The sequence below is a fragment of the Amblyraja radiata genome, chromosome 10 (genome assembly GCF_010909765.2).
Source record: "Amblyraja radiata isolate CabotCenter1 chromosome 10, sAmbRad1.1.pri, whole genome shotgun sequence".
NCBI classification, from domain to species: Eukaryota; Metazoa; Chordata; class Chondrichthyes; order Rajiformes; family Rajidae; genus Amblyraja; species Amblyraja radiata.
In genome coordinates, this window is record NC_045965.1 from 198,340 (window position 1) to 270,428 (window position 72,089).

The 72,089-nt window shown below is 46.5% G+C and overlaps 1 protein-coding gene across 1 annotated transcript; it reads left to right on the forward strand.

Annotated features, from left to right (window-relative positions):
• Positions 1 to 10,370: 10,370 nt before the first annotated feature.
• prdx6 (peroxiredoxin 6) lies at positions 10,371 to 37,555 on the forward strand. Its single transcript, XM_033027863.1, has 5 exons — positions 10,371 to 10,626; positions 25,172 to 25,328; positions 31,797 to 31,943; positions 34,047 to 34,193; positions 37,259 to 37,555. Exons 1-5 carry the CDS (start codon positions 10,538 to 10,540, stop codon positions 37,385 to 37,387), a joined length of 669 nt encoding a protein of 222 aa, XP_032883754.1. The 5' UTR covers positions 10,371 to 10,537; the 3' UTR covers positions 37,388 to 37,555.
• The last annotated feature ends 34,534 nt before the right edge of the window (positions 37,556 to 72,089 follow it).

Below are 72,089 nucleotides of genomic sequence, written 5' to 3' on the forward strand. Positions count from 1 at the left end.
GCATCTCTGGAGAAAAGGAATAGGTGACGTTGCAGGTCATATAACCATATAACCATATAACAATTACAGCACGGAAACAGGCCATCTCGACCCCTCTAGTCCGTGCCGAACACATAATCTCCCCTAGTCCCATATACCTGCGCTCAGACCATAACCCTCCATTCCTTTCCCATCCATATAACTATCCAATTTATTTTTAAATGATAAAAACGAACCTGCCTCCACCACCTTCACTGGAAGCTCATTCCACACAGCTACCACTCTCTGAGTAAAGAAGTTCCCCCTCATGTTACCCCTAAACTTCAGTCCCTTAATTCTCAAGTCATGTCCCCTTGTTTGAATCTTCCCTACTCTCAGTGGGAAAAGCTTTTCCACGTCAACTCTGTCTATCCCTCTCATCATTTTAAAAACCTCTATCAAGTCCCCCCTTAACTTTCTGTGCTCCAAAGAATAAAGCCCTAACTTGTTGGTCGGATGCCTTCTTCAGACTGCGTTCTGACACTTCTTCTTCTTCTTGCGTATGGCGTATGGCGTGCACAACCTAAAGTTGTAGGACAACTTGTTCTATTTGATCTTATTTGACTGTGCACACCAGGTTGATTGGATTTGTCGAAACAGGGCGGACCACGTGAAGGTTGCAATCTCCCACCCCGCGTTCTGACACCAAAGAGCAAAATGTCCAACGTAGATACAATAATAAATATATCGCCATTTGCATTAGTTTTGTGCAGTTAACAAATCACAATTTCACACAATGTACATAAAACAGCAGTTATTTGACAAATACTCTGCAGTTCGGTGCAGGAGATCTTGTCGACGAATATTCTGGACCCACTGTTGACATCTGAAATTACAGGAGATATCATTTAGGATTAACTAATAAGAAAAAAGATGATCATAACTACATGCCTGAACAATGGATGATATGTCACTTAATTGCAATTGTTTTCAGTTGTGTGGAGAGACCTGTATGTTGAAGATGCTTTTTGCCTCTAATATGTCAATTTACCTTAAATGTAGAAGTGCTTATTAAAATCTTCTTACAAAGACCATTAAGTATTTTCTTTCTATCCTCTTTAGGACCCAAGGCATAGCAGAGCTGCCAACTCTCACGAAGAGGTAAGGGAGGGAGAGAGGGAAGGGAGGGAGAGAGGGAGAAGAGAGGGAGAGAGAAGAGAGGGAGAGAGAGAGAGATCGAGAGAAGAGAGGGGAGAGAGAGATCGAGAGAAGAGAGGGAGAAGGGGGAGAGGGAGATGGGGGGAGAGGAAGAAGGGGGTGAGGGAGAAGGGGGACAGGGAGAAGGGGGAGAGGGAGTGAAACGATAACACATTATAACGCGCAGCCGTCCCATTCCGACCAAAGATTATAGAGCAGATCTCCTCTCGTATCTTTGATTGCGGCCGCCGCCGAACCCCCCGGCCCACCATTGCACCCAATGTGTCCCGCGGGCCATATTTTGGAGACCAATCCCTTACAAGAACAAAACCAAAAACGTACAGAAGTGTTAAAATTGTCTTTATTATTATGGTAAATAAAGATCTATTAAAAATAAGTCTAATAACTTTCTAATGTACCGACAAACCTAGTTTCCCAATGGCCGTTGATAGGAGAACAGAAAATAACATTTTCACGACAGAATATCGACTGAAAATAATAATAATATTTTCTCACATTTCTTTTTTATTGGGGAACCTAAAAATTGACAGGTCGGGTCGTTTAGATTTACGATTAGAACAATTGATAGCAGAGCAGTGATGTGAAGATTTAGATAAGGACGCCATGACAGTGTGGGGGGAAGCCCAACAAAATGCCTCAAAAAATGTCGTCGACAATCACACGCGTCATACTACGCGTTTTTCGAGGAGTGGTCTATCTTGCTCCTCTATGATCTTTGATGGGGAGACTCGGCCCGGGGCGGGACCTGGACGGCGGGCGGCCATCTTGCTGAGGGCAGGTGAGGTCAGCGCCGCTGATTGGTCGGCAGTCGGCGGCCATCTTTGTGAGGCGTTGATGGCGGCCATCTTGGTGAGGGGTCGGCGTCAGGGGCGCTGGTTGGCGGCGGCCATCTTGTTAGAGTATCGCCCTTGAAAGCGCTATATTGAGAAGATGCCAATGGCCCATTCACTTTTGGTCCATCCTCCCCTGTAAACCTGTCTTGTCCACGCACCTGTCCAAGCGTCTTAGTTTCCAATCCTTCACCCACCAGTGGCCGATCAACGGGTGTATGAAGGGACTGCGGATGCTGAATTCAGGGCTGCCAACAGAATCACGCCCTCAAGCAAACTCTCACGACCTCACGCTGATCTGAAATTTCTCACGCTCTGTGGTGAGAAATTCTGTGATCAACAAAATTTTCAAAACTCGGATAAACTGCATGGTCCGCGGGTGTTGGAGAGCCGGGGCAGAGGGAGGGATGGAAGCAGCGGGCGGATACAGATGCAGGGAGTCGGGGCTGACCAGTATTTGCGCGGCTAGCGAGTCGCTCGCTACAGCTTCGGTCATGGAGCACGTCAGACTCAGAGGCGTCGGAAGCGCCGCTGCCGCGAGAGTCTCTGTGCTGAAGGGACAGACTCTCAAAGGGAGGTAGAGAGAGAGAGGGGAAGGAGACAGTGGGGAGAGAGAGAGGGGGGTGAGGGGAGAGACAGAGCGGGAGTGAATGGAGAGAGAAAAGAGGGAGAGGGGGGAGAGTGAGGTGGGAGAGGGGGGTAAGAGAGAGGAGTGAGAGGGAAGAGAGAGGGTAGGAGAGAATGGGAGAGAGGGGAAGAGGGAGGGGTGGTAAAAGAGAGAAGGGGGAGAGAGGGGGAAAGAGAGATGGGGGGGGCAAAGAGAAAGAGGAGATAGAGAGAGAGGGGAGAGAGAGCAAGTGAGGTGGGAGGGAGATATGGGGGAGAGAGGAGGAAAGAGATGAGAGAGAGGGGGGAGAGTATGTGGAGAGATAGAGGAGGAGAGAGAGAAGGTGGAAGGGGAGAAAGAGAAAGGGGGAGAGAGGGGGGGAGAGAAGAAAGAAGGGGGGGAAGAGGGGAGAGAGAGAGAGTTAGGGGAAAGAGAGGGGAGGGGGAAGAGAGAGGAGAGGGGACGAGAGAGGGGGGAGTGAGGTAGGACGGAGAGAGGGGGAAGAGAGAGGAGAGAGAGGGAAGGGGAGAGAGTGAGGGGGGAGACGGGTGAGAGGAGAGACAGAGGGAGAGACAGAGATAGGGGAAAGGGAGATGGAGGGGAGAGAGAGGGGGGAGTTGAGAGGAGAGAGCGTGCATCCTGGAGGACAACCAGTGGCTGCTGGAAGTAAGTACCAAGCACTGGGTAGAAACGGTGGAAGATAGTGGACTTTAAATGGGGGTGGTTGGAGAAAGCATCCTGCTTGCCTGCTAGATTTTCATCTGCTGTAACTGCAGGAAAAATGTTCCCGATGTTGGGGGCGTTCAGAACCATGGGTCACAGTTTAAGAATAAAGGGGGGAGGCAGTTAGGACTGAGATGGAGGACAAAGTTTCTTCACGCAGAGAGTTGTGAATCTGTGGAATGTTCTGCCACAGAAGGCAGTGCAGGCCAATTCACTGGATGTTTTCAAGAGAGAGTTAGATTTAGTTCTTGGGGCTAATAACATCAAGGGATATGGGGAAAAAACAGGAAAGAGGTGCTGATTTTAGATGAATAGCCATGATCATATTGAATGGCAGTGCTGGCTCGAAGGGCCGATGGCCTATTCCTGCACCTATTTTCTATGTTTCTATGCTTGAGTATATGGCAATAAAACTCGGTCACTTGATTTTGAAGCATTCATGCATGGTGGAGGTATAATGTAGTCGTATAGTGATACAGTGTGAAAACAGGCCCTTCGGCGCAACTTGCCCACATTCTGCTGGAGTAACTGGGCGGGACAGGAAGCATCTCTGGAGAGAAGGAATGGGCGACGTTTCGGGATCAGCAGAGGGATCTAGGAGCGCAGGGACATGGTCCCTTGAAAGTGGCGCCACAGTTAGACGGGGAGTGTTGTGGAGCAGAGAGATTTAGCAGCGCAGGTACACAGTTAGAAACATAGACAATAGGTGGCAGCGGCGACCTGACCTCGGAGGAGAGCTCACAGGTCGCCTCAGAGCAGAGCGAGAACAAGGAAGGAAGAGACAAGGACTTTAAGATTTTTGCCTTCCATCACAGTGTGGAGGTGCCTGGTGAACTCACTGTGGTGGATGTTAAATTTGTGTTTATTGTGTGTTTTTGTCATTTTTATTATATGTATGACTGCAAGGCAACGAAATTTCGTTCAGACCGAAAGGTCTGAATGACAATAAAGGCTACTTTACTTTACTTTACAGTTCACCCATAGTCGGGCATATTGAGGCCTCCGCATGCGTCTCTACGGAGGCCCGATGTTCCAGGCCGTTCTCGCCGGGTGATGTAGCTCCGGCGTCGGGAGAATCCTCACATCGTCTTGGGACACCTGGAACAGCCGCTTCCGTATTGGAGGCCGCGGCTTCCGAAGCCAACAAGGCCACGCTGGATGGAGTTCCACAACTGGCGATCACGGCGAGAGATCCCAGGCTCCCGATGAAAAGTTCAGCGCCACCGCCCGCAGCTAGCCGCTCCACAGACCCGCAGCTACGCGATGTTCACCTGCGGTCTCAGCATTCCGGAGCTCCAGCACGGCGACCTGGGCAAGGCATCTCCCGCTCCGCTCTGCGATAGCGCTCCAGCGCTGTGCCGCCGCCGAAGCCGAGGTTCTGGCTGGACCCCTCAGGAAACGCCGCTCCAGGCCCGCTGGTTGGCTGCGAGGACTGGTAGCAGCCAGGAGAAAAGCTACCTCTCCGACCAGGTAGGGACCGTGAAAAGCAGTTTCCCCCCCCCCCCCCCCCCCCCCCCCCCCCCCCCCCCACACACATAAAAAATGCTCACATAAGAACTCCTGAAAACAAAACACTCAACTAACTAAAAATTATAAAAAAGATGAAAAACAGACAGCTGCAGGCCGTCAGGCCCTGGAGATTTATCAGCGTTCAGTCCCATCAGTTTACCCAACACCATTTCCTCCCTAATGTGGATTTCCTTCAGTTCCTCCGTCACCCCAGATCCTCAGGCCACTACTATATCCGGAAGATTGTTTATGTCATCCTTAGTGAAGATGGATCCAAAGTACCTGTTCAACTCATCTGCCATTTCCTTGTTCCCCATAATAAATTTACCTTTTTCGGTCTTCCAGGGTCCAACTTTGGTCTTAACTAATTGTTTTCCTCTTCACATACCTAAAGAAGCTTTTATTATCCTCCTTTATATTCTTGGCTAGCTTACCTTCGTACCTCATCTTTTCTCCCCCTATTGTCTTTTTAGTTATCTTCTGTTGCTCTTTAAACATTACCCAATCCTCTTGCTTCCCGCTCATCTTTGCTACGTTGTACTTCTTCTCTTTTATTTTTATACTGTCCCTGATGTCCCTTGTCGGCCATGGTCTCCCCTTACTCCCCTTGGAATTTTTCTTCCTCCTAGGAATGAACTGATCCTGCACCTTCTGTATTATTCCTGCTATTGTTGTTCCATTGTCATCCCTGCTAGGGTATCTTTCCAGTCAACTTTGGCCAGCTCCTCCCTCAATGCCCCATGGTTCCCTTTATTCAACTGTAACACTGACACCTCCGATCTACCCTTCTCCCTCTCCAATTGTAGATTAAACCTGACCATGTTATGGTCACTACATCCTAATGGCTCATTAACCTCAAGTTCCTTTATCAAATCCGGTTCATGTGACCATACATTTCACTGTACATGTGACAAATAAATGTATCATTCTATCTATCTATCATTACATAACACTAAATCTAGAATTGCCTTCTCCCTGGTAGGCTCCAATACAAGCTGCTCTAAGAATCCATCACAACGCACTCTACAAGTCCCTTTCTTGGGGTCCAGTACCAACCTGATTTTCCCGGTCTACCTGCATGTTGAAATCTCCCATAACAACCACAGCATTACCTTTGCTACATGCCAATTTTAACCCCTGATTCAACTTGCACCCTATGTCCAGGCTACTGTTTGGGGGCCTTAGATAAATCCCATTAGGGTCTTTTTACCCTTACAATTCCTTAGTTCTATCCATACTGATTCCACATCTCCTGTTTCAATGTCACCCCTTGCAAGGGACTAACTTTCATTCCTCACCAACAGAGCTACCCCACCCCCTCTGCCCACCTGTCTGTCTTTTCAATAGGAGGTATACCCTTGGATATTCAGTTCTCAGCCCTGGCCCTCTTGCAGCCATGTCTCTGTAATTCCCACAACATCATACTTGCCAATTTCTAACTCAAGCCCGTCCACTTTATTTCTTATACTTCGCGCATTCATATACAACACTTTGACCTCCGTATTCACGTCCCCCCTCGCACCGCTCGTAATTGGCCCCGACCTTACTCTTTTATCCCTTCTCAAACTTTCCTTCCCATTAATTCGAGAATCTTTTGTAATTTTTCCTATGCTCACTTCCCCTTCAACTCCATCTTTATACTCCCAATTTGTCAATCCCTCCCCCCCACTATTTAGTTTAAACCCACACCGGTAGCCCTAGCAAACCTGCCTGCCAGAATGTCGGTCCCCCTCTAATTAATGTGTAACCCGTCCCTAAAATCTTGCTCCCTGCTCCAGCCCCTCAGCCACACATTCAGATCCCCTATCTCCCTGTTCCTGTCCTCACTAGCACGAGGTACAGGAAGCAATCCAGAGATAACCACCCTAGAAGTCTTCTTCCCAACTCTCTGAATTCACATTGGAGAACCTCATTCCTCTTCTTCCCGATGTTGTTTGTGCCTACGTGCACAACTACTGCCAGCTGTTCACCTTTCCTCTCTCTCGAGGATGTTCTGAATTCGGCTCGTGACATTCTGAACCCTGGCACCAGGGAGGCAACAGACCATCCTCGCGTCTCGTCTGCCGCCACAGAATCTCCTGTCTGCTCCTCGGACAATGGAGTCACCCACCACTATGGCTCTGCCCGACGCCAGTCGAGTCTAGGATTGGAGCCACCGACGTGTCCACCGCTCGGACTGGAAGCATTGTCTCCCTCGACAGTTCCCAAGAGGGCATACCTGTTTTCGTTAGGCACAGCCACCTGGGTCTCCTGCACTTCACGTTTACCACCCTTTCTCTCAGTCACACACCTTTGTTCTTCCTGTATCCTCGGCATGACAACCTCACTGTAGGTCCTGTCCAGGAAACTCTCATTTTCCCAGATGGCCCTGAGGTCATCCAGCTGCTTTTCCAGTGCCCCAACACGGTCCTTCAGGAGCTGAAGCTGGACACACTTGCCACAGTTGTAGCAGCCAGAGGCTCCATCCAAGTCCCTGGGCTCATACTGTCTCATCTGTCCTGTCATGTGTTCACCGTGCCCCGTCCTCCAGCTTTTTGTGTAGTCTCCTCTCGTCAGCCTCCTCGCTGAAGTTTCTTGAGCCAAAGACTCACACTTTACTCACAAGGCCGTTCCCTCACTGCCGCTCTCCTAGACCGGCCTTGCTTATATTGACTGATAAATTGCCTAATTTACCAATTTACAAACCAAATTCCTCAGTTTTAAACTGTTTTCCCCTCTGACTCACCTTTCCCACGGGTTTCAGCCAACAAGCTCTTCTCCCTGCTTCTTTTTGTTGCTTGTCCAAGATCCACGTAAGAACTTGGCAGATCAACGTAAGCTAATGTAAGACTAATGTAATAGCACGCAAGACTAATGAAAACACATAAGGCTAATGAAATAATTGGTACCCATGTAGTAGATAGTATATTTTCATATAGTTGTATCTAACATAAAACTAAAGTTGTTTACTTACAGTATAACTGTTGGCTAATTCTGCTGCAAAGTCAGAGAGCTGGTGAGCAGTTAACTGCCGCCATCTCTCCATGATATCATGTAATAAAATCTCTTGAAGCAAACCTGCAAAGTTTCCACTTTTCATTGTGCTTTAATTTCCCTCTAAATTAGCTTCTTCCACATGAGAGGAAAGGATAATGTGAATGCAGTGTTTTTTACGCAGAGTAAGTTCATAAATGATCAGAGTAGAAATAGGCCATTCAGCCCATCGACAAGAAGGTGCAGGAGTCTGAAAACCACAAGCACCAGGTTCAAGAACAGTGAAGGAAGGAAGGAATTGCAGATGTTGGTTTGAACCAAAGATAGACACAAAATGCTGGAGTAACTCAACGGGACGCTGAGTTACTCCAGCATTTTGTGTCTATTAATGGTTCAAGGACAGCTTCTTCCCAACAACCATCAGACTCCTGAACACTACACACTAATGTCACTGCTATGAATGTCTGTGGACATCTTCTTTGGTTGAACCCTGAACTTCAGCTTTTTGTAGTTATAATTAATTGAATTCTTTGATGATTTTTATGTAGGGCAGCACAGTGGCATAAAGCTACTGCGTTACAGTACCAAAGACCCAGCTTCGATCCTGACTATGGGTGCTTGTCTGCATGGAGTTTGTACGTTCACCCAGTGACTGCGTGGGTTTTCTCCAAGATCTTCAGTTTCCTCCCTCACTCCAAAGACGTACAAGTTTGTAGGTTAATTGGCTTGGTGTAAATGTAAAATTGTCCCTAGTGTGAGTGGGATAGTGTTAATGTGTGGGGATTGCAGGTTGATGCGGACTCGATGGGCCAAAGGGCGTGTTCTGCACTGTATCTCTAAACTAAACTGAACTCGGTGCTTTGTGTTTACAGGCCTGTTATGCTGCTACAAGCAAGAATGTCGTGCTTCTATAGTCCACACATACGACAATTAAACACTCTTGACGCTTGAGCAACGAGGACAAAGGAACATTAGCAAAGAATCGTGCCTGTGAATGGTTTAGTATTTCTGAACAGCCGACCAAACTCCCAGACACCCTGTCCTGAATGGTATTATAATGTATCTTTTAACTTCCGTTCAAGCTACTTTCTAATACGGCTGTGTAGGAGGTTGGAATCAGCTCAAATTTCACTCAGACTGCCTGCCACTAGGGTAAGTCAATAATTGCCAGGGTTTTATATACAATAGTAGTGTTTAAGAGGGTTTTAGATAGGCTTTTGCAAGTGCAGGGAATGGAGAGAAATGGATCATGTGTGGGTAGAGATTAGATGAACTTGGCATCATGACAGGAACAGAATTAGGACATTCGGCCCATCGAGTCTACTTCACCATTCGATCATGACTGATATATTTTTCGCTCTCAACCCCATTCTCCTGCCTTCTACCCTTAATGATTGGTGTCTTTCCTAATCAAGAACCAAGGGCGGCACAGTGGTAGAGTTGACAGCGCCAAAGATCCGGGTTCGATCCTAACTACGGATGCTGTCTGTACGGAGTTTGCACGTTCTCCCTGTGACCACATGGGTTTTCTCCGGGTGCTCCACTTACCTCCCACATTCTAAAGACGTACAGGTTTGTAGGTTAATTGTCTTCTGTAAATTGTTCCTGGTGTGTAGGGTAGAACTAGTTTATGGGTGATCGCTGGTCAGCACATACTCGGTAGGACAAATGGCCAGTTTCCACGCTCTATCTCAAAACTAAACTTATCAATCTCCATTTTAAAAATACCCAGTGACTTGGCCTCTATCACCATCAGTGGCAATTAATTCCACAGATTAGCCAGCTTCTGGCTAAAGAAATTCCTTCTCAGCTCCATCATCTGCACTCTGAGGATGGTGAATCTGTGGAATTCATTGCCACAGGTGGCTGAGACCAAGTCATTTGGTATTTTTAAACGTAGAATAACAGCTGAGCCTGAAAACTGTAACCCTCAGGTTCAGAAGCAGCTTCTTCCCTACAGCCATCAGGCTATTAAACGCTACAACCTCCAAATAAGCTCTGAACTACATAGACTTGGGGACATTGTTTCTGACTTTACACTATTATTGTTTATCTAAATTTTTATATCCATATACACTGTATACTGAGCTTTTTTAGTTGTTGAGTATGGATTTTACAGGGTACTATGTTTGCATACCTGTTGTACTGTTGCAAGTAAGAATTTCATTGTTCCGTTTCAGGACATATGACAATAAGACATACTTGACCTTGAGAGGTTCTTGATTGTGGGGAAAAGGCAGGAGATTGGGGTTGAGATGGAAAGATAGATCAGCCGGGTCTGAATGGCGGAGCAGACCTGATGGGCTGAATGGCCTAATTCTCCTCCTATGACTTATGGGCCGAAGGGCCTGTTCCTGAGACGAACACTGTTCTGTGTTTTATGTTCTGCCCTACAGGCAACATCAGTCCAGACAATTAAGCAGTTTTCTTTCTCTCTCCCCCTCATCACACTGAAGCAGGATTCCAAAACGCCTTTTTCTCCAGAGATACTGCCCGTCCCGCTGAGTTACTCCAGCATTTTGTGTCTACCTCGGTATAAACCAGCATCTGCAGTTCCTTCCTACAGAATTGAAGCACGCTGCCACTTTCTCCCGTAAGCCTATCGGTGCAGACTTTCTCATTGCCCGCCCCTCTGTTTTGTTCCCCTCTCTGTCGCTGCTTATCTCAGCTATATTTCTGCGCTCCATTCCCGGGGGAATTGGAAAGAAAAATATCAGCGATGGGGATCTACTTGGGCGATACGTTCCCGAATTTTGAAGCGAACACTACAGAGGGCAAAATCAAATTTCACGACTGGCTGGGAGACTCGTAAGTTACCTTGTGTATTGGTCAGGCGCTTGTCGGATTCAGGGCCACATTGCAGCGACGTGCAGTGTGGAGGAACGTGCAGAGTTGTAGCCGTCGGCATGGATGTTGTATCAAAATCGCCCTGTTCAAATCCTCCTTGCTTCACACTTTGCGTTCTCCCGACCGAGAAGGGCAGCATATTACAGAGTCATGGGGTCACACAGCGGGGCAGCAGGCCCTTCGGCCCAACTTGCCCACACCGACCAACATGCGCAGGAAGGAAGTACAGTTGTTGGTTTACACCGAAGATGTAAATTCATAAGGGATATGAGCAGAATTAGGCCATTCGGTACTCCACCATTCAATCATGGCTGATGTATTAAAGACAGACACAAAAAAAGCTGGTGTAACTCAGCGGGACAGGCAGCATCTCTGGAGAGAAGAAATTGGATGATGTTTAGGGTCGAGACCCTTCTTCAGACTTCAGACCATCAGGTCCCATCTACACTCGTCCCACCTGCCTGCGTTTGGCCCATATATCCCTCTAACCTGTCCTATCCAAGAATTGTTTCATATTCTTGAAAACAACGACCAGCTAATCAAAACGAGCAATGTTAAAAGTGTATAATTTTTGGGGCATCTTTAGCAACTTGTAAAAATAAATGACTTCCAATGGTATGGGGAATGCTTACTGTCGCAACTTAAGGTGAGGGTAGTTGGGTGCAGGCACAGTGCAGAGATGCTGGATCATAGCTTGGCTGTGTGTCAAAATACAATTGTAATGGCCTTTTATTTATCCGCGAGGTAATGGTTCTTCCATGTATCATGGAGAAAACAACGCGCAAGTAACCGTTTGTAATATCACAGACTATTTCAGTCGGGCGCCATCTCTTCGTTCCCTAAAGGAAACAAAAGTCATAGACTCATGTCTGAAGAAGGGTCACGACCTGAAAAGTCTTCAATTCCTTCTCTCCGGAGGTGCTGTCTGACCCGCTGAGTTACCCTAGCATATTGTGTCTATCTTCGGTGTAAACCAGCATCTGCAGTTCCTTCCAATCATAGCGATTACAGGGCCTCTGGTGCCGTGTGGGCAAGAGGTACAGAAGTGAATGGCTCCATTGTCATCATATATTGTCTTTCCGCTGACTGGTTAACATGCAACAAAAGCTTTTCAATGTACCTCGGTACACGTGACAATAAACTAAACTACTGAACCATTTGTAATCATGAGCCCCATCATGAACTCTGACAGCAGGCAGTGAATTTGATCCATCTGCAGCCTTGAATTAATGATTTGTTAATTGTTGTACTCGAGTTTGTTCATGAACATTTCAATTAGCTTCTTGAAGTAAGCCTTTCAAGCCAAAATGTCCCACTTATCTTTAGCTGTACCCCAAACAGTGTCTCAATTACTAGGGGAAATGCAACCATGTGATGAATTAACCAGTCAGTGTAGCTGCTAAATTCCTAAACATTGCATCAGTGGTTTTAACTGCTTGAAAGATGCAGCATGGAAACAGGCCCACCGAGTCAACACTGACCTTCGATCACCCGTTCACATTAGTTCTATGTTATCCCAATAGACAATAGGTGCAGGAGTAGGCCATTTGGCCCTTTGAGCCAGCACCGCCATTCAATGTGATCATGGCTGATCATCCACAATCAGTACCCCGTTCCTGCCTTCTCCCCATATCCCCTGACCCCGATATCTTTAAGAGCCATATCTAGCTCTCTCTTGAAAGTATCCAGAGAACCGGCCTCCACCTGAGGCAGAGAATTCCACAGACTCACCACTCCCCACACAGCGGGCAGCAATTTACAGATACAGTTAACCTACTAACCCTCACATCTTTGAGATGTGAGAGGAAACCCACGCGGTCACAGGGAGAACGTACAAACTCCACACGTAGACAGCACCCGAACTCAGGATCGAACCTGGGGCTCTGGCTTTGTGAGGCAGCAGGTCTACCAGCTGTGCCACTTTTAGATTTAATCTGTGGCACAGTGGTGCAGAGGTAATGTTGCTGCCCCCACAGCGCCAGAGACACAGGTTTGATCCTGACTTCAGGTGCTGCCTGTGTGTGGAGTTTGCACGTTCTCCCTGTGACCGCATGGGTTTTCTCCGGGTGCTCCGGTTTCCTCCCACACTCCAGAGACGTACAGGTTTGTACGTTAATTGGCTTCGGTAAAATTGTAAATTGTCCCTGGTGCAGAGGGTAGTGCTAGTGTAGGGGGTGACTGCTGGTTGGCATGGACTCATTGGGCCTGTTCCCGCACTGTATCTCTAAACTAAACTCAAAGTTTTTTATGACTCTGAAAATGAAATCATCTTGGCCTTATCAAACATAAGCTTTAGCACTATACTCTACCAATCCCAGCAGTGGAGACATTGGTATACTTGTCTCGTTGGAGAACACTGATTTTTTTTAATTCTTGATCTTAAACCATGTATTGTGCCTTAGTTAGTAATTTATTGTGCTTTAGTATGCTGTCTTGTCTTTTATCTGAACCTTGAATGTAATTAATAAGTAAGTAAGTATGCTCTCTTTTCTCCTTATCTTGGTTTGAGTAGATACGGTGTGCTATCTTATCTTACCAAGGTCAACCGTCGGCTTTTATAATTGCCACTTAGAAACAATAATTTAAATATTTGTGAAGGTATCATTTAAGTTTTTAAAGCATAATCGAGAGAGTTAACTTGTATAACCATTTTGGATAGCTTGTATCCTTATAATATAGTCCACTAATAACATAGTTACCAAAACTCCGCTCTATAATCTTTGATAGTTACTGCAGTTTTCAAAGCTGTTTGTTAATGTCACGAGACTGGAAGAACAAGTGATACAATGTTAGAGACAAAGTTCTGTAGTAACTCAGCAGGTCAGGCAGCATTTCTGGGATAATACATGTGACGTTTCGGGTCACCACCCTTCTTCAGATGGCTCTCAAAGGTTTGAATGTGTCAGATGATGCCGCATGATCCTTTGAGTTACTCCAGCATTTTGTGTCTATTGTCGATGTAAACCAGCATCTGCAGTTTCTTGATATTAAATTGTACAATGTGTTCTTTTTGTACAGAACATGGTGCCACTGTGAGTGCAGTGCTATATTTAAATGCAAATTGATATACAATGCTCAACTATGTATTCTGTCAATGTTTTCTATTGAAAGATATTTTAACCCCAACTTCAGAGTCAAAGAGTCATACGGCGTGGAACCAGCCCCTTCGACCCAACTTGCCCACACCAACGAAGATGAGCCATCTACACTAGTCCCACCTGCCTGTGTTTGGCCCATATCCCTCTAAACCTGAAGGTAGACACAAAATGCTGCAGTAACTCAGCGGGTGAGGCAGCATCTATGGAGAGAAGGAATTGGTGACGTTTCTGGTAGAGATGCTTCTTCAGTCTCCCTCTAAACCTGTCCTGTCTATGTACCTGTCAATAGACAATAGGTGCAGGAGTAGGCCATTCGGCCCTTCGAGCCAGCACCGCCATTCAATGTGATCATGGCTGATCATCCCCAATCAGTACCCCGTTCCTGCCTTCTCCCCATATCCCCTGACTCCGCTATTCTGTCCAAGTGTCTTAAATATCTATCCAAATGTTCATAAGTTATAGGAGCAGAATTAGGCCATTTGGTCCATCAAGTCTATTCCACCATTCAATCATGGCTGATCTATCTCTCCCTTTCAACTACATTCTCCTGCCCTCCCCATAACCCCTGACACCCGTACTAATCAAGAATCTATCAATCTCTGCCTTAAAAATATCCATTGATTTGGCCTCCACAGCCTTTTGTGGCAATGCATTTAATGTGTCTTTTATTTAGAAACATCGAATGCAGGTGCAGAAGTAGGCCATTCAGCCCTTCGAGCCAGCGCCGTTATTCAATATGATCATGGCTGATCATCCAGAATCAGTACCCTGTTCCTGATTTTTCCCCCCATATCCCTTGATTCCATTAGCCCTAAGAGCTATATCTAACTCTCTCTTGAATACATCCAGTGAATTGGCCTCCACTGCCTTCTGTGGCAGAGAATTCCACAGATACACAACTCTCTGGCTGAAAAAGTTTTTCCTCATCTCGGTCCTAAATGGCCTACCCCTTATTGTTAAACTGTGACCCCTGGTCCAGGACTTCCCCAACATCAGGAACATATTTCCTGCATCTAGCCTGTCCAATCCCTTAAGAATTTTATATGTTTCTATAAGATCTCCTCTCATCCTTCTAAATCCCTGTCGATCCATTCTTTCATTATATGTCAGTCATGCCATTCCCGGAATTAACCTGGTGAACCTACGCTGCACTCCTTTAATAGCAAGAATGTCCTTCCTCAAATTAGGAGATGAAAATTGCACACAATACAGGTCTCACCAGGGCCCTGTACAACTGCAGTAGGACCTCCTTGCTCATAAACTTAAATCCTTTTGCTATGAAGGCCAACATGCCATTAGCTTTCTTCACTGCCTGTTGTACCTGCATGCTTACTTTCAGTGACTGATGTACAAGGCCACCTAGGTCTCATTGCACCTCCCTTTTTCCTAATCTGACACCATTCTGATAATAATCTGCTGCCTTGTTCTTGCTACCAGTGGATAACCCCACATATAATCCACATTATACTGCATCTGCCCACCCACCCAACCTATCCAAATCGCCCTGCAGCCTCATATCATCCTCTGTGCAGCTCACACTACCACTCAGCTTTGTGTCATCCACAAACGTGGAGCTGTTACATTCAATTCCTTCATCTAAATCATTAATATATATTGTAAATAACTGGGGTGCCAGCACTGAGCCGTGCTGCACCTCACTAGTCACTGCCTGCCATTCTGAAACGGACCCGTTAATTCCTACTCTTTGCTTCCGGTCCGCCAACCAGTTCTCTATACATGTCAGTTCCCTACCCCCAATACCATGCGCTCTAATTTTACACCATAATCTCTCGTGTGGGACCATGTCAAAGGCTTTTGAAAGTCCAGATACACCACATCCACTGGCTCTCCCTTATCCATTCTACTTGTTACATCCTCAAAAAATTCCAGAAGATTAGTCAAGCATGATTTCCCCTTCATAAATCCATGCTGACTTTGACCGATCCTGTCACTCCTTTCCAAATGCGCTGCTATTACATCTTTAACAATTGTTTCAAGCATCTTCCCCACCACCGATGTCAGGCTAACTGGTCCATAATTCACCGTTTTCTCTCTCCCTCCTTTCTTAAAAAGAGGAGTTACATTGGCTACCCTCCTGTCCACAGGAACTTATCCAGAGTCGCGAGAACATTGGAAAATGATCACAAATGCATCCATGGTTTCTAGGGCCACCTCCTTGAGTTGCAGACCATCTAATGGATGCAGACCATCAGGCCCTGGAGATTTATCTGCCTTCATTCCCAACAGTTTACCTAATACCATTTCCTGACTAATATGGATTCCCTTCAGTTCCTCCCTCCCACTAGATCCTTGGTCCCCTAGTATTTCTGGGAAATTGTTTCTGTCTTCCTTAGTGAAGACAGAACCAAATAACCTTTTTAACGGGTCTGCCATTTCCTTGTTTCCCATTATAAATTCACCTGTTTCTGACTGTAAGGGACCTACATTTATCTTCACTAATCTTTTCCTCTTCACATGTCTAAAGAAGCTTTTACAGTCAGCGTTTATATTCCCCGCAAGCTTGCTTTCCTGCTGTCCTCTGTTGAATTCTAAATTTCTCCTAGTCCTCCAGTTTGCTGCTTCCTCTGGCCAATTCATATGCTTCTTCCTTGGATTTAACACTATCCCTAATTTCCCTTGTTAGCCACGGTTGAGCTGCCTTCCCCATTTTATTTTATTTTTTATGCCTGACAAGGATGAACTATTGTTGTAATTCATCCATGCGATCTTTCATTTTTTGCCATTGCATCTCCAACGTCAACAACCCTTTAAGTATCATTTGCCAGTCTATCCCAGCCAATTCCCATCTTGTACCATCATTTGCATGATTCTTGCTGCAAATCATTTTGTTTCAGATTTTACCCGGATGGTAGAATGTTGTGTTTTGCATTTTGTGGACGTGGCCATTTTTCTCCATGATGAATTGGGGCACTGTGTTAGCAGTGTGTTGTAGTCCTATTGCTATGAGCTGCACTGGCACAGCTTCAAGTGTGGGCCAGAGAGGAAAACAAGCACTGCCTTCTCATCTGTTGACCCACTTTTATCCAATTCAAAACATCATTGGCAACGCTTCCCATTTAGTTCCTGAAATCCCTTGTCTGTACGTAATTGGGGATAAACGACTGAAATTAGTACTTCTATTCAGGAACTGGGGGCGGCGGAGGAGGGAGGGGTGGAGAGGGAGGGAGAGGGCGGGGAGAGGAGAGGTGAGAAGAGAGGGAAGGAAGGAGGGAGGAGAGAGGAGGAGGGGTTGGAGGAGAGAGGAGGAGGGGTTGCGCGGAGACGGGGGGGACTTTTGGCTGTCCAATGTAATGTTCCCATAATTTATTGCTAAATATTAATCAATTTTATAAATTTATTTAATTTATTTTTGTCAAGTGAAGTGAAAAGATTTTTTGTTGCATGTTATCCAGTCATTGGAAAGACTATATATGATTACAATCAACAGTCCACAGTGTATAGATACAGCATTAAGAGAATGACGTTTTGTGCAAGATAAAGTCCAGTAAAGTCAGATTAAAGATAGTCTGAGGGTCCGCAATGACTTAGAGGTCCGGACCCTTTTTAGTTGGTGATAGGATGATTCAGTTGCCTAATACAGAGCTGCCAAGTTGTACGGATTTTCAGTATTTCGTATGGAAATGCGATAAGAATACTGAAATACAGGAATGGGTGACATTTCGGGTCGAGACTCTTCTTCAGACAATCACAAGTACTCTCACCGATGAGAGTTCAGTTCAGTCTGGAAAGGGGGGGGGGAGGGGGGTGCAAAATGGCACCGCGTAAAAATACTGATTTTCAGGTACTAGAATACTGAAATGATCTGACAAAACTTGGCAGCTCTGCTGATAATAGCTGGGAAGAAACTGCCCTTGAATCTGGAGGTGTGAAAGTGCACACTTTTGTACCTCTTGCCTGATGGGATAGGGGAAAAGAGCGAGTGGCCAGGGTGAGACTAGTCCATGTCCAAAGATCATAGTGCTCTATGATCTTTGTCCATGACTATGCTGGTAGCCTTGTTGAGGCAGCGTCAAGTGTAAATGAAGATGGTTTCTCGATCGGTGTCAGTTACAAGAGGGTTATTGTTTTCAATTTAAATAAAATTCCAGAGATATTGTGGCAGAACCTATTAAAACAAAAACTTCTAATTCCCAAATCTAACCACCAACAGGTCTGGTCAAAGTCCATTTTCTTTCACTGGATTAAACTTAATTCCTTAATATGCAGTGACCATTCCGTGCAGGATGCATTTCATCATCCATTTGATCATATTACCTCATATTTTGCTTGAGCAGCTTACAACCCAGCCTGAAGGAGGGTCTCTGCTGATAATAGCGGAACATCTCAACCCGAAACATCACCTATTCCTTCCCTCCAGCGATGCTGCCTGTCCCGCTGAGTTATTGCAGCCTTTTGCAGTGGTATGAATATTGATTTCTCAAATTTTAAGTAACTGTTGCATTCCCTCTTTCTTCTTCGGAAAAGACTGGAATTTAGAAGGATGAGAGGTTATCTTATAGAGACATATACAATTCTTAAAAGGATTGGACAGGCTAGATGCAGGAAATGTTTTCCTGATGTTGGGGGAGTCCAGAACCAGGGGTCACAGTATAAGAATAAGGGGTAGACCATTTAGGACCGAGATGAGGAAAAATGTTTTCACTCAGAGAGTTGTGAATCTGTGGAATTCTCTGCCACTGAAGGCAGTGGAGGCCAATTCACTGGATGTTTTCAAGAGAGTGTTAGATTTAGCTCTTAGGGCTAAATGAATCGAGGGATATGGGGAAAAGGCAGGATTGAGCTGATTTTAGATGATCAGGCACTCCTGAACCTATTTTAGATGAATGGCCTATTACTGCACCTATTTTTCTATGTTTCTATCCCTCCCCCACCCTACTCATCCTGTCAGTATCACTGTTTGTGTCCCTTCATTATCACCTCTTCCACAGCCAACAATGGACCATTGTGGGCTCCACCTTTCCTTGATCATCGGTGTTGCCTCTGATTGGTACTGTACCTTTTCATTCTCCCCTGACTCTCAGACTGAAGAAGTGTCTTGACTCAAAAAGTCACCTATCCATGTTCTCCAGAGATGCTGCCTGACACGCTGAGTTACTCCAGCATTTAGTGTCTACAACATTTGATCATATCCTTGAACTTTTCTTTTCACAGTAGTTTGTGTTGGAAAATAACAAACAGCTTGAAATAGGATAGATCCCACCCTCCCTGTGGGCGATGTCTTCAGTTCAACTTTGGATTAGGTCTTTTCATTTGATGCAAGCAGAATAATTCTTAAACTATCAAAACCGCTGGCTTCTTTGCTGTTCTCCTTGTGCTTGTGAAGTTTAGAGCTATCGTAAAACTCAATAGATCTGGTCATTTTATTTCTTCATGTGTCTCTTAACACAAAGTGCTGGAGGAACCAGGCGAGTCAGGCGGCATCTGCGGAAGAATGGATAGATGATGCTTCTGGTTAGTAATTATTTTCCGATGAATTAAACAGGTATTCTGGTTTAGTCCACATTATACTCCCCCAGAATCTTTCAACACTTGAAAGTAGAAGGTATGGAATTCCACAGACTCACAACTCTCTGTGAGAAAAAGTGTTTCCTTGTATCCGTTCTAAACGGCTTACCCCTTATTCTTAAACTGTGGCCCCTGGTTCTGGACTCCCCCAACATCAGGAACATGTTTCCTGCCCCTAGCGTGTCCAAACCCGTAACAAACTTATATGTTTCAATAAAATCTCCTCTCATCCTTCTAAACTCCAGAGTGTACAAGCCCAGCCGCTCCATTCTCTCAGCATATGACAGTCCCTCCATCCCGGGAATTATCCTTGTAAACCTACGCTGCACTCCCTCAATAGCAAGAATGTCCTTCCTCAAATTAGGGGACCAAAACTGCACAAAATACTCCAGGTGTGGTCTCACTAGTGCCCTGTACAACTGCAGAAGGACCTCTTTGCTCCTATCCTCGACTACTGTTGTTATAAAGGCCAAAATGCCATTCGCTTTCTTCACTGCCTGCTGTACCTACATGCTTACTTTCATAGACTAATGAACAAGGACCCCCAGATCCCGTTGTACTTCCCCTTTTCCCAACTTGACGCCATTTAGATAGTAATCTGCCTTCCTGTTTTTGATATCAAAGTGGATAACCTCACATTTATCCACTATAAACCGCGAGGCTCGGTGCTGGACTGCATCTGACCATTCCCCCAAGTCACCCTTCAATTTTCATAGCATCCCCCTCTCAGTTCACACTGCCACCCAGCTTTGTGTCATCTGCAAATTTGCTAATGTTACTTTGAATCCCTTCATATAAATCATTGATGTATATTGTAAATAGCTGCAGTCCAGCACCGAGCCTTGCGGTACCACACTAGTCACTGCCTGCCATTCTGAAAGGGACCTGTTAATCCCTACTCTTTGTTTCCTGTCTGCCAACCACTTCTCTATCCATGTCAGCACTCTACCCCCAATACCATGTGCCCTAATTTTTGCCCACTAATCTCCTATGTGGGACCTTATCAAATGCTTTCTGAAAGTCCAGGTACACTACATCCACTGGCTCTCCCTTGTCCATCTTCCTAGTTACATCCTCAAAACATTCCAGAAGATTAGTCAAGCATGATTTCCCCTTCGTAAATCTATGCTGACTCGGACCGATCCTGTTCCTGCTACCCAAATGTGCGACTATTTCATCTTTTATAATTGACTCCAGCATTTTCCCCACCACCGATGTCAGGCTAACTGGTCTATAATGCCCTGTTTTCTCTCTCCCACCTTTCTTAAAAAGTGGGATAACATTAGCTACCCTCCAATCCACAGGAACTGATCCTGAATCTACAAAACATTGGAAAATTATCACCAATGCATCCATGATTTCTAGAGCCACTTCCTTAAGTACCCTGGGATGCAGACCATCAGGCCCTGGGGATTTATCAGCCTTCAGTCCCATCAGTCTACCCCACACCATTTCCTGCCTAATGTGGATTTCCTTCAGTTCCTCTGTCACCCCAGATCTCCTCGCCACTACTATATCAGGAAGATTGTTTGTGTCCTCCTTAGTGAAGACGGATCCAAAGTACCTGTTCAACTCATCTGCCATTTCCTTGTTCCCCATAATAAATTCACCTGTTTCAGTCTTCAATGTCCAACTTTGATCTCAACTAATTTTTCCTCTTCACATACCGAAAGAAGCTTGGCTAGCTTACCTTTGGACCTCATCTTTTCTCACCGTATTGTCTTTTTAGTTATCTTCTGTTGCTTTTTAAACATTACCCAATCCTCTGGCTTCCCGCTCATCTTTGCTACGTTGTAAACATAGAAACATAGAAACATAGAAAGTAGGTGCGAGAGTAGACCACCAGGTCCGTTGAGCCCGCACCGCCATTCGCTCATGGCTGAACACTAAACAGACACACTTACCCACAAACAGTAGACACAAGACACAGAACACAAGACACTACCCTCCCCTTTATACCGCTATCACCCCTCTCCACCCCAAGAACCGCGTGATCTCCTGGGGGAGGCAAAAAAACGGATAAAAACCCAGGCCCAATTCGGGAAAAAAATCCGGGAAATTCCTCTCCGACCCCAATCCAGGCGATCGACACTTGTCCAGGAGATCACTCAGGTCTTACTATACTAACCATACCTAGGTCCATATCCCTGCCCTCTCCCCGTAGCCCCTTATCCCCTCGGCAGCTAAAAAACCATCTATTTTAGACTTAAATATATTTAACGTTGTACTTCTTCTCGTTTATTTTTATACTGTCCCTGACATCACTTGTCACCCACGGCCACCCCTTACTCCCCTTGGAACCTTTCTTCCTGTTTGGAATGAACTGATCCTGCACCTTCTGTATTATTCCTAGAAGTACCTGCCATTGTTGTTCCACTGTCATCCCTGCAAGGGTATCTTTCCAGTCAAATTTGGCCAGCTCCTCCCTCATGGCTCCATAGTCCCCTTTATTCAACTGTAACACTGACACCTCCGATCTACCCTTCTCCCTCTCCAATTGTAGATTAAACCTGACCATGTTATGGTCACTACCTCCTAATGGCTCATTAACCTCAAGTTCCTTTATCAAATCCAGTTCATTACATAACACTAAATTCAGAATAGCCTTCTCCCTGGTAGGCTCTAATACAAGCTGCTCTAAGAATCCATCATGAAGGCACTCCACAAACTCCCTTTCTTGGGGTCCAGTACCAACCTGATTTTCCCAGTCTACCTGCATGTTGAAATCATCCATAACAACTGTAGCATTACCTTTGCTACATGTCAATCTTAACTCCTGGTTTAACTTGCACCCTAGATCCAGGCTACTGTTTGTGGGCCTGAAAATAAGTCCCATTAGGGTCTTTTTACCCTTACAATTCCTCAGTTCTATCCATACTGACTGTACATCTCCTGTTTCAATGTCACCCCTTGCAAGGGACTGAATTTAATTCCTCACCAACAGCTTCCTCACGGGAAGAACGTGCTAACTCCATACAGGCAGTCAAATACCCGTAGTCAGGATCGAACCCGGGTCTCTGGTGCTGTGAGGCAGCAACTCTACCGCTGCACCAATGTGCTGTCCCCAAAGTTGGGCTGAAGGGCCTGCTTCCATGCTGAATGACTCTATCCTGACTCCAGATATATTTTAATCTGTAGAAATGTTTTTGCTTTCATTGACAGACCAGAATTGCTTTCTCTTTTGACTCCCTTCAACAGATCATCATCATTTTTCAAGGAAGTACAGGCCACACTTGTGCAACCTATCATTACTTAACCTGCTCCCAGCCCTTCTATTAATCTGGTGCATCTGTTGTAACTCCTTTCAAAGTTAAACATGCCCTGGTAGTGCCCAAACCTGCACACAGTAAGCAGAATTGTAAGTTCCTGAAGATAGACAGGAGGTTGAGCGATGATCTTAGAGGTGTACAAAATCATGAGAGGAATAGATCGGGTAGATGCACAGAGTCCCTTGCCCAGAGTAGGGGAATCGATGACCAGAGGACATAGGTTTAAGTGAAGGGGAAAAGATTTAATAGGAATCTGAGGGCTAACGTTTTCCCACAAAGGGTGGTGAGTGCATGGAACGAACTGTCAGAGGAGGTATGTGCAAGAAGGAACTGCAGATGCTTGTTCAAACTGAAGATGATACAAAAAGCTGGAGTAACTCAGCGGGACAGGCAGCATCTCTGGAGAGAAGGAATAGGTGACGTTTCAGGTCGACCCGGAACGTCACCCATTCCTTCTCTCCAGAGATGCTGCCTGTCCCGCTGATTTACTCCAGCTTTTTGTGTCTATCAGCTGCCAGAGGAGGTAGTTGAGACTGGGACTATCCCAACGTTTACTAAACGGGTGGACAGGTACATGGATAGGACAGGTTTAGAGGGTTATGGGCCAAATGCAGGCTGGTAGGACTAGTGTAGATGGGACATGTTGGTCGGCGTGAGCAAATTGGGCCGAAGGACTGCTGTAGGACTGTGATTCCACATCTATTTCTATAATCGCAGGATAACGGTACAATGCAGCATTAAAATTGCAGCATCTAATTCAGATATTGCATGTCTCCAGTGAATAGCTTTTGTTTACATGCTATCCAGTAAAGGACTACACATGACTACCATCATGTGTAGTCATGTAGGCCTTCAAAACAAGAGGAGTTGAGTATAGGAGCAAAGAGGACCTTCTGCAGTTGTACAGGGCCCTAGTGAGACCACACCTGGAGTATTGTGTGCAGTTTTGGTCTCCTAATTTAAGGAAGGACATTCTTGCTATTGAGGGAGTGCAGCGTAGGTTTACAAGGTTAATTCCCGTGATGGCAGGACTGTCAAATGCTGAGAGAATGGAGCGGCTGGGCTTGTACACTCTGGAATTTAGAAGGATGAGAGGGTATCTCATTGAAACATATAAGATTGTTAAGGGTTTGGACAAGCTGGAGGCAGGAAACATGTTCCCGATGTTGGGGGAGTCCAGAACCAGGGGCCACATTTTAAGAATAAGAGGTAAGCCATTTAGAACGGAGATGAGGAAATATTTTTTCACACAGTGAGTGTGGAATTCTCTGCCCCAGAGGGCGGTGGAGGCCGGTTCTCTGGATACTTTCAAGAGGGAGCTAGATAGGGCTCTTAAAGATAGCGGAGTCAGGGGATATAGGGAGAAAGCAGGAACGGGGTACTGATTGTGGATGATCAGCCATGATCACATTGAATGGTGGTGCTGGCTCGAAGAGCCGAATGGCCTACTCCTGCACCTATTGTCTACCAAGCGGATTGTAGTTTGCAGGATCTCCCTTTTCTCAAGCATGGGTTTCCTCCAGATGCTCTGCTTTCCCCCTCTCATCCCAAACCCACATAAGTCACCTTCTGTAAATTGCCCCAAGTGTGTGGGGAGTGGATGAGAAAGTGGGAGAACATAGAACTGGTCCTCTGGTCACACGTGGCTGACGGGCCAGTTTCCACGCTGTATCTCTAAACTAAAACTTGCTATAGTCCCTGCCTCCACTACCTCATCTGGCAGCTCGTTCCATACACCCACCACCCTTTGTGGAAAAAGTTACCCCTCGCATTCCTAATAATCTTTTTTCCCCCTCACCTTAAACCCAAGTCCTCTGGTTCTCGATTTTCCCTTGCTCTGGGCAAGAGACTGTGCGTCTACCCGATCTATTGCTCTCATCATTTAGTACACCCCTATAAGATCACCCATCTAAGACTTTTATAGTCTTAAAAATGAACTGCAGATGCTGGTTTATACCATAGAGTCCCAGCCTGCCCAACCCCTTCCTATAGCACAGACCCTTGTTGTCTCATTTAGTGTAGTATCCACATCGATCACCCTGACGCGGGGGCTTCGGATCACCGGCTGCGGGAGCTTTGATCACCCCGACTGCAGATGGTTCGACAGCCTCGGCCACGGGGGAATAAAGAGGGAGAAGATTGGACTTTATTATCTTCCATCACAGTGAGGAATGCGGGGAGCTGCTGTGGTGGATGCTTATGTTAAATTTTATTTCATGTGGTTGTGCGTCTTATTGCTTTTCACTTAGTATGGCTGTATGGTAACTCAAATATCACTGGACCTTAATTGGTACATGTGACAATAAACTGATCTTGAAACCTTGAACCCAAGCCAATATTTTATTTTTGGTGTAGGAAGGACTGCAGATGCTGGTTTAAACTGAAGATAGACACAAACAGCTGGAGTAACTCAACGGGTTCTGCAGCATATCTGGGGAGAAGGAATGAGTGACGTTTCGGGTCGAGTCCCTTCTTCAGACTGATTGCAAGAAGGGTCTTAACCCAGAAACGTCACCCGTTCCTTCTCTCCATTTTATTTTTGATACTGTGTTGTGATTTTTATGACGCGGACCGCGGTTGGTGGTGGACTGACACACTTTGTTTGTGGTACAGATGGGGCATCCTGTTCTCCCACCCAGCTGACTACACCCCAGTCTGTACAACGGAGCTCGGTGCGATGGCCCAGATGGCTGTGGAGTTTGAAAAGCGTAAGGTTAAAGTCATAGCCCTGTCTGTTGACAGCGTTCATCATCACGAAGGTTGGAGCCAGGTATAGTAGCAAAGATGCAATGGTGCTTCAATTGCACTATCTTTTCAGCATGGAAACAGGCCGCTTGACCCACCAATTCCATGCAGGCAATCGATCACCCATTCACTCTCATTCTATGTGTAGGAAGGAACTGCAGATGTTGTTTTAAACTGAAGATAGACACAAAATGCTGGAGTACTTCAGGAGGATGGGCAGCATCTCTGGAGAGAAGGAATGGGTGATGTTTTGGGTCAAAACCCTTCTTCAGACTAGTTCTATACTATCCATCGTACCATCTATAAGGCAGCAACTCTAGTGCTGCCCACTGTCCCTCCCAACTTCAGCTACACTTCCTTTAGTGTGGTTGGTTGAGGAACGTTGTAGCCTTGTGTTACTGCTGCTATTTTTGTAAATCTTCCTTCCATGTTCTCCAGTGATATAGAGTCACAGAGTGATACAGCGTGGAAACAGACCTTTCAGCCTAACACCGGCTAACATGCCCAGCTGTACCTGCCCGCGTTTAGCCCATATCCCTCCAAACCTGTCCTATCCATGTACCTTAAAAATTGGGATAGTCCCAGCCTCAACTACCTCCATCGACCGGCAGCTTGTTCCATACACCCACCACCCTTTGTGTGAAAAAGTTACCCCTCCGATTCCTATTAAATCTTTTCCCCTACACCTTAAACCTATGTCTTTTGGTCCTCGATTCACCTACTCTGGGCAAGAGACTCTACCCAATTTATTCCCCTCATGATTTTATATTCCTCTACAAGATCATCCCTAATCCTCCTACGCTCCAAGGATTACCCGGCCTATTCAACCTCACCCTGTAGCTCAGACCCTCTAGTCCTGGCAACATCCTCGTGAATCTCTGTACGACTTTCAAGCTTGACAACATCTTTCATATAACACAGTCCCTAATTTGAGGAAGGACATTATTGCTATTGAGGGAGTGCAGTGTAGGTTCACCAGGTTAATTCCCGGGGTGGCGGGCTGACGTATGATGGAAGAATGGGTCGACTGGGCTTGTATTCACTGGAATTTAGTAGGATGAGAGGGATCTAATGAAAGCATATAAAATGATTACAGGATTGGACAGGGTTGATGCAGGAAAAATTTTCCCGATGTTGGGGGAGTCCAGAACCAGGGGTCACAGTTTAAGTATAAGGGTTAGGCCATTTAGGACTGAGATGAGGAAAACCTTTTTCACCCAGAGAGATGTGAATCTGTGGAATTCGCTGCCACAGAAGGCAGTGGAGGCCAATTCACTGGATAGTTTCAAGAGAGAGTTAGATTTAGCTCTTAGGGTTAAGAGAATCAAGGGGTATGGTGAAAAGTCCAGAACGGGGTACTGATTGTGGATGATCAGCCATGATCATATTGAATGACGGTGCCGAATGGCCTACTGCTGCACATATTTTCTATGTTTCTATGATACTGAGTAATTTTAGTGGGTGCATGTTATTCAAAGGCTAATGAAACTTAATCCAAGGAACATATCCAAATTCCTCTTTTGTCACTGTGAGGATAATTCCTCATCACTGTTTTGCTGAAGTTACATGTAGTTAGTAAACCTCTCTGAACCCTGGAAGGACTCCTTTGTTCTTTAAATAAACCCTTGTGATTTGTTTATTCCATCTGACAGACCAGATCCTGTCATTGAGGATCTCAAATGAAAAGGGCGGCATGGTGGTGCAGCGGTAGAGTTGCTGCCTTACAGCGTCTGCAGGACCAGAGACCCGGGTTCATTCCCGACCACGGTTACTGCAGGGCTCGAAGTTAACGGTGGTGACGGCTGTAATGCGTGGGAAAGATACTAGGTGCGCGGTGATGAAGGGTCGCAGCGAATGACGGGCCCCGCACAGCGGCTTCATCTCCTCCTCCCGCCCTGATAGCGGCCGCTGCTTGCAAACCCGCTAACGGCGCTTTAAAAAAAAAAACCCTCCCGCACGCCGAGGCCGGGAGGAGGGAGGGAGCGGGAGGCCTCGGCGTGCGGGAGTTTTTTTTTTTTAAAGCGGTTATCGTCGTTAGCGGGTTTGCAAGCAGTGGCCGCTATCAGGGAGGAGGAGGAGATGGAGCAGCTGTCGCGGCTGCTGTGTGGGACCCGTCATTCGCTGCCACACTTCTGAAGCAGCTGCACCGAAGATACATCAAAGTTTGAAGAAGGGTTTCGGCCCGAAACGTTGCCTATTTCCTTCCCTCCATAGATGCTGCTGCACCCGCTAAGTATCTCCAGCTATTTTGTGTACCTGCACCAAAGCTCCTATAGCTGTAGGATCTTTGAGCTGCACGGCTCGGCCCCGCACCTTGCTGTTGGCTGGCGGAGGAGGGAGGCGGTGGCGAGGAGTTCCCAACGGCCAAGGCAGCGGGCGATGTTGTCCGAGGAGCGCTGACCTTCCTTCCTCCCCACCTCGCCCGAAACGTTGCCTTATTTCCTTCGCTCCATAGATGCTGCCTCACCCGCTGAGTTTCTCCAGCACTTTTGTCTACCCCATCCATCCCGTACTGAACCCCCCCATTCAACACCACTGACATCCCATGTGCTCTCCCCTCACAATTTTACTTACTCCAACCAACACGTACTAATTCACCTGCCTCAATCCATCCATTCTACACCGACTGCCTTCTAACCCCCCCCCCCCCCCCCCATCTATCCACCCCGCACTGATTCACAGACATCCCCCTCCCTGACCCTATTGTCCTGGAAATGTCTTCAGAGCGAACATTGACTATGTTTGATAACGGAATGCAATCAAATGTGTTTTAATTCCCAATGTTAATATTTGTTTTAATCTATAAAGATGGATTAATTATATTGTGAACACGTGAAACATTAAAACCGCAGTGTTCGATTGTCACTGCTACCGTTGACACGTTATTACAGAATTCATTTTAACGGCAAATCAATGCTCTTAATATGGAGTATCAGTAGTGTAGTTATTTAATGAGCAACATTCACAACTATACATACGCATATATGTTACCATGGTCCAGGATTTATTGACACAGGTTGATCATACGCTGAATAATCCAACCACATTTTTGTTTGGAAGTGGAAAGAACTAATAGAAATTGCATTAATTGCAATATGTAAAAAGAGCTGAGATACTGTCTTATAATTTTGCTGCATGTCATTGTGGGATATATCATGTCTTGATTGGTGAATGTTTAGTTTGTGACCTTATTTGAAGCAGAAATAATATGTGAATGCTTCATTGAGTATAATTCCGACTGGTAACTACGCACTTCGTCCAAGCACATTATCGCACACGTCATGCAAGCCATCTTAAATAGACTGTCATTTGGCAACCTAAAAAGCTGCCAAGGTTGCCCGGCTGGCAACAGGGAAAAAAAGTTAAGCGAGAGCCCTGTACTGTCAGTACACAGTTTGTACGTTTTCCCCGTGACCTGCGTGGATTTTCTCCTAGATCTTTGGTTTACTCCCACACTCCAAAGACGTACAGGTTTGAGGGGTAATTGGCTTGGTGTATGTTGAAAATTGTCCCTAATGTGTATAGGATAGTGTTAATGTGTGGGGATCGCTGGTCGGCGCAGACTTGGCGGGCCAAAGGGCCTGTTTCCGCGCTGCATCTCTAAACTAAACTAAACTAAACTAAACTAAACGTGAGAATCAGACTGAAGGGTGGAGTTCAGCCCTGGGATAGATCTTTAATTCTTGACCTTCTGATTGGGGGAGATGCCACTGAACCAAGTTTGACTCAATGGCAGACAATTCCCCGGCAGATGGACATGAAAGGCTGGTGCAACTCGCCGGTTATTTCTCACCTGTACAACAACACAGTGAAATTATTTTGAGTATATTACACATGCGGGTGCCGCCGTATTTTGGCACCATGTCCAAAGTCCGGTTGACCCATGGGCACGATGTACTGGAGCAGGTCCCATGAACTGACGCCCCCCTCCTCTCCTCGCCCGGCCATCTTTCTGTCCCGGGGCCGCCTCCTGCAGCTGACCTTGATGGTGTTGGAGGCATGACCCCAGTTCACCCTCCTACCAGCCCTTGTTCCCTGCGTCCGACCTCTCCTTCCTGGTCCCACCGACCAACGAGCCTTCAGGTGGGATCCTGCTGAGCCTTCCGTGCCGGCACACGGGAATCAAGAGTCATGGAGTGATATAGTGTGGAATCAGGCCCTTCGGCCCAACTCACTCACATGGGATAACAATGTCCCAGCTACTTGCCTGTGCTTGGTCCATATTTCTCCAAACATGTTCTATCCATGTACCCATCCAACTTTTTCTTAAACGAGGGTATCAAACTGCCTCAACTACCTCTTATGGCAGTTTGTTCCATACATCCACCACCCTTTGTGTGAAAAAGTTACCCCTCTGATACCTATTAAGTCTTTTACCCTTCACCTTGAACCTATGTCCTCTGGTCCTCGATTCCCCTACTCTGGGTAAAATACTCTACCCGATCTATTCCTCTCATGATTTTATACACCTCTATAAGATCTCCTCTCATCCTCCTGTGCTCCATGGAATAGAGACCAGCCTATTCGACCTCTCCCTACAGCTCACACCCTCTTGTCCTGGCAACATCCTCATAATTCTTTTCTGGACCCTTTCAAACTTAACAATATCTTTCCTATAACATGGTGCCCAGAACACAATAGTCTGAAGAACTGAACAGTTTTACCAACTGCAACTGTAACATGACCTCCCAAAGTTGGACACAAAGTGCAAGAGTAACTCAGCGGGCCATGTAGTATCTCTGAAGAATAAGGACAGGTGATGTTTCAGGTCGGGATGCTTCTTCAGACTGATTGTAGGCGGGGAGGGACCGGAAGCAAGAAAAGACCAGGACAAATCAAGGCCAGCAATAGATGACATTAGGCACCTTATTATCGTGCCTGAGTCATCTGTTGCTGGCCCTGATTTTTGTTATGGTCTTTTGCTAGTTTCTAATTCCTTCCCCCTGAACCCGGGTCTCTGGTGCTATAAGGCTGCAACTCTACCACTGCGCCACTGTGCTGCCCCAAATGCTCTGTAACGGGCCTGACCCACTTAGGCAACTCTTTGGGCGACTGCCAGGGACTAGTTTTAATGGAATTCACCTACGAAACCTGACAACGACCTACGACAACACCTACGACAGCAAAAATTGTCGCCACTGTCGCTGAAAATGGTTAAACCTGTTGAAAATTTTGCCCCAGTCGCCTGTAGTCGCCCAAAAAAATCGCCGGTGGGATAGGCCCATAATGCTTTCCTGTCTGTGTCACATTGCCCAGAAGACATCAACAGTGGAAAAACAAGTTTTGCAATCGTGTTTTCTGTTATAAGGCCCAGTGAAATATTCTGTCCCTTTACTGAATCGGTGTCCTTCCCTTGTTTTTGAGAAACAACCAAGCAGTGGAGATCTTAATCTGGTTCAGTTGAATGTGCTCGATGCAAGTGGAGCGCCCTGTCACTTATCGTCAGTAAGTGGCAGGGCGTTCCTTCTTAACACCAAAGAGTATAAACCCACTCGCCTCAACTATATCTCATAAGACAACTCTCGTCTCTGGAATAGCCAAGTGACCCTCTCCTAATTGTCTCCATCCTCAAGGACCAGTCTCACCCTCTTCTCCCCTCTCCCATCAGGCAAGAGGTACAGAAGTGTGAAAATGCACACCTCCAGATTCAGGGACACTTTCATCCCAGCCATTATCAGGCAACTGAACCATCTTATCAACAACCAGGGAGTATCCTGATCTCCCATCTACTTCATTGGAGACCCTCGGACTATCTTTAATCGGACTTTACTGCACTAAACGTTATTCGCTGTACACTGTGGATGGCTTGAATGTAATCATGTGCAGTCTTTTCGCCGACTGGAAAAATCTTTTCACTGGACCTCAAAACACTGAGCTAAACAATGTGGATATATCCCTCCTCAAATAAGGAGAGCACAACAGTATGCAGTTTCACCAGTACACTGTCCAGTTGTAGGGTATAGATGGAACGTAGAACATTAAAACAGTATAGCACAGGAAGAGATCTTTCAGCCCGCAATATCTGTATCGAACATAATAAGACCAACTCCTATTGTATCTGCCTCCACCATCGCCCCTGGCAATGTTCCAGGGACCCACCACCCACAGTGTATATAATAATAATAATAATAATAAATAATTAAATAAATAGATGAAATTATGAAAATATAAACAAATAGATGAATACATAATGAATAGATAAATAAAAGGATGGATAAGAATCTTGCCCGGCCATCGCCTATAAACATTGCTACTATTATGTTAAAGCTCTGCTCTCTAGTATCTTATTTTCCAAGCTAGGGAACAAGGTTCTAATCGTCTACTCTATCTGTGGTCTCAAGCTTTTATACCTTAGTCTGGGTCTTTTTGCCATTTGATTAAAGGCAGTGCCTGACCCGATGAGAAATCACTGCCAACTTGCCTTGGCATGCTGCTCGCAGGCTACCTTGGCCATTGACTAAGCTGTGGTTGTGTTTCTGTCTGCCGTTTGCAGGACATTAATGCCTACATCCAAAAGGCCCCTGAGAAGAAGCTGCCGTTTCCCATTATTGCCGACGAAAAGAGGGACCTGGCGGTGCAGTTCGGAATGCTGGATCCCGCGGAAAGGAACAAGGAAGGTTTGGCGCTCACTGCTCGTGCTGTAAGCGTTTGTTTTTTGCTTTGATAAAATGATCATTTTCATTAGACCAGACTTTGGCCATTAAGCCCATTGATTCTACTCTGCCATTTAATCGTGGCTGATATGTCATTCCCTCTCAACCCCATTCTCCTGCCTTCTTCCCGTCACCTATGTTCCCGATGTTGGGGGAGTCCAGAACCATGTTCCCGATGTTGGGGGAGTCCAGAACCAGGGGCCACAGTTTAAGAATAAGGAGTAAGCCATTTAGAACGGAGACGAGGAAACACCTTTTCTCACAGAATGGTGAGTCTGTGGAATTCTCTGCCTCAGAGGGCGGTGGAGGCCGGTTCTCTGGATACTTTCAAGAGAGAGTTGGATAGGGCTCTTAAAATAGCAGTCAGGGGATATGGGGAGAAGGCAGGAACGGGGTACCGATTAGGGATGATCAGCCATGATCACATTGAATGGCCGAATGGCCTACTCCTGCACCTATTGTCTATTGTCTATTGACGCTCTTATTAATCAAGAATCTATCTATCTCTGCTTTAAAAATGCCCATTGACTTGGCCTCCTCAGCCATCTGTGGCAATGTATTCCACAGATTCACCAGGTGTGGTTGCGGTTCAGTTTACCGTGTGCAGGACATGTATACATAATTAACCCACAAGCCATCTCTCCCCCACCACCACCACCTTTTGCTCCCTTCCCTCTGCACTCTGTGCCCCACATGGACTCTCACTCATATCCCCCGTCCCTTTCCACCGATATTCCTTCCTCCGGCTTCACAATTCATACCTCTTCTATAGGAAGAGGTCCTACCTCCTTGTAGTAAGGAACTGCTGATGCTGGCTTATACCAAAGATAGTCACAAAATGCTGAACAGGCAGCATCTCTGGAGAAAAGGAATAGGTGATGTTTCAGGTCTGAAGAAGAGTTCCAACCCGAAAGGTCACCTCCTAAGATGCTGCCTGACCCACTGAATGACCCCAGCGTTTATTGTCTCTATCTTCGTACATCTTCTGTCCTTGTCTCACACCACCTGGCTTTTCATCTCTGGCCTCTGAGCAACCATCTGCTTCTCAAAGCTCCCCACCCATCACTAATATCCACCTATCACTTGCCTGGAGCATCTCCTCTCTTCCAGCTTTCTCTTCCATCTGTTTCTAATTTTTGAAATTTAACTTGTGCAGCCAGAACTTGCATTGTGACCAGCGATCCCCGCACATTAACACTATCGGACTCCCACTCGGGACAATTTTTCCATTTACTAAGCCAACTAACCTACAAACCTGTACGTCTTTGGAGTGTGGGAGGAAACCGAAGATCTGGGAGAAAACCCACGCGGGTCACGGGGAGAAAGCACAAACTCCGTACAGACAGCACCCGTAGTCGGGATCGAACCCAGGTCTCCAGCGCAGCATTGGCTGTAAGGCGGCAACTACTGCAGCGCCGTGGCAAACATTTAACTCTTTCCTTGCATCACGTCGTCAAGTTTGAAGTACCAGAGCACATGATTTCTAGTTAGACACAAAGTGATGGTGTAACTCAGCAGGACAGGCAGCATCTCTGGAGCGAAGGAATGGGTGACGTTTCCAGTCGAGGCATTTCTCAAACTGATGTCGGGGAAGAGGGAGGATACATGGATAAGGAAATGTGAGGTGTGAAAATAGGACAAAGGGGATGGAGATCAAGGAAAATGTGGAATAGATCATTGTTAGCTGGGAGAAGGTAACAACAAAGCAAACAGAGATAAAATGTAGCCAGAGATGGTCAGGTAACTGGGAAGGGGGAGGGATGGAGAGGGAGAGGAAAAGCAAGGGCGGAGAACTGGGATGGGGGAGGGATGGAGAGAGAGAGGGAAAGCAACGGCTACTTGAAGTTAGAGAAGTCAATGTTCACACTGCTGGGGTGTAAGATGCCCAATCAAAATATGAGATGCTGTTCCTCCAATTTGTGCTGGGTCTCACTCTGACAATGGAGGAGGCCCAGGACAGAAAGGTCAGTGTGGGAATGGTAGGGGGAGTTAAAGTGTTGAGCAACCGGGAAATCAGGTCGGTTTAGGCGGACTGAGAGTAAGTGTTCCATGATTTCTAGTTGACTCCTCACAGTTAACTTTCTCTTTAGGTCTTTGTAATTGGCCCTGACAAGAAAATGAAACTGTCCATCCTATACCCAGCTACCACTGGGAGGAACTTTGACGAAATCCTACGAGTTGTTGACTCCCTACAGCTGACGGCTTGCAAGAAAGTCGCCACGCCGGTCAACTGGAAGGTGAGTGCAGGAGCAAATGGAAAGGCCATATAGAGTGTAGTTTAGTTTAGAGATACAGAGCGGAAACAGGCCCATCGGCCCACCGAGTCCGTAGCGACCAGCGATCCACTCACATTAACATTATCCTACACACACTAGGGGCATTTATACCAAGCCAATTAACCTACAAATCTGTACGTCTTTGGAGTGTGGGAGGAAACCGAAGATCTCAGAGAAACCCACGCGGTCACGGGGAGAACGTACAAACTCCATACAGACAGCACCCATAGTCGGGATCGATCCCAGATATCTGGTGCTATAAGTGCTGATAGGCAGCAACTCTACCACTGTGCCACCGTGCCACTGAGTTGGTGTTTGGGGTAACGGGTGATTTATGAAAACTGGTGCATGCCATTAAACCAGTCAAATGCTGAGCTCCTGAGCGTGACGACTTTGGTACAGCTTTTATATTCTCAACTGACAGGATTACACAGAAACTTGATTAACAATAAAACAAGGTCTTAATTACAGAGTGCAGGTTACTGAAAGACTTAATTAGGTGACAAGCTAGCGTCTTGATTGCAGAATAAAATGATTATCCACAAGTCTGACAGTTGACAGTAGATCCAGTTTTCAGTTATAACATCATCAATGATGTTCCTGAAACTTGGGTGTCCTCACTGCTGCATTCCATGTCTCTACTTTTAGGCTTTGTCTGTGGTTCCCAGTCACCACATTAGCACAATCCACATCCCTAGTTACTAGCCGTCGCTGTTCTGTCCCTACAACAGTGAGGACGAACTGAATACTCCGTTTGGTTTGTATCTTTCGGTTTCTCTTTAAATGCCACATTGCATCCTTCTTATTAATGGGATAACAAATGCCAGCACATTGGCACAGCGGTAGAGTTGCTGCCTCACAGCTCCAGAGACCCGGGTTTGATCCTGACCTCGGCAGCATCTCTGTATGGATTTGGCACGTTCTCCCTGTGACCGTGTGGGTTTTCTCCGGGTGCTCCAATTTCCTCCCACATCACAAAGACGTGTGGGTTAGTAGGAGTCTATGAAATTTCCCCCGAGTGTGTAGGGAATGGATGAAAAAGTGGGATAAATTAGAATTAATGTGGACCAGTAATCAATGGTCGGCCCGTTTCCATGCTTACAAAATATCTAATAAGATCTCGAGAGAAAATTGCAGGCATCCCTTGAGTTGCAAAAGGGAAATACTTTGTCAAGTTAAAATCTGTGCAAATTTATTATAGCACGAAACGGGCTCTTCAGCCCATCAAGTCCACAGTGACCGTCAACCACTGTTAAAGAAAACTTTAAAACACCACACAACATTGGGGTAAGTCAATCAAGACTTCATTTAAGTGCCAAACACAGTGAACACTTGAGCAATCTAGGAGAATGCTCAACCTACAAAGATTCGAGTATACATCTTCCTTTGATGTTTTGTTTATTGCAGAAGGCACTTTAGAACATTTCCTTCTTCCAAATGGGTTTTATAACATTATGCATCTCTGAAATACGCAGCAGAGTAAACACAACCCAATTCCACCCCATAACTAATAAGCAAATGTCCTGTCACCCTTTGACCCTATTTTATTGCATTCACTGCACGTCCCTGACCTAGATACAAAAATCCTGCACTATTTTAATCCAGTTTTAATGCTTCCAACATTCTCATTAACCTCACCCCCTCAGTTTCTCCATTAGGCTCAATTTACAGCAGACAATGTCTTTGGGATATGGTTGGTCACAGGGAGAATGGACAAACTCCTCACAGACAACAGCCGAGATTAGAATGGCCACTTCTGGAGCTGTGAGGCAGCAGCTCTACCAGCGACACCACTGTGGTGAAAAGACTAAATTTCCATAATGCAAATACTAGTTTCTATGTATTCTATGCAGAGAGAGTGATATGCTATTTCTAATGCAAAAAAAATAGCTAAGCAAATCAAAGAAGGATTAATTGAAAACTTAATGGTCTAACTCTAAAGCAAAAAATTGTAACTCGACGAAGTGCCCAAGTAATGGGCATTTCATTGAATGGTGGTGCTGGCTTGAAGGGCTGAATGTCTATTGTCTATTACAGAGGGGAAGAAGTTGTTCCTGAGTCTGGTGGTGCGCGCTTTCAAGCCTTTGTACCTTCTGCCGGATGGAGTGGGGGGGGAAGAAGGAATGATTAGGGTGGGAAGGGTCTTCATTATGTTGGCTGCTTTCTAGAAGTAGTGTGGTGCAGTTCGAGTTTGATTAATATTACCAGCCTGTTAGCTCTTCATTTTTAAGCTTCTCACCTTCTTCTTCAGACTTGCATTGTTTTCTCTGGAACGTCGGAGGCTGAGGGGAGATCTGATAGAAATGTGTAAAATGATGAGAGGTGTAGATAGGGTAGGCAGTCAGAACCTTTTTTCCCCAATGTGGAAATTCAAAGGCTAGAGGGCGTAGTTGTGAGATGGGAGCGGCAATGTTTGAAGGAGGTGGGCAAGATGGGGGTTTTTTTAGAGTGGTGAGTCTGTGGAATGGAGTAGAGGTGAATCAGATAGTGCCCCAGCTTATGACAGAAACCTGATAACAAGGGGAAGAAGCACATGGATGTGTCTGCAGGGATATGGGTCAAATGCAAGCAGAGGAGATTATTTGTATCATGTTTCGGGTCGAGACCCTTCTTCAGACTGATGTCAGGGGAGGGGGCGGGACAAAGATAGACTGTAGGCAGAGACAGTAAGACTGGTGGGAGAACTGTGAAGGGAAAGGGGATGGAGAGAGAAAGCAAGGCTACTTGAAGTTAGAGAAGTCAATGTTCATACCACTGGGGTGTAAGCTACTCAAGCGAAATATGAGGTGCTGTTCCTCCAATTTGGACGAAAAGTCAGATTGGGAATGGGAGGGGGAGTTGAAGTGCTGAGCCACCGGGAGATCAGGTAGGTTAAGACGGGCTGAGCAGAGATGTTCAGCGAAACGCTCGCCGAGCCTGCGCTTGGTCTCGCCGATGTAGAGAAGTGGGCCGAAGGGCCTGTTGGTCTGCTGTACTGTCTGCTGCACTGTTCTGTGATCTAACCCATGCACTTCTTTTCCCCTCAGGTTGGTGGGGAGTGCATGATTCTTCCCAACATTAGTCCGGAGGAGGCAGCTCAACTGTTCCCGAAGGGCTATCACACTAAAGATCTCCCGTCTGGGAAGAATTACATGCGCTTCACACCCCAACCCTAAACCCAGCGACAAGCTGTGCCTATTTACACTACACCTTATGTGCCTGTCCTTGCATTCAGCTACTGATCATTGACAACAGGGAATTGTATGCTGAAGGTGGTTTGCCTTCTCGATAATTAATTTTCATTAATTAAACATTTCGAACAATAAACGCCTAAGTTCCTGGAATGCGGTGTTTGTGCAGCGTATGTGGATAGCAGTAAAAGGATCGGTCCGAGTCAGCATGGATTTATGAAGGGGAAATCCTGCTTGACTAATCTTCTGGAATTTTTTGAGGATGTAACTGGGAAAATGGACAAGGGAGAGCCAGTGGATATAGTGTACCTGGACATTCAGAAAGCCTTTGATAAGGTCCCACACAGGAGATTAGTGGAGAAAATTAGAGGTGTTGGGTGTAGAGTACTGACATGGATAAAGAATTGGTTGGCAGACAGGAAACAAAGAGTAGGAATAAACGGGTCCCTGTCAGAATGGCAGGCAGTGGCGAGTGGAGTGCCGCAAGGCGCGGTGCTGGGGCCACAACTATTTACAATATTGATGATTTAGATGATGGGATTAAAAGTAACATTAGCAAATTTGCAGATGACATAAAGCTGGGTGGCAGTGTGAACTGTGAAGAGGATGCTAAGAGTTTGCAGGGCGAGTTGGACAGTTTGAGTGAGTGGGCAGGTGCGTGGCAGATGCAGTATAATGTGGATAAATGTGAGGTTATCCACTTTGGCGGCAAGAACAAGGAGGCAGATTATATCAATGTTGTCAGATTAGGAAATAGAGAAGTGCAACGAGACCTGGGTGTCCTTGTACACCAGCCACTGAAAGTAAACATGCAGGTAAAGCAAGCAGTGAAGAAAGCTAATGACATGTAGACACAAATGCTGTAGTTACTCAGCGGATGAGGCAACATCTGGAGAGAAGGAATGGGTGACGTTTCGGGTCGAGACCCTTCTTCAGACTGATGTCGGGAGTGTGTGGGACAAAGATAGAATGTAGTCGGAGACAGTAAGACAGTTGGGAGAACTGGAAAGGGGGAGGGGATGGAGAGAGAGAAAGCAAGGGCTATCTGAAGTTAAAGAAGTCAATGTTCATACCGCTGGGGTGTAAGCTGCCCAAGCAAAATATGAGGTGCTGTTCCTCCAATTTACACTGGGCCTCACTCTGACAATGGAGGAGGCCCTGGACAGAAAGGTCAGATTGCGAATGGGAGGGGGAGTTGAAGTGCTGAGCCACCGGGAGATCAGGTAGGTTACGACGGACTGAGTGGAGGTGTTCATCGAAACGATCGCCGAGCCTGCGCTTGGTCTCGCGGATGTAGAGAAGTTGACACCTGGAACAGCAGATACAGTAGATGAGGTTGGAGGAGGTGCAAGTGAACCTCTGCCTCACGTGGAAAGACTGTTTGGGTCCTTGGATGGAGTCGAGGGGGGAGGTAAAAGGACAGGTGTTGCATCTCCCGCGGTTGCAGGGTAAAGTACCAGAGGAGGGGGTGGTTTTGGTGGGAAGGGACTAGTTGACCAGGGAGTTGTGGAGGGAACGGCCTCTGCGTAAAGCAGAAAGGGGTGGAGATGGGAAGATGTGGCCAGTAGAGGGATCCCGTTGGAGGTGGGGAAAATGTCGGAGGATTATATGTGAAATTCAAGTGCTGATGGGGTGGAAGGTGAGGACAAGGGGGACTCTGTCCTTGTTACGAATAGGGGGAGGGGGAGTAAGGGTGGAGATGCGGGATATCGAGGAGACCCTCGTGAGAGCCTCATCTATAATGGAAGAGGGGAACCCACATTCTCTAAAGAATGAGAACATCTCCGATGACCAGGTATGGAACACTTCATCTTGGGCGCAGATGTGGCGTAAACGGAGGAATTGGGAGTAGGGGATAGAGTCTTTACAGGAAGCACGGTAGGAAATGTAGTCAAGATAGCTATGGGAGTCGATAGGTTTGTAGTAGATGTCGGTCAATAGTCTGTTACCTGTGATGGAGACGGTGAGATCTTGAAACGGTAGGGAGATGTCGGAGATGGTCCAGGTGAATTTGAGTGCCAGATGGAAATTAGTGGTGATGTGGATGAAGTAATTGAGTTCTGCTTGGGTGCAGGAGGTAACACCAATGCAGTTGTCAATGTAGCAGAAGTAATGTTGAGGGATAGGGCCAGTGTACGCCTGGAACAGCCCAGACCATCACACAAACCAACCTCCCTTCCATTGACTCCATTTATACCTCATGATGCCTCCGCAAGGCCAGCAGCATAATCAAGGATGTCGCACCCTGGCCACTCCCTCCCCTCTACCCTCGGGCAAAAGGTATTTAAGTGCGAAAACGCACACCTCCAGATTCAGGGACAGTTTCTTCCCAGCTGTTATCAGGCAACTGAATCATTCTATCACAACCATAGAGCAGTCCTGAGCTACTATCTACCTCATTGGACTATCTTTGATCAGACTTTACTGGCACTAAACGTTATTCACGTTATTCCTTTATCATGTATCTATGCACAATCGCTCGTATGTAATCATGTATTGCCTTTCTGTAGCAATGTTACAAAATTTTGAGATTTTAAAAATCAAGTCTGTAATTTATCCCATCAGATAAAGCATAAAAATAAGTTTAATTTGACACCTAATTCACTTTCATATCTCAAGTATTTAAAAAGTTATGGCCATTTTCATACTCGGAAATGAGCATCTTGTTCCCTATTGATTTTCTATGGACATAACAAAAAAGCTGTGATCTTGAACAGTCAAAAGCCCATAACTTTCTTAAAAATTAAGAAAACTGAATGAAATTTTCAGTTATCATAGATTGAAGCATTCTGAAACAAATATAAAATAATCTTACTTGGATGACCTGAAATTAAAGCATATAATTAGTTAGTTACCTAATTGTAGCTAATTTCAGACTTCAATTACTAGATCTAAACATCTATCCATTTCTTAATAAATGATTAACATTTTTAAATAGCCTAAATGTCCAAATAATATTCACAAATAATTCACAATAAAACATGATTTTTAAATCTCATTTACATTAATTTATAGGCCAAATGGAAGGAATTTAGTGTTCAATTGCTGTAAATAAATGCCCATTTAAATCAGCTTTCTAGTGGGTCCCTGTGGAACGCACTGGTTTGGAACGTTCACATTGCGGTAGATTTGTGCCCCCAAATGCCCAGAAAAATACTGCGCGATATAATGGGCCCAAATTGAGCTACTCGCAATATTAAACTTTGTATAAAGGGTTCTTTAGAAGCCCTTTTTAATGTAAATATATACAGCCTAACTTCAGCTGTTTGCTTTATGAGACTCTGCGGTTGCTGGCGGTCACGGGTTTAGAGATTGATTTTTAAACTACTATAACTATTTTACGAGGCCTTTAAAACTAATAATAGCTTTTGCGACGGGGTCTTCCAGCGATTTTTCGTTAATAATTAACTAGGCTGAACATCTTCGATTTGAACAGCCTAGAGAAAATCGCGTTTTAAACCCGCCCCCTCTAAACGGCGCCAAAATCGCGCACACCCGTAGCGGCAGATTTTCAAAGACGCTTCAGGTAGGCTTTGCAACATACCTACTTTCTGCTGACTGGTTAGCACGTAACAAAAGCTCTTCACTGTACCTCGGTACACGTGACGATAAACTAAACTGAACTAAACTATTATAAGTATATAATATAATAACTAAACTGAACTACACTATTATAAATATATAATATATAATATTATATAACTATAACTATTAATGCATTTCGTTGTCTCTGTACTGTACACTGACAATGACAATTAAAATTGAATCTGAATCTGAATCTGAATAAGGGAAATGTCAATGGTTCAGTGATTCAGTGGTACAATAGTCACATGTTACGAGGTACAGTAACATTTATTTTTGTATCCAGTTCAGTACAGGTATCACCATACATAAGCACTTAGATACATGTTAGATAAGCATCTCAGATAGAGTACAAGTGTATAGCAGTAGTACACTGAGACAGTATACAGAGTCGCCAGTTTGGCCCCATTTTCAAGTCCCAGTTGTAGAGTGCAGGAAACTTGACCTGACCATGAAGCTCTGTTGCCATGGCGGCGTTGGAGTGGCGCTCGGTCCAACCAAGCCCCAGGCTGCTGCCAGGCCTTCAGTGGCCCACTCCCCCGTCGAGGCCATGCACCAGTTATAACCCTGTTGTTAAATCCTTGCTGCATCTGTTCCTCTGGTAATCATTTGCTTAAAATAAACATTCCAACACTTGCATTGTTGCATCAGTGCTGTGTGGATTTGTTAGATCTGTCAGGACTTGAGCAATATATAACAAAGGTCAGGCTTCTGAGCATGAGATAAACCTACATTATGAAAAGCTTTTCCAATCTTTCCTTTCCCTATATTAGAAATTATACACTGGTACATAGTCCAATTCATTTCACACGCATCATATTTAAATCAAAAATGAGTCACATAATTACCACGCTGGGCACCGCCAGTGACCCAGGTTCGTTCCTGACTAGGGTTTTTAAAACAGATTATAGAACATAGCCCACAATGTTTGTACCGAACATGATGCCAAGCTAAACTTCCCCCTACTCTGATCAGGCTGAAGAATAGAGTAGGAAGGAACTGCAAATGCTAGTTAAACCGAAGATAGACACAAAAAGCTGGAGTAATTCAGCGGGTCAGGCAGCATCTCTGGAGAAAAGGAATAGGTGGCATTTCGGGTCGAGAAGAAGGGTCTCGACCCGAAACGTCACCCATTCCTTTTCTTCAGAGATGCCTGACCAGGTGAGTTACTCCGGATTTTTGTGTCTATTTGAAGAAGAGTGGGCTGATCAGTGCGGGTGTCGGGAGTTACGGGGAGAAGGCAGGAGCCTCAAAAAGGCTGCCAACATCATCAAGGACCCACACCATCCTGGCCACACACTCATCTCTCCGCTGCCATCGGGTAGAAGGTACAGGAGCCTGAAATCTGCAACATCCAAGTTCAGGAACAGCTTCTTCCCCACAGCCATCAGACTATTAAACACAACTTCAAACAAACTCTGAACTATAACAGCCTATTGCACTTTATCTGTTTACTGATGTGTGTATATATATATATATATTCTATGGTATAGACACACTGATCTGATCTGTTGTGCTGCACAATGCAAGAATTTCATTGTCATATCTGGGACACATGACAATAAACTCTCTTGACTTGACTTAACACTTGAGATTGGGGTTGAGAGGGATAGATAGATTTGCCATGGTACACAAAATGCTGGAGAAACTCAGCGGGTGCAGCAGCATCTATGGAGCGAAGGAAATAGGCGACGTTTCGGGCCGAAACCCTTCTTGATTGAATGGTGGAGTAGACTTGATGGGCCGAATTCTGCTCCTAGAACTTTAGAGTTCCAACATGAAACATTGCCGAGTTACTTCCAATTTAGCATTTGTTTAAATCAAAACCACTTCACTACCATCACAACTGTGGTCAAAATGCAGTGTGTGTGACAGAGAGTTGCTACTGCTTAGATTTGGCCGCTGCATAGAGAAAGGAATAATACTCTTCAGGCGTGAAAAGGGCATTAACTAAATAACAGCTTGCAAGTTAATTATAAGTCTGTTAATTTAATAATAGTGCAGGTAACATTGCATATTACAGATTCGAAGATTTGTTTATTATCTTCAGCAATTCTTGCTAACTATGTGAGTGGAATAGGTAGGGCTTCAGTTTGAGTTTGATTTATTGTCACGTGTACCGAGGTACAGTGAAAAGCTTTTGTTGCATGCTATCCAGTCAGCAGAAAGACAATACATGATTACAATCGATCCATTTACAGTGTAAAGGAATAACGTTTAGTGCAAGGTAAAGCCAGCAAAGTCCGATCAAGGATATTCCGAGGATCACCAATGAGGTAGATAGTAGTTCAGCACTGCTCTCTGGTTGTGGTAGGATGGTTCAGTTGCCTGATAAGAGCTGGGAAGAAACTGTCCCTGAATCTGGAGGTGTGCGTTTTCACACTTTACAGGGTGAAAGCCCCGACTCTTTTACCCAAAGTAGGGGAATCAAAAACCAGAGGACATGGGTTTAAGGTGAGAGGAGAAAGATTTAATAGGAACGTGAGGGGCAAATTTTTCTCTCAATAGATGGTGGGTATATGGAACGAGCTGCCAGAGGAGGTAGTTGTGTCAAATACCATCACAACATTTAAAATAAACTTGGACAGGTACATGGATAGAAAAGGTCTAGAGTCTGAAGTAGGGTCAAGAACCAAAACGTCACCCATTCTTTCTCTCCAGCGATGCTGCCTGTCCCGCTGAGTTATCCCAACACTTTCTGTCAATCTTCGATATGAAGGTTTAGAGGGATACAGGCCAAATGCTGGCAAATGGGAATAGTGTGGATGGGGCATCTTGGTCAGCATGGATGAGTTGGGCCAAAAGGCCTGTTTCATTGCTGTATGACTCAATGACTCCATATAATAACATACCAGTAATTAAAACTATTGCGCTACAAGATGTGGGAAGATACTAGAGATAGAGTATTTAAATCGGGCGCGGGGCTTTCTTTCACAGAGGCCCGGGAACCGTTGGAGCGAGTGGAGGAGGGCGCGGGGCTTTTACCGAAATCCGTAACGTTCCACACTTCATAGGGAGGGTTCCGGTGGAAGCCGCTGATTGGTGGAAGCAGACTAGAGGAAGCAGCTGATTGGGTGCAACCTCAGGTTAGCATTTCTGCTTTCTGGTTAAAGGTACAGTGCCTTAGTAAAGGTACAGTGGGCTAAGGGTACAGTGGGCTAAAGGTACAGTGGGCTAAAGGTACAGTGAGCCAAGGGTACAGTGGGCTAAAGATACAGTGCTTTAGTAAAGGTACAGTGGGCCAAGGGTACAGTGGGCTAAAGGTACAGTGGGCTAAAGGTACAGTGAGCCAAGGGTACAGTGGGCTAAAGGTACAGTGCATTAGTAAAGGTACAGTGGGCTAAGGGTACAGTGGGCTAAAGGTACAGTGAGCTAAAGGTACAGTGGGCTAAAGGTACAGTGAGCTAAAGGTACAGTGGGCTAAAGGTACAGTGAGCTAAAGGTACAGTGAGCTAAAGGTACAGTGGGCTAAAGGTACAGTGGGCTAAGGGTACAGTGAGCTAAAGGTACAGTGAGCTAAAGGTACAGTGAGCTAAAGGTACAGTGAGCTAAAGGTACAGTGGGCTAAGGGTACAGTGAGCCAAGGGTACAGTGGGCTAAAGGTACAGTGCTTTTTGGTTATATAATAAAGGTGCAGTTTAAAGTTCAAGAGGGAGCAGCTGTTGTGAGTCAGATACCTGCTGATTTCTCCCAGCAGTTTCTATTGTATTATACTGGTATCGGATCCAGGGTAAGGCGGGAGAATGACAGCCAGAGCAGTGTACTGTTCGGGATGTCAGATGTGGGAGGTCATGGTGTCGGATGGCCCTCCAGACGTCCACATCTGCACCAGGTGCAGCGAGATGGGGCCCCTAAGGGACCGTATTAGGATCCTGGAGCAGCAGCTCGATGACCACTGTCTGGTCAGGGAGAGTGAGGAGGTCATAGAGGGGAGTTATAGGGAAGTGGTCACTCCAAAACCATGGGAGAGAGACATGTGGGTCACGCTAAGGAAGGGCAAGGGGCAGAGGCAGGGACGAGTGAGTACTCCAATGTCGGTACACCTTGCAAATAAGTACTCCTGTTTGAGTACGGATGGGGGTGACAGCCTGCCCGGGGGTAGCGACAGCGGACGGGCCTCCAGCACAGAGACCGGTCCTGTTGCTCCGAAAGGTAGGGACAAAAAGAAGAGGGCAATAGTAATTGGGGACTCTATTGTTAGGGGGTCGGATAGGCGATTCTGTGGACGCAGTCGGGAGACCAGGATGGTGGTCTGCCTCCCTGGTGCCAAGGTCTCGGATGTGTCTCAACGCATCCAAGATATCCTGAAATCAGAGGGAGAGGAGCCTGAGGTCGTGGTACATATAGGTACCAATGACATAGGTAAAAAAAGGGAAGAGGTCCTGAAGGGAGGATTTAGGGAGTTGGGGGGAGAGTTAAGGAAAAGGACCAAAAAGGTAACAATCTCAGGATTACTGCCTGTGCCACGCGACAGTGAGAGTAGGAATGGAGCGAGGTGGAAGATAAAAGCGTGGCTGAAAGACTGGTGCAGAGGGCAGGGATTCAAGTTTCTGGATCATTGGGACTTCTTTTGGGGAAGGTGGGACCTGTACAGAAAGGATGGGTTGCACTTGAACCCGAGGGGGACCAATATCCTGGCGGGGAAATTTGAAAAGGCTACTGGGGAGACTTTAAACTAGTATGGTTGGGGCGAGGGACTCAAATAGAGAAAGCTAGTAGACAGAATGGGAGGCAGGAAGCAGAAAAGGGAAGCACTCGGACACAAGAGGAGAAAATAAAAAAAAGGAAATAAACAGAGAATAAGAGGCGGGGGGTTTCTTAAATGTGCATATTTTAATGCTAGGAGCATTGTAAGAAAGGTGGATAAGCTTAGAGTCTGGATAGACACCTGGAAGTATGATGTTGTGGCGATCAGTGAAACATGGTTGCAGGAGGGCTGTGATTGGAATCTAAATATTCCAGGATTTCGTTGCTTCAGGTGTGATAGAATTGGAGGGGCAAGAGATGGAGGTGTTGCATTGCTAGTCAGGGATGATATTACAGCAGTGCTTTGGCAGGATAGATTGGAGGGCTCATCTAGGGAGGCTATTTGGGTGGAACTGAGAAGTGGGAAAGGTGTAGCAACACTTATAGGGGTGTATTATAGACCGCCAAATGGGGATCGTGAATTGGAAGAGCAAATATGTAAGGAGATAGCAGTTATTAGTAGTAAGCACAAGGTAGTGATTGTGGGAGATTTCAACTTTCCACACATAGACTGGGAAACACATTCTGTAAATGGGCTGGATGGTTTGGAGTTTGTAAAATGTGTGCAGGATAGTTTTTTGCAGCAATACATAGAGGTACCTACTAGAGGAGGGGCAGTGCTGGACCTCCTGTTAGGAAATGAGACGGGACAGGTGGCGGAGGTATGCGTTGGGGAGCACTTCGGGTCCAGTGATCACAATGCCATTAATTTCAATATAATTATGGAGAGGGTCAGAACTGGACCTAGGGTTGAGATTTTTGATTGGAGAAAGGCTAACTTTGATGAGATGCGAAATGATTTAAAAGGAGTGAACTGGGACATTTTGTTTTATGGGAAGGATGTAGAAGAGAAATGGAGGACATTGAAAGGGGAAATTTTAAGAGTACAGAATCTTTATGTTCCTGTTCGGTTGAAAGGAAACAGTAAAAATTGGAAAGAGCCCTGGTTTTCAAGGGAAATTGGACATCTTGTTCGGAAAAAGAGGGAGATCTACAATAATTATAGGCAGCATGAAGTAAATGAGGTGCTTGAGGAGTATAAGGAATGTAAAAAGAATCTTAAGAAAGAAACTAGAAAAGCTAAAAGAAGATATGAGGTTGCTTTGGCAAGTAAGGTGAAAGTAAATCCAAAGGGTTTCTACAGCTATATTAATAGCAAAAGGATAACGAGGGATAAAATTGGTCCATTGGAGAGACAGAGTGGACAGCTATTTGCAGAGCCAAAAGAGATGGGGGAGATATTGAACAATTTCTTTTCTTCGGTATTCACCAAGGAGAAGGATATTGAATTATGTGAGGTAAGGGAAACTAGTAGAGTAGCTATGGATACTATGAGTTTCAAAGTAAAAGAAGTATTGACACTTTTGAAAAATATAAAAGTGGATAAGTCTCCAGGTCCTGACAGGATATTCCCCAGGACATTGAGGGAAGTTAGTGTAGAAATAGCCGGGGCTATGACAGAAATATTTCAAATGTCATTAGAAACGGGAATAGTCCCCGAGGATTGGCGTACTGCGCATGTTGTTCCATTGTTTAAAAAGGGTTCTAAGAGTAAACCTGGCAATTATAGACCTGTTAGTTTGACTTCAGTGGTGGTCAAATTAATGGAAAAGATACTTAGAGATAATATATATAAGCATCTGGATAAACAGGGTCTGATTAGGAACAGTCAACATGGATTTGTGCCTGGAAGGTCATGTTTGACTAATCTTCTTGAATTTTTTGAAGAGGTTACTAGGGAAATTGACGAGGGTAAAGCAGTGGATGTTGTCTATATGGACTTTAGTAAGGCCTTTGACAAGGTTCCTCATGGAAGGTTGGTTAAGAAGGTTCAACTGTTGGGTATAAATGCAGGAGTAGCAAGATGGATTCAACAGTGGCTGAATGGGAGAAGCCAGAGGGTAATGGTGGATGGCTGTTTGTAGGGTTGGAGGCAGGTGACTAGTGGGGTGCCTCAGGGATCTGAGTTGGGTCCTTTGTTGTTTGTCATGTACATCAATGATCTGGATGAAGGTGTGGTAAATTGGATTAGTAAGTATGCAGATGATACCAAGATAGGGGGTGTTGTGGATAATGAAGAGGATTTCCAAAGTCTACAGAGTGATTTAGGCCATTTGGAAGAATGGGCTGAAAGATGGCAGATGGAGTTTAATGCTGATAAATGTGAGGTGCTACACCTTGGCAGGACAAATCAAAATAGGACGTACATGGTAAATGGTAGGGAATTGAAGAATACAGTTGAACAGAGGGATCTGGGAATAACCGTGCATAGTTCCTTGAAGGTGGAATCTCATATAGATAGAGTGGTAAAGAAAGCTTTTGGTATTCTAGCCTTTATAAATCAGAGCATTGAGTATAGAAGCTGGGATGTAATGTTAAAATTGTACAAGGCATTGGTGAGACCAAATCTGGAGTATGGTGTACAATTTTGGTCGCCCAATTATAGGAACGATGTCAACAAAATAGAGAGAGTACAGAGGAGATTTACTAGAATGTTGCCTGGGTTTCAACAACTAAGTTACAGAGAAAGGTTGAATAAGTTAGGTCTTTATTCTCTGGAGCGCAGAATGTTAAGGGGGGACTTGATAGAGGTCTTTAAAATGATGAGAGGGATAGACAGAGTTGATGTGGACAAGCTTTTCCCTTTGAGAATAGGGAAGATTCAAACAAGAGGACATGACTTGAGAATTAAGGGACAGAAGTTTAGGGGTAACATGAGGGGGAACTTCTTTACTCAGAGAGTGGTAGCGGTGTGGAATGAGCTTCCAGTGGAAGTGGTGGAGGCAGGTTCGTTGGTATCATTTAAAAATAAATTGGATAGGCATATGGATGAGAAGGGAATGGAGGGTTATGTTATGAGTGCAGGCAGGTGGGACTAAGGGAAAAAAGTTGTTCGGCACGGACTTGTAGGGCCGAGATGGCCTGTTTCCGTGCTGTAATTGTTATATGGTTATAGTGCCATTTAGTTTCATCCATTAATCTCTGGTTAAGTTGACATAGTGTGGTTAGCAATGCACTACATTTAATCAAAATGGATTTTAGGATGTGCTACATTACTTCACAGCCGAGGAAACAGTACTTTGAAGTATGAACATGTTGTGCACAAGGAATGTCTTATAGCAGGTAAAACTAGGCAGACAGGATAATGTGATTCTTAAATATAATTGCCGAAGCTGCCTATCCATGTTCTGCAGAGAGTTACTCCAATACTTTGTGTCCTTTTAAGCCTCAGGTTTAACTAGAGAGCTGCAGAACATCACGGAGAGATCTCCCCTGCTTTTCTGTAGAATAGACCCACAGCATCTTTTGTGTCCCTCTGACAAGGGGTGGTGGATCGATCAACTTTAGACTTTAGAGATACAGAGTGGAAACAGGCACTTTGGGCCACCGAGTCCGTGCCGACCAGTGATCAGCCCGTATACTAGCACTATCCTACACACTAGGGACAATTTACAAAAAAATTTCACAGAAGCCAAATAACTTACAAACCTGCACGTCTTTGGAGTGTGGTAGGGAACCAGAGCATCCGGAGAAAACCCACGTGATCACAGCGAGAATGTATAAAATGCGTACACACTGCACCCGTGGTCAGGACTGAACCCGAGTGACTGGCGCTGTAAGGCAGCAACTCTACTGCTGCACCACCGTGCTGCCCACACATGGAGCACCTCCTGGTATAAAGTCACAGAGAAATACAGCACGGAAACACAGTGGTGCAGCAGGCAGAGCTGCTGCCCCTCAGCACCAGGTACCTGGGTTCGATCCTGAGCTCTGGTGCTGCCTTTGCGGAGTTTGCATGTTCTCCCCGTGATCATATTGGTTTCCATCGGGTGCTCGGTTTCCTCCCGCATCCCAAAGACATGCGGGTTTACAGATTGATTGGACTGTAAATTGCCCCTTGTGTGTAGGGAGTGGATGCGAATGTGGGACAACATTGGACTAGTGTGAACTGGTGATCAATAGTCGGCTTTGAGTCAGTAGGCCAAAGGGCCTGTTTCCAAGTTGTACTTTTCGATGAATCAAAATGTACAAAAGAACATTATATCAATAAAATGTTGAAACAAAAAACTGCAAATGCTGTTTAATACACAGAAAGACACAAAGTGCTGGAGTAACTCAGTGGGTCAGGCAGCACCTCTGGAGCTCCATCCAGGGACCCCGACAGTACTTTCACGAGAGACGAGGGTTGCCAACTTTCTCACTCCCAAATAAGGGACAAAAGGTCAAAATACGGGCCAAATTTCCGACAGCAATTCGTTGACCGACTCGGCCGTGGCTGGGTGAATGATGAGATGGCCCGGGTGCTGGACTACACACAAAGCCCAGCCTGCGGGCCAGCTGAATTGGCCATGGCTGGGTGAATGATGAGTTGGCCCGGGTGCTGGACTGCACACAAAGCCCAGCCGGCGGGCCAGCTGAGTTGGCCCGGGCAACATCGCACGCAAAGTCCGGCACCCCATCCAACTCATGAACCGATGATCGGCCATGAGAAGGAGGGGTGGTGGTGTCAGTGGTAAGCGAAGGTCTGAAGGTCGGACAGCTGGCCGGGCTGCCGACCGACGGGGCCACGGGCGAGGTGCTGCTGCTGCACTTCATGGACTGCACTACGTCGAGACGGGTGAGGCGGGGCCGGATGCGGTGCTCTGACCTGACAGTCCCCTCAACCCAAGTAGTAGCAGTCAAATACGGGATAAGGGCGGTCCCGCATGGGACAAACCAACTTAGCCCAAAAAACGGGATGTCCCGGCTAATACGGGACAGTTGGCAACTCTAGGTGAGACAGAGGTTCACCTGTACCTCCTCCAATCTCATATACTGCATCCACTGTTCCCAATGTGGGTTCCTGTACATCGGCGAGACCAAGCACAGGTTCGGTGACTGTTTCACTCAGTCCACATGGGCCTCCCTGATCTCCCGGTTGCCAAACACTTTAACTCCCCCTCCCATTCCCACACTGACCTTTCTGTCCTGGGCCTCCTCCATTGTCAGAGTGAGGCCCAGCGCAAATTGGAGGAGCAGCACCTCATATTTCACTTGGGTAGCTTACACCCCAGTGGTATGAACATTGACTTCTCTAATTTTAAGTAACTTCATTTCATACTTCCCCCCACTACCCCCTCTGTCCTTGCACCCCAGTTTGAAGAAGGGTCTCGACCCGAAAAGTAAGCCATTCCTTCTCTCCAGAGATGCTGCCTGTCCTGCAGAGTTCCTCCATAATTTTGTGTCTATCTTTGGTGTATAACCCGCATCTGCAGTTCCATCCAACACACTTCCTCCACCCTAGTCGTGTTACCAGTTGCACAGTTCTCCACATTGTTTCTCTTGAGATCACACCTTCCCTGGCCAACAATGGGTGGCACGGTGGTGCAGCGGTAGAGTTGCTGCCTTACAGCGCAAGAGATCCAGCTTCGATCATGACTACGGGTGCTGTCTGCACGGAGTTTGAATGTTCCCCCAATGGCCGCGTGGGTTTTCTCCAAGACCTTCGGTTGCCTCCCACATTGCAAAGAAATACAGTTATCCGGAGCCCCGCGTGATGTCCGGACCAGCCCCGCACAACTCCATACGGCTCCGGCGATCGAAGTGGGACCGGCGCCGCGAGGCCGTACGGCTCAAGCGACCACGTTAGGTCGCGCTCGCCGCTTGCTGGTGGGACAGGCCCTTAAAGGGGGAAACTATTTTCTAGGTCCCTACCTGGTCGGTGAGGCAGCTTTTTCCCCGAGCTGCACCGTCGACCCGTCCTTGCGGCCTACCAGCGGGAGTGGAGCGGCGTTTTCCTGGCGGGGACCGCCCAGTACCTTCAGCTTCGGTGGCGGCACAGCGCTGGAGCGCTATCGCGGAGCGGAGCGGGCGATGCCTTGCCTGGGTCGCCGCGCTGGAGCTCTGGTGTGCCGAGACCGCCATGATCAACACCGTCAAGCTGCGGGACTGTGGAGCGGCCCGCCGTAGGCGGCGGCGCCGACTTTAACATCGGGAGCCTCGGAGCACCAACCGACGCGGCCCTGTCGGCTTCGGAAGCCACGGACTCCGGTAGGGAATCGGCCGTTCCAGCCGTCCCAGCCGCTGTGAGGACTCTCCCGACGCCGGAGCAACACCACCCGGCGAGAACGGCCAGGAACATCGGGCCTCCATAGAGGCAACTGTGGAAGCCACAATAGGCCTGACTATGGGAGAACTGGGGATGGGGATTGGACATTGTGCCTTCCCCCAAAGTGGGAACCATTGTGGGGGGATGTTTTTTTGTGTGTAAATGATTATTTTATTCTGTGTCCAAGATGGCTGCCGGAAGGGAGAGTGTACGCTGGCGCGCTTTAGCTGCCGCTGCTCTCTCTTCATATTGTGTTTTTGATTTTTGTCTTTGGTTTGAATTCTGTCTTTAATTTGTGTACTGGTGATGCCTTTACGGTTTATTTTATTCCGCTTACATGTTTTTACTCTATTTGCTAAATTTTGTAAGGTGTCCTTGAGACTCTTGAAAGGCGCCCATAAATAAAATTTATTATTATTATTATTATACAGGTTTGTAGGTTAATTGGCTCAGTATAAAATGTAAATGTCCCTAGCCTAGTGTGTGTAGGGCAGTGTCAATGTGCGGGGATTATTGGTTGGTGCAGACTGGGTGGGCCGAGGGGCCTGTTTCCACGCTGTATCTGTAAACTGAACTGAACTAAACTAAATGGGTCCACCATGCACCACCCTGCCTGAGGTCATTTGTGGCTGGCCAGGATTAGTCCTTGTCATTTCTTGCCTCCACATCATCACCTCCCCCCGTCCCCCACCCCCTCCAACCCCTTTTATTCTGCGGAAAGGTCCCGACCCGAAACGGCACTCATTATTTTTCACTAGAGACGCTGCCTGACCTGCTGAGTCACTTAAGCTATCTGTGTCTTTACATGGTGCATCATTGCACCCAAGAGTAAAAATGAGGACATTACATTCTACCTTCAAATACAATAAACTAAAGAGGAGCATCCTGAGAGGATGGGAAAATACAACTTCAGTTTTTGAGACACTTTGCAAAGTAGCAATGTGTATACCAGAAGTTCCAATAACTGAACGTTTATTCATACCCCTTGATGTATTTCTCATTGTTAGTGCAAATTTTAAAGTTCTATATTGCACATCTTAAATCACATAAATCAAACTTTCACTAATAATCAAAGCACCTCTGCTTATCTTTAAACGGCCACTCTGTGGCACAATGGACCTGGTCATGTCTTCATGACAATGTTGTAAATATTTATATGTAATCCACCACGAAGAAGAGAAGTCCTTCTAAGTTTAGTTTAGTTTAAAACAGAAAAATAATGATGGGTCACAGTCATAGTTATATTCATGGGGCCATCCAGCAAGGAAACAAGCCATTTTGCCCAACTTGCACAAGCCCCATCTAAGTTAGTCCCATTTACCCACATTTGGCCCACATCCCTCGAAACCTTTCATGTGTCTGTCCAAGTGTCTATTAACTGTTGTTATTGTACTTGCTTCAACTACCGCCTCTGGCAGCTCGCTCGATACACCCACCACACTGAGTAAACAAGTTGCCCCTCATGATCCTGTTAAATCATTCTCCTCTCACTTTAAACCTATGTCCTCTGGTTCTTGACCTCCCTACATAGGTAAAAGACTGTGCATTCACACTACCTTGTCCCCTGAATATATGAATATATACTGTCTTTAATGTAGTTTAAACATTCCAAATATTATTTTGCGCACTGGTATTGTGGTTATTAATTTATTGTTTTTTTGTTTATTACATATAATATATGTATATGTCTTGTGTTTATAGGCACATTGTGCTGCTGCAAGCAACAATTTGATCGTTCTGTTGTTATCACATATGTAAATGACATACTCTTGACTTGCAGAAAGAGGCCCTTCGGCCCATAAAGCCCATGCAGACCAGCGATCCCCGCACACTAACACTATCCTGCACATGAGGGATAATTCACAATTTTTACTGAAGCCAATTAACCTGCATGTCTTTGGAGTGGGGGAGGAAACCAGAGATCCCGGAGAAAACCTACGCGGGTCACAGGGAGAACGTATAAACTCCATACAGACAACACCCATGGTCAGGATCGAACCCTGGTCTCTGGCGCTGTAAGGCAGGAACTCCACCGCTGCACCACCATGCCGCCACCGTTGAGATACCAATTTAAATGAGTTTATAATGGTATCTCTGCGGTCGATTTGTTGCTCACAGCGCCAGAGACCTGTGTTCGATCCTGACTATGGGTGCTGTCTGTATGGAGTTTGTACGTTCTCCCTGTGACCCGCGTGGGTTTTCTCTAGGATCTCCGGTTTCCACCCACACTCCAAAGACGTACAGGTTTGTAGGTTTATTGGCTTTGATAAAATTGTAAATTGTCCCTAGTGTGTGGGGTGATCACTGGTCGGCGCGGACATGGTGGGCTGAAGGGCCTGTCTAAACTTAATAAAACAAACCGGAATGAACCAAAATGAAAAAATAACTAAACTAAACTAAACTAAATTAAATGTGTACATGTGAATCATAGCAAAAATAATATTTGTCATTAAAGCTTCAATCTAATGATTTGTTGAACATACAGATACATACAGATATAATCTGAAATAGCCAAGCCCAAGGAGCTTGGACAAGACAGAGAATAAAGACCAAGATATGTGTAATACACAAAATGCTGGAGGAACTCAGCACTTTGTGTAAACAAAGCACTTGTGCTGGAAAAACTCAGCGGGTCAGCCAGTTTGAAGAAGGGTCCCGACCTGAAACATCATCGGTCCATTTCCTCCACAGACGCTGCCTGACCCACTGAGTTCCTCCAGCATGTTTGTGTTTTGCACAAGATTCCAACATCTGCAGTTCCTTGTGTACTGACCTCCCCACCATCAAAGGGATTTACAGGAATCACTGTCTCAAAAAGGCAGCCAGCATCATCAGGGACCCACACCACCCTGGCCACACACTCATTTCACCCCTTCACTCCTGGAAAGAAGGTACAGGAGCCTGAAAACTGTAACGTCCAGGTACAGGAACAGCTTTTTCCCTACAGCCATCAGGCTATTAAACACTACAACTAATCTCTGAACCACATAGACAAGGGCGCATTGGTTTTGTCTTTTAGCCATGGTATTGTTTGTTTGACGAGTGTGTATGACGATCTATCTATCTATCTATCTATCTATCTATCTATCTATCTATCTATCTATCTATCTATCTATCTATCTATCTATCTATCTATCTATCTGTCTATCTGTCTGTCTGTCTGTCTGTCTGTCTGTCTATCTGTCTATCTATCTATCTATCTGTCTGTCTGTCTGTCTGTCTGTCTGTCTGTCTGTCTGTCTATCTATCTATCTATCTATCTATCTATCTTTTTATATATTAAAACTGTGTGCCTGTTGCCTGCCGTCCGTCCGTCCGGCTGCCGGCTGCCTTTCTTCGTTTTGATTCGTTCCATCGTGTGACGTCACAATGCCCAATGTTCACATATGTCCAATCGGAATGGATCTATTTACATATGCCTTTGCAGGAGCCCCAGCCCATGGTGAACGTTCCATTGTGTGATGTCACAATGCCCAATGCTCAAAGACATTCTTGCCATTGAGGGAGTACAGAGAAGGTTCACCAGACTGATTCCTGAGATGACAGGACTTTCATATGAAGAAAGACTGGATAGACTCGGCTTGTACTCGCTAGATTTTAGAAGATTGAGGGGGGATCTTATAGAAACCGATGTTGGGGAAGTCCAGAACAAGGGGTCACAGTTTAAGGATAAGGGGGAAATCTTCTAGGACCGAGATGAGAAAAAACATTTTACACACAGAGAGTGGTGAATCTCTGGAATTCACTGCCACTACTCAAGGTAGTTGAGGCCTGTTCATTGGCTATATTTAAGAGGGAGTTAGATGTGGCCCTTGTGGCTAAAGGGATCAGGGGGTGTGGAGAGAAGGCAGGTACAGGATACTGAGTTGGATGATCAGCCATGATCATATTGACTGGAGGTGCAGGCTCGAAGGGCCGAATGGCCTACTCTTGCACCTGATTTCTATGTTTCTAAGTTTCCCGCTTCTCACCCCTCTCCCTCTCCCACCCATCCCTCTCTCCCCCACCCCCCTTCACTCTCTACCCTATCCCCTTCCCTCTCTCCCCCACCCCCTTCCCCCTACCCCTCTGTCCCTCTTCCACCACTCCCCCTACCCCTCCCTCCCCACTCTTCCACTTCTCTCCCTCACCCCACCCTTTCCCTCCCCCACCCCTCTCTCTCCCCCTCCCTTCCCCCTCCCTCCCCTCTCCACCCCCACCACTTTCAGCTACCCCTCTGACCCTCCCCACTCTTCCACCTCTCCCCCCTCCCACTATCCCTCCCCACTTTTTCCCCCCTCTCCCCCCACCTCTCTCCCTCCCTCCACACTCTTCCCCCTCCCTCCACACTCTTACCCCTCCCTCCGCCTCTCCATCCCCATCCCTCCCCCCCACATCTCTCTCCCCTCCCCATCCCTCTCTCCTCCCTCTCTTCCACTTCACTTATCTCCCCCCTTCCCCCTCCACTCTCCCTCCCCACTCTTTCCCCTCTCTCCACCCACCCCTCTCCCCTTCCCTCCCTCCTCCCCTCCCTCCCCATCCCCCCCCCCACCCACATCTCTCTCCCCATCCCCCTCTCTCACCCCCTACCCCGCTCTCCTTTCCCTCCCAAATCTGTCCCGTTTCCTCCTCCTCCTCTCCCCTCCCTCCCCTTTTCTCACCCCCCCCCCCTCCCCCCACCTGTGTGTTTGGGGGGTGGTTAATGTGAGTGTGATGCCTCATCCCCCCCCCCCCCACAAACGCCGTTGGGGAAACAGACCCAACGGGTCTGCACTTGGTCTAGTTATTATATAAAACTGTGTGCCTGCCGCCTGCCTGTCTGCCTTTTGATTCGTTCCCATCGTGTGATGTCACAATGCCCAATGCTCGCAGATGTCCAATCACAATGCCCAATGCTCGCAGATGTCCAATCGGAATGGCTCCATTTACATGTACGGCTGCCGGCTGCATTTCTTCCTTTGATTCACTGCAACTCCGAAACCAGACGCAGAATGGCCGACATCTTTTCCATTTCGGTAGAGATTTCACTTTTCTTTCTAAGTATCCGCTCCTCATTACATTTCGTCGTGTTTAAGTACACGTTTTTAATCAAATCCTTCCCCCCCCCCCTCAATATTTCAAAAATAAACTGGCTTCTCACCCATAGAAGCAGCCCCAGCCCCAGCCCCTGGTGAACGTTCCATCGTGTGATGTCACAATGCCCAATGCTCACAGATGTCCAATCGGAATGGATTCATTTACATATGCCTTTGCAGGAGCCCCAGCCCATGGTGAACGTTCCATTGTGTGATGTCACAATGCCCAATGTTCACATATGTCCAATCGGAACTTAAGAGGGAGTTAGATGTGGCCCTTGTGGCTAAAGGGATCAGGGGGTATGGAGAGAAGGCAGGTACAGGATACTGAGTTGGATGATCAGCCATGATCATATTGAATGGTGGTGCAGGCTCAAAGGGCCGAATGGCCTAATCCTGCACTTAATTTCTAAGTTTCCCTCTTCTCACCCCTCTCCCTCTCCCACCCATCCCTCTCTCCCCCACCCCCTTCCCTCTCTACCCCACCCCCATCCCTCTCTCACCCCGCCCCATTCCTCTACCCCTCTGTCCCTCTTCCACCACTCCCCCTACCCCTCCCTCCCCACTCTACCACTTCTCTCCCCTTATCCACCCCTCTCCCTCCCCCACCCCTCTCTCTGCCCCTCCCTTTACCTCTCTCCCCCACCCCTTCCTCTTACCACTCTGTTCCTCTTCCACCACTCCCCCGTCCCTCTTCCACCACTCCTGCTACCCCTCCCTCCCCACTCTTCTACTTCTCTCCCCCTTCTCTCCTCCCCCTCCCTCTCCTCACCCCTCTCCCTCTCCCATCCCTCTCTCCCCCACCCCCTTCCCTCTCTCCCCCCGCCCCCTTCCCCCTATCCCTCTGTCCGTCTTCCATCAATCCCCCTACCCCTCTCCTCCTCCCTCCCCACTCTACCACTTCTCTCCCCCCACCCCCTCCACTCTCCCTCCTCACTCTTCCCCCTCTCTCCCTCTCCCCCTCCCTCCCTCTTCCCCTCCCTCCCCATCCCCCCTCCCCCACATCTCTCTCCCCATCCCCCTCTCTCACCCCCTACCCCGCTCCCCTTTCTCTCCCAAATCTGTCCCGTTTCCTCCTCCTCCTCTCCCCTCCCTCCCCTCTTCTCACCCCCCTCCCCCCACCTGTGTGTTTGGGGGGTGGTTAATGTGAGTGTGATGCCGCAGCCCCCCCCCCCCCCCCCCCCCCCAATATTTCAAAAAATACTAGCTTCTCACCCATAGAATCAGCCCCAGCCCCTGGTGAACGTTCCATTGTGTGATGTCACAATGCCCAATGCTCAAATACATTGTTGCCATTGTTGCCATGGCCTACTCCTGCACTTAATTTCTATGTTTCCCTCTTTGCACCCCTCTCCCTCTCCCACCCATCCCTCTCTCCCCCACCCCCCTTTCCTCTCTACCCCACCCCCCTTCCCTCTCTCCCCCCGCCCCCTTCACCCATACCGCTCTGTCCCTCTTCCACCACTCCCCCTACCCCTCCCTCCCCACTCTTCCACTTCTCTCCCCTTACCCCACCCCTCTTCCTCCTCCACCCCTCTCTCTTCCCTTCCCTACCCCTCTCACCCCCACCCTTCCCCTACCCCTCTGTTCCTCTTCCACCACTCCCCAGTCCCTCTTCCATCACTCCCGCTACCCCTCTACCCCTCCCTCCCCACTCCTCTCCCCCTCTCCCTCTCCTCATCCCTCCCCCACCCCCCTTCCCTCTCTCCCCCACCCCCCTTCCCTCTCTACCCCACCCCCATCCCTCTCTCCCCGCCCCCTTCCCCTACCCCTCTGTCCCTCTTCCATCACTCCCCCCTACCCCTCTCCTCCTCCCTCCCCACTCTTCCTCTTCTCTCCCCCTTCCCCCTCCTCTCTCCCCACTCCTTCCCCTCTCTCCCTCACCCCTCTCCCCCTCCCTCCATCCTCCCCTCCCTCCCCATCCCCCCCTCCCCCATGTCTCTCTCCCCATCCCCCGCTCTCACCTCCTACCCCGCTCTCCTTTCCCTCCCAAATCTGTCCCGTTTCCTCCTCCTCCTCTCCCCTCCCTCCCCTCTTCTCACCTCCCCTCCCCCCACCTGTGTGTTTGGGGGGTGGTTAATGTGAGTGTGATGCCGCAGCCCCCCCCCGCAAACACCGTTAGGGAAACAGACCCAACGGGTCTGCACTTGGTCTAGTTATATATTAAAACTGTGGCTGCCGCCGTCCGTCCGTCCGGCTGCCTCTCTGCCTTTTGATTCGTTTCCATCGTGTGATGTCACAATGCCCAATGCTCACATATGTCCAATCGGGATGGATCATTTACATATGCCTTTGCACCAGCCCCAGCCCCAGCTGAACGTTCCATCCTGTGATGTCACAATGCCCAATTCCTCTCTGCCTTTTGATTCGTTTCCATCGTGTGATGTCACAATGCCCAATGCTCACATATGTCCAATCGGAATGGATGTAATTTACATATGCCTTTGCACCAGCCCCAGCCCCAGCCAGATTCCCACCCCGCAACCGTGCTTTGGAGGAACAACCCAATAGACCCAGGTGGTTAGTGTGACGCCTTACCCCCCTCCCTCCCCCCCACACGCGCGTTGGGGAAACAGACCCAACGGGTCTGCACTTGGTCTAGTTATAATATAAAAGTCTGTGGCTGCCGGCTGGCTGTGTGTGTTTCTGCCTGACTTGTGGCTGCCAGCCTTTGATTCGTTGCCACGACAACACCCAACCCATAAACGCCCTGATTTTTTCCATTTCGGTAGAGATTTCACTTTTCATTCCAAGTATCCACTCCTCATTAAATTTCGTCGTGTTTATGTACACATTTTTAATAAAATCCTTCTCCCCCCCCCCCCCCCACTCACTCACTTCATCGCCTCCTGCTGGCCAGCGACCATAACGGCTGCTGGCGACCGCATCTCGCCTCAAAGACACCATTTAAAAACAGCCGCACTGCTGATTCCTGAGCCGCTTGAGTTGGAGGACCACGTCTCCCGTGGGGGCTACGGGTAGGGAACGGCTGCATTTGGGGAGCAGACCCAACGGGTCTGCACTTGGTCTAGTTAATATATAAAACTGTGTGCCTGCCGTCCGGCTGCCTTTCTGCCTTTTGATTCGTTCCATCGTGTGATGTCACAATGCCCAATACTCGCAGATGTCCAATCGGAATGGATCCATTTACATGGACGGCTGCCGGCCGCCTTTCTTCCTTTGATTCCCTGCAACTCCGAAACCAGACGCAGAATCGCCGACATCTTTTCCATTTCGGTAGAGATTTCACTTTTCTTTCAAAGTATCTGCTCCTTATTACATTTTGTCGTGTTTAAGTACACGTTTTTAATCAAATCCGTCCCCCCCCCCCCCCTCCCCCCAATATTTCAAAAATAAACTGGCTTCTCACCCATAGAATCAGCCCCAGTCCCAGCCCATGGTGAACGTTCCATCGTGTGATGTCACAATGCCCGATGCTCACAGATGTCCAATCGGAATGGATGCATTTACATATGCCTTTGCAGGAGCACAAGCACTCGGTGAACGTTCCACCGTGTGATGTCACAATGCCCAATGCTCAAAGACATCGTTGCCATACAGGGAGTACAGAGAAGGTTCACCAGACTGATTCCTGGGATGTCAGGACTTTCATATGAAGAAAGACTGGATAGACTCGGCTTGAACTCGCTAGATTTTAGAAGATTGAGGGAGGATCTTATAAAAATCCTGATTACATTTTGTCGTGTTTATGTACACATTTTTAATCAAATCCTTCTCCCCCCCCCCCCCCCCCCCCCCCCCCCCCCCACCCCAAAATTTCACCATAAAACTGGCTTCTCACCCATAGAGGCAGCCCCAGCCCATGGTGAACGTTCCATCGTGTGATGTCACAATGCCTGATGCTCACAGATGTCCAATAGGAATGGATTCACTTACATATCCGTTTGCAGGAGCCCCAGCCCATGGTGAACGTTCCATTGTGTGATGTCACAATGCCCAATGCTCAAAGACATTGTTGCCATAGAGGGAGTACAGAGAAGGTTCACCAGACTGATTCCTGGGATGTCAGGACTTTCATATGAAGAAAGACTGGATAGACTCGGCTTGTACACGCTAGAATTTAGAAGATTGAGGGCGGATCTTATAGAAACGAACAAAATTCTTAAGGGGTTGGACAGGCTAGATGCAGGAAGATTGTTCCAGATGTTGGGGAAGTCCAGAACAAGGGGTCACAGTTTAAAGATAAGGGGGAAATCCTTTAGGACAGAGATGAGAAAAACATTTTTCACACAGAGAGTGGTGAATCTCTGGAATTCTCTGCCACAGAAGGTAGTTGAGGCCAGTTCATTGGCTATATTTAAGAGAGAGTTAGATGTGGCCCTTGTGGCTAAAGGGATCAGGGGGTATGGAGAGAAGGCAGGTACAGGATACTGAGTTGGATGATCAGCCATGATCATATTGAATGGCGGTGCAGGCTCGAAGGGCCGAATGGCCTACACCTGCACCTAATTTCTATGTTTCTATGTTTCCCTCTCCTCATCCCCCCTACCCCCCCTCCCCCACACCTCTCTCCCCATCCCCCTCTCTCACCCCCTACCCCGCTCTCCTTTCCCTCCCAAATCTCTCCCGTTTCCTCCTCCTTGGTCTAGTATAATATTAAAACTCAGTGGCTGCCGGCTGGCTGTGTGTGTTTCTGCCTGACTTGTGGCTGCCAGCCTTTGATTCATTCCCACGACAACACCCGACCCACAAACGCCCTGATTTTTTCCATTTCGGTAGAGATTTCACTTTACATTCCAAGTATCCACTCCTCATTAAATTTTGTCGTGTTTATGTACACATTTTTAATGAAATCCTTCTCCCCCCCCCCCCACTCACTCATTTTGTCGCCTCCTGCTGGCCAGCGACCATAACGGCTGCTGGCGCCCGCATCTCGCCTCAAAGATGCCATTTAAAAACAGCCGCTTGAGTTGGAGGACCACGTCTCCCGTGGGGGCTACGGGTAGGGAACGGCTGCGTTTGGGGAGCAGACCCAACGGGTCTGCACCTGGTCTAGTATATATATATAGCTATGCACACACCAGACACATACACACACATATATATTTTTATTTTTACATATACATATATATATATTTGTGTGTGTGTTCACATACTATATATATACTCAACTTTTTTCTCGTTTATTATATTGTTTACAGAGTACTATGTTTACATATTCTGTTTTGCTGCTGCAAGTAAGAATGTCACTGTTTGGAACATATGACAATAAAACACTTCTTCTCTTCACATTTATCTTTACAGGAATGCAGTTGAAAATGCATGTCGATGAGGACTGGAGTATACTCATTCAGCATGGATGAAGTGTTCTTGAACATATCCCAGTTCACCAACTCAAGGCTGTCCATTTCCTTCCACAGATCCGACTTATAGTGTGGCCACCATACCAGCATATTAGATAGGGTAGACAGTCAGAACCTTTTCCCCAGGGGAAAATGCCCAACATGAGAGGAAATGTCCAAAACGGAGGGTGGCATGGTGGCGCAGCAGTAGAGTTGCTGCCTTACAGTGCTTGCAGCACCAGAGACCCGGCTTCGATCCCAACTACAGGTGCTGTCTGTACGGAGTTTTACGTTCTCCCTGTGACCGCATGGGTTTTCTCTGAGATCTTCGGTTTCCTCCCACACTCCAAAGACGTACAGGTTTGTAGGTTAATTGGCTTGGTAAATGTAAATTGTCCCTAGTGTGTGTAGGGTAGTGTTAGTGTGCGGGGATCGCTGGGCCGAAGGGCCTGTTTCCCTGTTGTATCTCTAAACTAAACTAAAGTAAACTAGAGGGCATAGCTATAAGGTGAGAGGGGCAAAATTTAAAGGAGTATTGTAGGAAGAAACTGCAGGTGCTGGTTTAATCCGAAGATAGGCACAAACTCAACAGGTCAGGCAGCATCTCTGATGAGAAGGAATGGGTGACGTTTCGGGTCAAGACTCTTCTTCAGACTGAGAGTTAGGGGAGAGGGAGACTAGAGATATGGAAAGATTTCAAAGAAAATGTAAGGAGTGAAAAGGACGGATCAGAGAAGACGATGATGCGGAAATGTAGAATGCTTCATTGTTGGCTTTCATTGAATGGACATGTGACAACAAGGTATCAGTAAAATTAATCAGGAGACAGTGAAACGAGTCAGAGAACGAGAGTGATTGAAGGACAGAGAAAGAGGGAAAGCAAGGCTTAGGTAAAATCAGTGAAATCAATATTTAAAGCTCTGGGGTGTAAACTGCCCAAGTGAAATATGAGATGCTGATCCTCCAACTAGCGTTTGGCATCACTCTGACAGTGGAGGAGGCCCAGGACAGAAAGGTCAGTGTGGGAAAGGAGATGTGTGGGGCAAGTTTTTTTCACAGAGTGTGGTGGGTGTCTGGAATGCATTACAGGGGAGTGATGGAGGTGGATACAATGATGGCATTTGTGGATTTTGTGCAGGCACATGGTTATGCAGGGAATGGAGGGGTATTGAGTGGATGTGTAATAGGGGACTCTATAGTCAGGGGGTCGGATAGGCGATTCTGTGGACGCAGACAGGAGACCCGGATGATAGTTTGCCTCCCTGGTGCCAGGGTCAGGGATGTGTTTGAACGTGTCCAAGAAATCCTGCAAATGGGAGGGAGAGGAGCCTGAGGTTGTGGTACATATAGGTACCAACGACATAGGTAAAAAAAGAGAAGTGGTCCTGAAAGAAGAATTTAGGGAGTTAGGTAGAGAGTTAAGGAGAAGGACTGCAAAGGTAACAATCTCACGATTACTGCCTGTGCCACGTGATAGTGAGAGTAGGAATGGAGCGAGGTGGAGGATAAATGAGTGGATGAGGGACTGGTGCAGTGGGTATGGATTCAAGTTTCTGGATCATTGGGACCTCTTTTGGGGAAGGTGCGACCTGTACAGAAAGGACGGGTTGCACTTGAACTCGAGGGGGATCAATATCCTGGCGGGGAGATTTGCAAAGGCTACTGGGGAGACTTTAAACTGGTATGGTTGGGGGGAGGGACTCAAATTGGGAAAGCTAGCAGTCAGTGTGTGAGGCAGGAGATAGAGAATGGTAGCACTCTGACCCAAAATGTAGGGGAGAGAGAAGAAAAAGACAATAAACATAGAATAAGAGAGGGTGGGTTTCTTAAATGTGTATATTTTAATGCTAGGTGGATGAACTTACAGCCTGGATTGACACCTGGAAGTATGATGTTGTGGCGATCAGGGAAACATGGTTGCAGGAGGGCTGTGATTGGAAACTAAATATTCCAGGATTTCGGTGCTTCAGGTGTGATAGAATTGGAGGGGCAAGAGGTGGAGGTGTTGCATTGCTTATCAGGGAAGATATTACAGCAGTGCTTTGGCAGGATAGATTAGAGGGCTCGTCTAGGGCGGCTATCTGGGTGGAACTGAGAAATGGGAAAGGGGTAGCAACACTTATAGGGGTGTATTATAGACCGCCAAATGGGGAGCGAGAATTGGAAGAGCAAATATGTAAGAGATTGCAAATATTAGTAGAAAGCACAAGGTAGTGATTGTGGGAGATTTCAATTTTCCACACATAGACTGGGAAACACATTCTGTAAATGGGCTGGATGGGTTGGAGTTTGTAAAATGTGTGCACTCTAGTTTTTTGCAGCAATACATAGAGGTACCTACTAGAGAAGGGGCGGTGCTGGACCTCCTGTTAGGAAATGAGATGGGTCAGGTGGCAGAGGTATGCGTTGGGGAACAGTTCGGGACCAGTGATCACAATACCATTAGTTTCAATATAATTATGGAGAGGGTCAGAACTGGACCTAGGGTTGAGATTTTTGATTGGAGAAAGGCTAACTTTGAGGAGATGCAAAAGGAGTAAATTGGGACAATTTGTTTTATGGGAAAGATGTGGAAGAGAAATGGAGGACATTTAAAGGTGAAATTTTAAGAGTACAGAATCCTTATGTCCCTGTTCGGTTGAAAGGAAATAGTAAAAATTGGAAAGAGCCATGGTTTTCAAGGGAAATTGGACACTTGGTTCGGAAAAAGAGAGAGATCTACAATAATTATAGCCAGCATGGAGTAAATGAGGTGCTTGAGGAATATAAAGAATGTAAAAAGAATCTTAAGAAATAAATGAGAAAAGCTAAAAGAAGATATGAGATTGCTTTGGCAAGTAAGGTGAAAGTAAATCCAAAGAGTTTCTACTGCTATATTAATAGCAAAAGGATAACGAGGGATAAAATTGGTCCATTAGAGAGTCAGAGTGGACAGCTATCTGCAGAGCCAAAAGAGATGGGGGAGATATTGAACAATTTCTTTTCTTCGGTATTCACCAAGGAGAAAGATATTGAATTATGTGAGGTAAGGGAAATAAGTAGAGTAGCTATGGAAACTATGAGATTCAAAGAAGAGGATGTACTGACACTTTTGAGAAATATAAAAGTGGATAAGTCTCCAGGTCCGGACAGGATATTCCCTAGGACATTGAGGTAAGTTAGTGTAGAAATAGCAGGGGCTATGACAGAAATATTTCAAATGTCATTAGAAACGGGAATAGTGCCGGAGGATTGGCGTACTGCGCATGTTGTTCCATTGTTTAAAAAGGGGTCTAAGAGTAAACCTAGCAAATATAGACCTGTTAGTTTGACGTCAGTGGTGGGCAAATTAATGGAAAGGATACTTAGAGATAATATATATAAGCATCTGGATAAACAGGGTCTGATTAGGAACAGTCAACATGGATTTGTGCCTGGAAGGTCATGTTTGACTAATCTTCTTGAATTTTTTGAAGAAGTTACTCAGGAAATTGATGAGGGTAAAGCAGTGGATGTTGTGTATATGGACTTCAGTAAGGCCTTTGACAAGGTTCCGCACGGAAGGTTGGTTAAGAAGGTTCAATTGTTGGGTATTAATGGCGGAGTAGCAAGATGGATTCAACAGTGGCTGAATGGGAGATGCCAGAGAGTAATGGTGGATGGTTGTTTGTCAGATTGGAGGCCAGTGACTAGTGGGGTGCCACAGGGATCTGTGTTGGGTCCACTGTTGTTTGTCATGTACATCAATGATCTGGATGATGGTGTGGTAAATTGGATTAGTAAGTATGCAGATGATACTAAGATAGGTGGGGTTGTGGATAATGAAGTAGATTTTCAAAGTCTACAGAGAGATTTATGCCAGTTGGAAGAGTGGGCTGAAAGATGGCAGATGGAGTTTAATGCTGATAAGTGTGAGGTGCTACATCTTGGCAGGACAAATCAAAATAGGACGTACATGGTAAATGGTAGAGAATTGAAGAATGCAGGTGAACAGAGGGATCTGGGAATAACTGTGCACAGTTCCCTGAAAGTGGAATCTCATGTAGATAGGGTGGTAAAGAAAGCTTTTGGTGTGCTGGCCTTTATAAATCAGAGCATTGAGTATAGAAGTTGGGATGTAATGTTAAAATTGTACAAGGCATTGGTGAGGCCAATTCTGGAGTATGGTGTACAATTTTACTTCGGAGTCACGTGAGTGACTACGTGGAGAGCATTGCGTTCAGCAGTGCAACAGCGGCCGCATCGGGAGTCAGGCGCTCCCGCTACAGGGTGAAAGAACGGACCGTCAGGTAAGTACCCTGAGGTCGGGTTTTCTTTCACAGGGAGCCTTCTGCTTTATTTCAGGCAGAGAACAAAGGCTTTTGGACAAACCTGGAGCGGCTCCTGGAGCAGGAGCTCCAGCGAGACGCGCTTCGTGAGGGGCGCTCTCGCAGGGGGAGTTCAGGCACTCCCTCCACAGTGTCTTGTGCACTGTCCATTGCTTCCTCCTTACCCGAGGGTAGCTTTGGTGACCAGGACTGGGCTGGTCAAGAAGAGGGGACACTGGCTGAAGATGTCTGGAGTATGCAAGGTGTGCAGGAACAGGAAGAGCTGCTGGGTGTGGTGGACCGCTACGTGGCAGCCCCACGTGCAGGAGGCCGTTAAAGGCCAAACTAGCGGCCAGCATTAACCACCTCTCCAACAGGCCCCTACAAGAGCAGGTGGTCAATGAGGCCTTAGAAACGTATACAGCTCCAGAGAACTGTGAGTGCCTTAAAGTGTCGTCTGTAAACAGCCAAAACTGGGGGCACGTTGGGGCAAATATTTGGAACCAGGAGCTAAAACTGCAGCGGATCCTCAGGCTCCTGACATCAGCCATCACATCATTTGCTCATTCCGTGGACAAATACGGAGATGACCACAACCTTCGTAACCAAATCTTAAGACCTGCCATAAAATCCTAAATTTGCGGGGTTGTGCAAGACCCCAGCCACTGAGCCAGACCCACTGCTCTTTGGCAAAAACCTCACAATGCATATGAAGGATATGGAAGAGGCCTTAAAAAACTTTCGGTCTCATGAGGGCAGGCCTTGGGACGAGCAAACCAAAAACAATAATTCCCAAGCAGTAGCACCCCATCGCGTCCACCAGTCGACGTCTACCATATGGGACTGGTGAAAGCTCGGGCTCCGCATTCTATCACCGGAAGTCTTCTTTAGACCAGGGCCCAGAGCGGACCCCATGTAAAATGCGCCACCCCCCAACATCACCGCCACGTCAGACAACGTGCAAGACTCGTTGGACCGGCAGGAAACAGAAGAAATACCCATAACCATGGAGGTAGGTGGGTCTGGTTCCTACCAGCGTATAGAAAATAGGGCTTAATACTAACAGGGGGGAGATTACACCTGTTTAAAGAAGCACGGGAGTCTATCACGAGTGATCAGTATATACTCAATGGCATTAGTGGATACAAACTACAATTCATACTAGAAAAATTGCCACCAGTTCAACATTCACCCCAGAGGGTATTTTCCCTCTCAGTTAAAGAAAAACGAGAGGGACAAGCTGAACTGGTGAGACTAATTACAAAGGGTATCATTGGAAAAACAAAACATGAACCCTTGGAATTCGTACCAAATATATTCACTAAACCCAAAAAAGATGGTGGATGTCGCATCATCATTGACTTAACTTCACTAAATATGTTTGTTAAGTATATACATTTCAAAATGGAAACGTTTGTTACTGCCAAACAACTAATTTCCAAAGGATACTTCATGGCAAGCATTGATCTTAAAGATGTTTACTATTCAGTACCATTCACAAGGATCATCGCAGATACCTGAAATTTACCTGGATGGGACAGCTATGGCAGTTTAAAGCGTTACCCAATGGGTTCACATCAGCCCAAGATTATTCACCAAGATACTAAAACCAGCTCTGGCAATATTAAGAAGACAAAAACATATTGTCATGGCATATCTTGATGATATCTTAATAGTAGGTAAGACCATGGAATTGACTATGTCAGCTGTATCAGCTACCAAACAGTTGTTCAAAACCCTGGGATTGTCTTACATCCAGATAAATCTAAGTTGAAGCCATCCACAATCATGGACTACTTGGGCTTCACAATTAATTCAGTCTACGTGACTGTAACATTGCCAAGAGACAAAACAGTTGAATTGGCACAAGCATGCAACAATTTAATGGTCAACGAACGACCAACTATTCGACAAGTAGCAGAGTAATTGGGAAAATGGTAGCAGCATTTCCGGCTACACAATTCGGACCTTTGCACTATCAAAACTTACAAAGAGCAAAGGTACAGGCACCAAAACGACATGCAGGTCATTATGATCGTGTTATGAAGTTACCCACTGAAGCAATATCAGAACTACAGTGGTGGGCAAAAAATGTTTGGCATAGTTTCAGCCCTATTATCATCACTAACCCTACGTTAGTTATCCAAACAGATGCAAGTGCTCAAGGCTGGGGAGCAACTAACTCCATATCCAGCACAGGTGGTAGATGGACTAACCCAGAGTCATCATTACCACTTACACTGGGCATTAATTATCTAGAGATGTTGGGTGACTTTTATGGTTTAAAAGCATATGCATCAAATATGCATCACTTGCATGTACGGTTACAAATAGATAATACTACGGTGGTGGCCTACATTAACCATATGTGCGGCATTAAATCGTTATCATGCGACAAGTTGGTCAACACAATTTGGCAATGGTGTGTCGAAAGACATATTTGGCTATCAGCAACTTACCTGCCAGGTAAGCTAAATACAGTGGCAGACACCAGGTCACGTAAATTTAATGACAACACTGAATGGATGTTAAACCCCCAAAAATTTGCAAAAGTTATCAAGCAATATGGCACGCCAGATATCGATTTATTTGCATCAAGGCTAAATCACCAGGTACCTATGTATGTCGCTTGGGAACCAGACCCTGAGGCAGCAGCGATAGATGCGTTCGCGCTGGATTGGGGAAATTCTTCTTCTATGCATTTCCTCCCTTCTGCCTCATCAGTCGGGTACTACGCACAATACAAATAGACTCTGCTTCAGGTATTTTGATAGTACCCGACTGGCCTACGCAGCCATGGTTCCCAATACTCCATGACATGGTTGTTGAAACTCCGATGCTATTCCCCAGTGACCCAGAGTTATTAACACCCAGTGTCCGGCATAAGCCACCCGTGCCATGAAAAAATCAAACTCCTGGGTTGCAGATTCTGCACAAACCACTTCTGGGACTGAGATTATCAGAACAAACCGTCGACACCATGTCAGCATCCCTCCGAACATCCACTAAAAAGCAGCACTTGTTCAGCATCAAAAAATGGGAGAAGTACTGCTTGGATACAGGGACCATCTACTCAACCGCTACAGTTACCAACGTACTGGAATTCCTGGCGAACCTTCACCACGATGAAGGACTCAGCTACAGAGCCATCAACACAGCTAGAAGTGCCCTGTCTGTCTATTTAAAACAAGCTCCAGGACAACAGGCCATGGGATCCCACCCGCTGGTGGTCAAACTAATGAAGGGTATTTACAACTCTAACCCCTAGACCAAGGTACACCCATATATGGGATGTCAGTGTGGTCCTGACATACCTTGGGATGGCCACCAGCCAGATCCCTCAACCTGGAACAATCTATGCTCAAAACACTCATGTTGATGGCACTTGTATCTGCACAGAGGGTCCAGTCACTTCACCTATTGCGACTGGACAGCATACTCACAGCACCAGACCAGATCTTTGTCATTATCCAGGGACTGATCAAACAGAGCAGACCAGGAACACCTAATCCAGTCGTGGAATTCCGGGCTTACCCGCCAGAACCACGGTTATGTGCCATGACCCACCTACTGTCCTACATAGACACAACCAAAAATATTCAAGGGAGAGGAAAAGCCTTGTGGGTCAGTCATAAAAAACCTTATGGTCGGGGGACGAGCCAAACCATTTTGAGATGGCTCAAGCAGGTGCTAAAAGCTGCTGGGATAAACACTAACATGTACAAATCTCACTCCACCAGGGCAGCATCCACGTCGACGGCCAAAAGAATGGACGTGCTTATAGACCACATCCTGGCTACAGCAGGATGGTCGGGAGAAATACCGTTCAGAAATTTTATAATAAGCCGTTGGCAAAACCTGCTTTATTTGCAGAATTTTTTTTACAGACTGCAAATATTTAATTTAAGCCCAGGGGAGCAATTTAATTCCTTTGTTGTTATTGTTAAAAAATACCATTGTGTTTTTCTACAAACAGATTCATTGGTTGATTACGATAACACACTTCCTCCCTCAAAGACTTCGGCAGTGATGTAGTAATAACTGTTACACGGTTTGAAATCACAGAGCTTTGAAATCTTCACGTAGTCACTCACGTGACTCCGAAGTAAAATAGTAAGATTAAACGAGAACTTACCAGTTTGAAGTTTGATCTGTATTTTATGAGGAGTTACGATGAGGGATTACGTGCCCTCCGCTCCCACCCTCAATAATATGGGTCAAACTGATAACTGATGTCTTCTTTTCTTTACTATGTTTATTTCAATAACTGTATCTATCTGTGATTCCACACCGCTGCTTTGAAGTATGCCGCGCATGCGTGCTGAGCGGGCTCTTCACGTAATCCCTCATCGTAACTCCTCATAAAATACAGATCAAACTTCAAACTGGTAAGTTCTCGTTTAATCTTACTATTTTGGTCGCCTAATTATAGGAAGGATGTCAACAAAATAGAGAGAGTACAGAGGAGATTTACTAGAATGTTGCCTGGGTTTCAGCAACTAAGTTACAGAGAAAGGTTGAACAAGTTAGGGCTTTATTCTTTGGAGCGCAGAAGGTTAAGGGGGGACTTGATAGAGGTCTTTAAAATGATGAGAGGGATAGACAGAGTTGACGTGGATGAGCTTTTCCCACTGAGAGTAGGGAAGATTCAAACAAGGGGACATGACTTGAGAATTAAGGGACAGAAGTTTAGGGGTAACATGAAGGGGAACTTCTTTACTCAGAGAGTGGTGGCTGTGTGGAATGAGTTTCCAGTGAAGGTGGTGGAGGCAGGTTCGTTTTTATCATTTAAAAATAAATTGGATAGTTATATGGACGGGAAAGGAATGGAGGGTTATGGTCTGAGCACAGGTATATGGGACTAGGGGAGAATAAGTGTTCGGCACGGACCTGAAGGGTCGAGATGGCCTGTTTCCATGCTGTAATTGTTATATGGTTATATGGTTATTATATGATGTGGAGAGGATGTTTCCACTGGTGGAAGAGTCTAGGAACAGATGCCATGCCCTCAGAATTAAAGGGCGCTCTTTTAGAAAGGAGGTCATCCCCACCAAGCTCACCACCAAACTCCACCAGCTAGGCCTCAGCTCACCGATATGCGCTTGGATCCTGAACTTTCTCACGGAGCGACCGCAGGCAGTGAGACTGGGCCCGCACCTGTTCTCCACCTTCACCCTGAGCACCGGCACACCACAGGGTTGTGTACTAATCCCCATGCTCTACTCCCTCTTCACTCACGACTGTGTCCCTGCATTCGACACCAACACCATCGTGAAGTTTGCAGACGACACAACAGTGATTGGGCTGATCACCAACGGTGATGAAACAAAATACAGAGCGGAGGTGCAGAACCTGGCGGACTGGTGCGCCAATAACAACTTGGCACTAAACACCTCCAAGACCAAGGAGCTGATCATTGACTTCAGGAGGTCCCATTCTGGAGAATATGACCCAATCTCCATTTATGGGGAAAGTGTGGAGAGAGTGTCCAGCTTTAAGTTTCTGGGCACTCACATTTCAGAAGACCTCACATGGTCCACAAACACCGCCGCGCTGGTCAAGAAGGCACAGCAACGACTGTTCTTCCTGAGGACATTAAAAAAGACTGGTCTGCCCCAACAGCTGCTG

What these genes read in the sequence shown, in the direction of transcription:
- prdx6 (XM_033027863.1), top strand. Translation starts at nt 10,538, where the DNA reads ATGGGGATCTACTTGGGCGATACGTTCCCGAATTTTGAAGCGAACACT. An exon ending in ATCACGAAGGTTGGAGCCAG is followed by an intron (nt 25,329 to 31,796) that starts GTATAGTAGCAA and finishes TGCCGTTTGCAG; the next exon opens with GACATTAATGCCTACATCCA. An exon ending in TGGCGCTCACTGCTCGTGCT is followed by an intron (nt 31,944 to 34,046) that starts GTAAGCGTTTGT and finishes CTTTCTCTTTAG; the next exon opens with GTCTTTGTAATTGGCCCTGA.